The 70,252-nt window shown below is 32.5% G+C and overlaps 3 protein-coding genes across 5 annotated transcripts; 2 read left to right on the top strand and 1 right to left on the bottom strand.

Annotated features, from left to right (window-relative positions):
- Positions 1–7,211: 7,211 nt before the first annotated feature.
- On the top strand, positions 7,212–8,671 carry LOC112509932 (transcription factor MYB4-like). The gene is made up of 3 exons (XM_025115144.1): positions 7,212–7,428; positions 7,707–7,836; positions 8,019–8,671. Exons 1-3 carry the CDS (start codon positions 7,296–7,298, stop codon positions 8,395–8,397), a joined length of 642 nt encoding a protein of 213 aa, XP_024970912.1. The 5' UTR covers positions 7,212–7,295; the 3' UTR covers positions 8,398–8,671.
- Positions 8,672–10,041: 1,370 nt separating this feature from the next.
- Positions 10,042–17,342, bottom strand: LOC112508837 (beta-fructofuranosidase, soluble isoenzyme I-like). Its single transcript, XM_025113634.1, has 7 exons — positions 17,012–17,342; positions 16,880–16,888; positions 11,551–12,410; positions 11,272–11,433; positions 10,866–11,101; positions 10,703–10,790; positions 10,042–10,381 (listed from the first exon to the last, which is right to left on the bottom strand). Exons 1-7 carry the CDS (start codon positions 17,328–17,330, stop codon positions 10,190–10,192), a joined length of 1,866 nt encoding a protein of 621 aa, XP_024969402.1. The 5' UTR covers positions 17,331–17,342; the 3' UTR covers positions 10,042–10,189.
- A 39,184-nt stretch (positions 17,343–56,526) lies between these two features.
- On the top strand, positions 56,527–64,372 carry LOC112510408. 3 transcript variants are annotated; one of them, XM_025115813.1, is made up of 13 exons: positions 56,527–56,701; positions 56,785–56,949; positions 61,496–61,594; positions 61,674–61,805; positions 61,922–61,990; positions 62,066–62,162; positions 62,305–62,407; positions 62,718–62,937; positions 63,027–63,140; positions 63,485–63,616; positions 63,759–63,839; positions 63,979–64,095; positions 64,178–64,372. In XM_025115813.1, the coding sequence occupies exons 1-13, from the start codon at positions 56,597–56,599 to the stop codon at positions 64,262–64,264; spliced, it is 1,521 nt and encodes a 506-aa protein (XP_024971581.1). In that variant the 5' UTR covers positions 56,527–56,596; the 3' UTR covers positions 64,265–64,372. The 3 variants fall into 3 exon arrangements, with proteins under 3 accessions (XP_024971581.1, XP_024971583.1, XP_024971582.1); XM_025115815.1 differs by having other exon boundaries at positions 56,570–56,701; positions 61,890–61,990; XM_025115814.1 differs by lacking the exon at positions 56,527–56,701 and adding an exon at positions 61,288–61,398 and having other exon boundaries at positions 56,929–56,949.
- Positions 64,373–70,252: the final 5,880 nt, after the last annotated feature.

Genomic DNA, 70,252 nt, shown 5'->3' with positions numbered 1-70,252 from the left:
CAAAGAGCTTATGATCACGAATGACTAAATGACTGGATTTGGTTGATGTCGATGGTTTTTAAACCTATAAGTGATGCTCTATAACGTTGATTTATGATTTACTTTGTGTCTGTCATAATCAACGGTAAATCGGGCCTCCCCCGTCATCTTCGGATGTTTTATTGTTCCACTCCGAGTTATTCAGGYCTTGCTGTCTCTATTCCTATTTAAAGTTACGTCAGCTATTTACATATGTATATTTATATATGTTCCTTTATGTTTACTTAAACTCTTTTGTTTGGACTCACTAGGCGTAAGCCTAACCCTCTCTCTTTCTTGTTATATTTACTTTTAGGTTYCTTTAGCGGTGGGGCTCTAAAGGGATGAGAGGAGCGTTGGTTCGTCGAAATACTCTTTGTAATCTTAGCCTTTAATTCTCTCGCGTGATGCAGTTTGGATATTTCGACTTTGTTGGAGACTGATAGAAACCCCCGTCTTTAATCTAGATTTGGAATGTTCTAGATTAATAGGTTGTTATTTATCTTCTCGATTAGCCGGATTGTAACCGCCATATTATTCCTTTTGTTGGATAAATTTTATTTTTGCTCTGGGCTCTCAGCGATTCGGATTATGAATTTTAGGGGTGTTACAATTATGTTCTAATATAATGTTTAATTATTATCTTTATAAAAAAATTATATTATTCAACAAAAATAAATTACTTTGTTATTAAATTTAAATTAAATTATAACAAAAAATTGAATTAAAGAAGTTATACCAAAAAACGAAAACTATTAAATAGTTAATTTGATACTAATATCGATTTATTTATTTTTTAAATTTTTATGCTATCTTTAAATTTATATTTCATTCAAAAATAAAAATATTATTGTTTTCTCAAAACCACATAAAATAATAAAGACAAATAATAAAAACTAAACATTAGAATGGAGATTTATCTTGTTGCATTGTGATAGTACTCTTTTAGTATCCTTTAAACAAAAATACGTACATACATCTATAAATATCTTAGATTTCAATAAAAAAAATTAGAAAATATTAAATAAGAAGTAATATCTGAGATATGTTAGCAAAACTTATAACAATTTTTAAGATAAATTTATATAAAAAAATGTTAAATTTATTATTTATACGGTGGAAGTTTCCATTTGACATTTCAATTTACAGTTGACACAAATATATAGATGGTGAAACTTAGTTTTGACTATATAGTTTATGGATCGTAGAAAACGACTTTTTTTCATGTGAAAAATACCAAAATTGGTTTCAAATGGGTTTGTAAAAAACGGAATTTTGTCAATCACGTGGCCCCCACGTAAGATCACCGATGGGTTTTGGCATCTTGCTCTCTATGCAGTATGCATGGCTCGTTCGATAATATGCCACGGTCGATCGGTTTTGTAACAATTGCAAGTTTTGGTTCATAGAGGTTAATATTTGACAAATTTGATTTGATTGTGTTTTTTTAATTTACTAGAACGGTACTTGCGCAATGCAGCGAGATACATCTTGATTTTAATGTTCTATTTTATTCTTTGTCTCTGTCGATGTTATAATACGATTTTATGTGTTTTTAAGAAAACAATAATGATTTTATTTTTTGAATAAAATATAAATTTAAAAATATCATAAAAAATTGAAAAAAAATATATCAATGTTAATATCAAATCAACTATTTAAAAGTTCTTATTTTTTTATTATAATTTAATAATGAAATAATTTTTTTTGTTTAATAATATAACATTTTATAAAGACAATAATCAAGTATTCTGTTAGAACTCAATGATTATCCTAATTATGTTTTAGATTTTTTATTTTTAAAATGAGATGTTTATCATGTATTTGATTATGTTTATCTGCAGTTAGTTACATGAATTCAGATATGGAGCTTTAATAAGTTGTACTTACGCACAATCCACTTGTAATTTTGAACATTAAGTAACATGAATTAATAAACAGTATTTTATGCATAAAATATGGTTTTTAAGAGTTTCTGTCAAATACTTTATAGTATAGTATAGATGGTTACAACAATTAGTTTTGAAAAACAATTAAAAAATAATTGTAACATGATTTTTATATAGTATTTGAATTTCCATGAGTATCTTATAAAAAGATTAATTAATATATAAAGGGTTGGGTTCCTGTAAAAAATAGAGTTAAGCTGAAAAACATAAAAAAATGATCTTCACTTTTGGATGCACATTAAGATGAGATGCACCAAAATACACCTGATCAATCTCCGTATCAAACAAAATTCAGCATGGTGGGTTTGAGATTAAATGTGATCAATAGTTTAGATCTCTTTTTACGCTTCTCACTTTAACTCTCATTCTCGTATGATCATTCGTCTATATATAAGTAATTATACAATGATTTCATATTATCTTACGGTTTTTTTTTTTTTTTGGTAATTCATGATAAATTTGTATTTTGATGAAGACAAAACACAACGAAATTTGTTTCATTTCTTATTTCATATAATAATGATTTTATCGATTAATATAACAAACGTTCAATTTTCCTTGGTCAACACATTACATATAGTCTAAAAATGTTTATCAAAATAGGAATTAACTAAGGGGCCATTTAATTTATTTAATTGGGTAAGATTGTAGTACATCAAAACGTATTCTATGCAACAATTTACCTGGTAAACGCTTACCCGGGTAAGAGTCGTCACCCTCGCTTACCGCGTAAGACTCTCCATCCTTATCATCGTTCTTACCAGGTAAGATTTTTGGCATTTGTCATGTTCATCTGGTGAGGAAAATTACTCGGTAAGTACTTACCGGGTAAGAGTTTAGTAAACGACCATTGAGAAAATAAATGAATCCCATTTCTCAAACTTCCTATCCACCAATAATATACTGACAAACCTCCACTGTTGCCCCTTTTCTTGTTTTTCTAATAACAGAGTTCCGACAGTTGAATACCTATAATGATAATTTAAGTTTTAATATTAATACATTATATTCCAGAACATTACACAAGACTATATTCAAGGGCGGACGTTACTAAAACCCATTAGCCATCGCTATCTTTAAAGTATGAAAGACGTCACAAATTGGCTAGATTATTCTCGTGCTTCTAACTAGCACTTAATTCAACACAGTGTCGCTAGTAACAATCCTAAACGAGGACCTGATACATATGTCGGTAAATAAAAAAGGCTAGACTTAACGTCTAATGAGCTTAATCAGTTTTCATATATAATATAAAAATAGTAAAACTAGGAAAAGATGTTACTTAAATCACAAATAAAAAATGAAATGCATTTATTAATAATTTAATACATATCATGACCCAAAATACCACAAAAGTCAACAAAACTAAATCATGCATCTTATTTGAATGATTCGTAACAGCAATATATCAAAATGCATTGTCATCAAATAATCCTTATATGACGAATAAATCATCAAAATCCTCAAACTTTATATAACATATATCCAAAAATCCCAATATATGTATTTCTTAATATTTATAAAATCAAATGCACCAGAGATATAAACCTTTCTGATAATGAACACATTTGTTGAATATTAATAAAATATCGTAAGACTCCAAAATAGACATTTTTAGCATGTACAAAGTTTTCACAAATCAATTTGAACTCATCTTGCTAGATTAAATTAAATCTGGTTGCAAACCCAACTCTAGCCTCCAAAGGTGAAAGCTTGATGCCCATAAGCAATGATCTTCAAGAATCTTCTCAAGACCACATTTTATGTCTAGAAATGCACCAAACATTGATACTAGCTTTAAATCCACAAATATCCCTAAAAATAGAGCTCAAAATACTGAATGAACTTTCCTCTTCAAGAGTTTGAAATCTCCTAACCGAAAGCTCTAAAATGTTGACTTCAATCCTCAACAGCTAAGATTTCTCTTGCTCCCAGAGAACACCCAAAATCTCTAAAATCACCTCCAAAAAGACCCAAAATCGAGAGAGAACTTAAATGGTTGAAGATGAGCAAACCCTAGCTCAAAAATTGGGGGTATCTCGATTTGGGCATTCCCGCAACCTTAGTTGCAGACAAAGTGGTCCGCGTCCACAAAGCTGTTTTGTTGAAACAGGGAGTCGCGCGACTTTTCCCGTGGCCTAGTAGCGGGATAAGTAGAGGGATTTTCTGTTTCGCTCCCGACATCACTTTTCTCTACTAGGAATCGCCCATACCATAAGCTCTTATGACCCAATGCATTGCACTCAAGGTATGACCTCCAAGGGCTCGTAACAATACATCAATTCTAAAAATGTACCCATAAATCACGGGTCTTACAATTTTTATTTATAAAGAGACGAATTAAGTTTGATATTAATGTCATTTTAGTTTATTCATCTACATTAATTAATTTAGGATGTATAATAATTTTCATTTTGTTGTAACAAAAAAATATGGTTGCAATTTGTAAACAAGTGATAATATAAAAGTGTTATTGAAAATCTCTAAGTTAATAATAACAAACATATAAATGAATTATTTTCATATATTATATTATATTAGATATATTTATATTATATTATAAATCATTTGATAAAAACTCTTAAAAACCATTTTTTATGTATTAAATATTGTTTATTGATGCATATTACAACTTATTAAAACTCCATGTTTGAATTAGTGTAACTAACTATGGATAATCATAATCAAATTCTGGATAATTATCTCATTTTAAATATAAAAAATCTAAAATATATTTATGATAATCATTGAATTCAAAATACTAAATATTATCTTTTTAAAAGAATTATATTATTATCTATACTGTTTATAAATCATTTGACAAAAATTCTTAAAAACCATTTTTTATACATGAAGTATTGTAGATTGATGTATATTACTTAAAATTCAAGATTACAAGTAAATTAAACATGAATACAACTTATTAAAGTTTCATGTTTGAATTTGTGTAACTAACTACGGATAAATATAATCAAATAGAGGATAAACATCTCATTTTAAAATATAAAAAATCTAAAATATAATTAGGATAATTATCAAGTTCTAACAAAATCATTATTTTTATAAAAAATTTATTGTTAAGCCAAAAATAAATTATTTCAATATTTGATCTAAATTAAATTATGATAAAAAAATAAATTAAATAAAGTATATAAAAAACAAGAGCTTTTAAATAGTTAATTTGATATTAATATCAATATATTTTTTCAAATTTATTTTTATTTAAAAGTAAAAACATTATCTTTCTCAAAGCCACATAAATCATATTATATCAACAGACAAAAAATAAAATAAAATATTAAAAAAAAGATGTATCTCGTTGCATTGTGCGAGTACCATTCTAGTAATAAAAATAGAATTAAAGAAATTACATAAAAAAACAAGAACTTTTAAACATTTAATTTGATACAAAAATCGATGTATGTTTTTTCAAAATTTTATGATATCTTCAAATTTATATTTTATTAAAAAAATAAAAACAATATCGTTTTTTCGATTTCCACATAAAATTGTATTATAACATCAACAGAAACAATAAAATAAAACATTAAAATTGAAATGTATCTCGTTGCATTACACGAGTACCGTTCTACTATATTTAAAAACACGTTACTCATTAAAAACATTGTATTTTTTATTCATAATAAGATGTTATTGATATTTTTTTATAATTATTAGTTGAACCGGCAAACGGTGAATAACCGGTTTTTATTGAAAACAAAAAAGGAAAAGTCAAATAATGAATAGAAGTTGGTTGGTGAGCCGAAATAACTTGGCCGGTTCAGCACGTGCAACGAGCCTGGATAATTACCGGAATAACCCCAAACAATGTTATAGATCTCAAAAAGCCCCTATTAATCCTGTAACTACAGTTGGTCCCCGTATCTTTCTTAAAATAACTATTCAGTCCTCGAATTTTGATTAATTCCAAAAAACACCTATTATTATTATTATTATTATTATTATTATTATTATTATTATTATTATTATTATTATTATTATTATTATTATTATTATTATTATAGTAATTTCATAAGTTGGTACCCAAAATATTCCTCCATAATAAGCAAATAAACCTTACCAGGGCTTGACATGCCGCGAATCCTTTTGAAAAAGAGGGGTGCCTTCGGGGCTGGGCAGACGTCAGCCCCCATACATGGTCTGGGGCTGGTTTATGTAAAATCTGGTACATTACTAGTCATGCATGTATTTCATGTTAGGTTAAAATGTTTTCTTTTAGTATATGATAACAGTCAGTAATTGACATTATTTTTTAATAACATATACATTGTTCTCACCTGATAAGATATGCCATGTAAAATATTTTGATTAAACACATTGAAATATGAAAAACATCTGGAATATATGAATGAAGCAAAATATCAGTAAGTTGTTTCTTACAAATATGAAATGGGTAACAAGTATCAGTCAACTGTGTGATTATTATTTTAATTTGGAATATTTTAAAGATAACTAAAAACAAAAAAAAGTTTATTATATTGAAACAAAAAGAACAAAAACTATAAAGAATATAATTCGTTTGACTTAATTAATTTATTTATTTATTTTGTGTCGACATTGCGAAAAAGGTTTTTTGGCCTAAAGGGATTTGAAAATATCAATTCAATTTCACCAACCCTAAAGTTAACTTCAATTATAATGGAGTCATTAATATTTAATAGGTATGTAGGGACTGACCCAGAGGGGGTGGTTGGGGTGGTACGTGTCACCCTATTGTTTCTCCGTGGTAAGGTAAAAAAATTAGGTTGGTGAAAGATGCAACCGTTTTGTTTTAGAAGGTACAACCGTTTTATGTGGTGTTACCATATCAAAAATTCTTGGGTCTGTCCCTAAGGTATGTGATTTTTTATTTAAAAAATAAATTTTTATTTATTTATTGGTTAAAATATAATTTTAAGAAGTATTATATGTTTGTATAGGTAGTGGGTTACCATTTTAGTATCCCAATATCATATACAAAGTTTGATAAGTTTAACGTTATTTTATGAAAAAATTAATGATAAAAATAATATAAATAAATAATTATTTATCAAGAGACAAACGATTTGTCCATTGGGATTGAGAAGTTGGCAAGGAAAGCCGCCACATATTTCCCAAAGTGAGGACTGATATTGTCAATCTAACAAAACTAAGGGGTGTTTTATAAGTTTGAGACGTAAATGAGGTGGTTAGAGTGTAAATATCTCCATTAAAATAATGGATGTTGATTGCTAACTAACCTTTAGACTTTGAACTCATCACCATGGCAGCTGAGGAGAGAGAAACAGTGCCACAGAGGGAGAGAGTCAAAGAGAGATCTGGATAACAATGGTGAGAGCACCTTGCGTTGACAAAAATGGGATCAAGAAAGGGGCTTGGAGCGAAGAAGAAGATGATCAATTAAGAGCTTATGTTCACCGATATGGCCATTGGAATTGGCGTGAACTTCCCAAATATGCCGGTATGATCCGTTTTCATCCATCACTGTTGTTCATATCTCTTTGAGTTCCAAGGATTTGTTTATTCTGAACGGAGAACTGTTTGATTCGTGGAAAATGGAGGAGAAATTGGTGTGGTGATTTCAATCAGGGCTCACTGTAAAACTAAAATGGAGTTCAATCTGATGTTTTGTTTGTGTTTCTATTATTATCTTGTGTAATTGATGAATTTGCTAAATTGTTGATGTTTAATTTTGAGTTTCTGATCGAATTGCTGTTATTTGATTTTTGTTTTAATTAGGGTTAGCTAGATGTGGCAAGAGTTGTAGATTGCGTTGGATGAATTATCTTCGACCGACCGTGAAACGCGGGAATTTCAGTAAAGAAGAAGAAGACCTAATCGAGAAATATCATAAGGATATGGGAAACAAGTACGTGATCCAATCCTAATTTGACCTCTGAAATCATATTCGAATAAATCAATGTTAAGGCCTTTATCTTAGGGTTTCGTTAAGTCAGATGGCATAAGGATGTGTTAGACTTTGGTCAAAATATTTGAATTTGTCTGAATTGTTTTCGTTATGCATATAAAGATTTCTGTGTTGTTTTGCAGATGGTCAGCCATTGCTGCAAAATTACCAGGAAGAAGCGATAACGAGATCAAAAACCATTGGCACACCCACCTGAAAAAACGCACCCCCAAACCAGTTCAAGATATCTCTAAAAAAGAAGAACAAAGTTCTTCAGTTGAACAGATTATGCTATTTACAGGTCAACCTCCCAGTGTTGTTTCGACATCTAACACTAACGTAATTTCCAACGAGTCATCAGCATCTCATAGAATATCTGACGAGTCATCAGCATTTCACAGACCAACAATCGAGTCGTTGGCATCACAAAGAACTTCTGATGATTCATCATCACATTCCTCAGGTGTAGAGCGCAGATTGTTCATAGATTTGAATCAAGAATATGTCGAGACATTAGAGTAGGAATGAGATAAGGGTATGGAGTGGAGTGCTGATATGACTACCGGAAGATGGAGTAATTGTTCCGAAAAAGGTAAAACCTTTCGATCCCCCAACGAAAGGTTTTCGAAAACTATTCAAAATTGTTGTTTTGTAAATGAACAACAATTTCCTCAAGTTCCATATCAAATTTGTCATTCCTTTCTTTCTTTAGATTTTTTCTGGGAATTTACATGTGCAGCACAAGAAAATATGTGTTAACTACAGCAAGTTCTTATCACAATAGATTGATTAATACTATACAGTTCAATAATGCTTTGACATTATCTGTTGTGCAAACTGTCTGCATTTTTAGAGCTTGTATTTTAGTGTTCGTTGGAATTCAATTCACTCGTTTGCAAGAATTGAATTTAATGGAATTGTTACACTCTCATCGGTGCCTATCTTAGGAAAACTAGTTAATCCCATTGTTACTGTGAGAATATGTGGAACCCCAATTAGGTAACAGCCCTTGAAAAGAGTAAGGGACGTTCCAACATATATCGAGGAGAAATGATACAAGTATAGCCAATGTAAGACTCTAACATGTCCCCTCCAACAAAGGCTAGACGTGCATAGATTATCCCAAAGTGTCGAGAGGGGGTAGACCAGTGAGGAGCTAGAAGAGTACAAATTGCCCCGAGTGTCGAGTCCTTAGAGTGGTAGACCTTCACTCTACAATATGTGGAACCCCATTAAATTATGTTCCAAAAGAGTCCTTGAAGAAAGAGAACGGAGGTTCCAACATATATAGAGGAGAAATGGTTCAAATCTAGCTGACATGAGACTATTAACAGTTCAAGAATTGGGTTTGATTCCAAATTGTTGCCTTTAGTAGCAGAACTGGTTCATGCTAGCATTACAAGAACAGGGTTTGATTTGATTCTAATTCATCGCCTTTCCTAAGAAAACTAGTTCATCCTGTCATATCAAAGAAATGGGTTTGATTCAAAGTTATTGCCTTTCAAAGGAAATTTGATCCATCCCATCATTACAACATCTGAGTGTCATTCCAAATTGTTCCCTTTTTTAGAAAACATCATTTCTTCCTTTGTTGCAGTTACTTATCGTCGTCTTTCCTAGGAAAACTGGCTCATCCTATAGTTACAAGAGCTTGGTTTAGTCCTAATTTGTTGCTTTAATTCAGAAAACCAGTTCATCCTGTCATCACAAGAACTGGGTCTAATTTAGATATGTTTGTGGGGGCTGCTCGTGTTATTATGTACATAGGATCATCCTTATTGGAGATGACTGCAAGGTGTTCGACTAAACGCCACAAATAAACCGTTTATGCTAGTTGCATGGAGGTCGATCAGGTGACAAACCTATGTTTCTCAAGTATCATTGCATAGTTTTAGTAAAGCAAATCATCATTGAAGAATCTTAGCTTATTTGTTTTTTTTTTTTTTTCATTTTCACACACTTCTCGCTAACAATGGTCTTCTAGGAAACAACTGCTTTACTCCTTTTACGGTAGAAGTCAGATCTGCATACATCTTACCCCCAGGACTCCACTTTCACGTGGGATATATTGTATTCGTTTGGTTTGTTTGCCTAGCAGATATGCGTTTTATCAAGTCATAAGAGGTGACGGTGCCCTATGATGTCCTAAATGCTACGTTTGTCAAATTTGTGAAATACGCAAACTACCGAAATACATTTGAGACAAGAAAACATGAATAATCGAATTTATATGCTTACACCTACTACAAGAAGCTTAGCAAATTACCACAAATGCCCCTGGTGAACCCATTGATTGCCCAAAAACTGAACCCATCTAAAGAGGGAAAGGGTTAAGTTGTGCCCCACCCATCTTCCATATCTTGAGAGATGCCTTAACACTGATGCCAGTGGCATTGTTGAACAAGAATAGTTTGGCTGCTTCATAGATTGCCTTTGTAGGATACACTCTTGATGTTATCACTGTTCTTCCTCCTTGTGCAAAGCTTTCTACTATTGAATGGTCCACCTGCATTCATTGGTATAATACATACACACATATGTAAGTATTTATGAACATGTGTATCGTTACAGGTACACATTCATGTGAATTTGGTATGCAGGACAGAACGGGACAAGACTGAACAAAAAGTTGTTGTCCCATGTTTGGCATGACATTAGACCAAGACAAAAAGACATTTTCTTTTGTTTTACCAAAATTGGTGGAACAAAAGTCAGAGAGATGAGACAAAATTGGTAAATTACTGAACTATCCATGTCATGCCTTTTTGCGTACCAAATTCCCCCTTAGTTTCGTTTTCAAAACCCGAGTTCTAGAGATTTTACGTACCAGTAACCTCATGTTGTAGTTTTCACCATGGAGTACAGGAACACTGCTGCCATATACCATTTTGCCCACATCTAAAAGCTTTGATGATCTGCATCAAGTTGAATTGAGTAAATTGAAAGAAGGGCAAAAACGGGAGAATAAAAAAAAGAAGCTAATAAACAACCTTGATTCATCAGCACAAAAGTAAGTTCTTGAGGTGCCATCGATGTTTTTCGCGATGTAGAAATACACAGGAGTCTGCTCGGAAAGTGCTGCATCGGCTAGAACCACAAGCCCAAACGGTCCCAAAACACCCCTCGTGGCTGAACCCTCGCTTGTGGTGCAGTTGAACAGAACATCGGCTTCTAGGGTTGCACCCAACATCTCGTTGTCAACCTCGAATGAGGCACTTATATCTAACTGTAACCATTGGCCAATATAATGCAAGTTCATATCACCACTAAGGTCATAGTTCATTTCACATTGTTATTTAGTTTATTAGTCGGTTTTTATCAAAAATGACTAGTTTATCAGTTATATCGTCATACTTTATTAAACGATACCCATCAAAGGAAAACAGGCATTATCACCTGTGTGGCCATGCCTACATCAAGCGGGATGAATGATCCAGGATGCAACATGACATCTTTAAATTCATGCTTTTTAGACCTCAACGTCTCTGTTTCCTCAACGGGCCATTGAATCAAATTGCTTCCCGTCTTCGTGTCCAACACCACGGTTCTTGGAACGTTCTGTAAATAAATATTTGACATTTTTATCCTCCAAAAACCAATTATTTTCTCTTTTATATTGAAAAAATCGATGATTATTTTATTAAAAAAACAATTATAATTTAATTTTTTATATACCAAAATATTTGCCCATCCTTTAATGAGGTCATCTTTCGGAGGATCCGTTTCTCCAACATAACCCCATAAGACCCGTCTTTTCTTACTCGGGTCATAAAAGGTCTTCGATGCGTAAAACTTTCCATAATCATATCTTAACCCGATACCCACATCCATTTCCGGATCGTCCGGATACCATTTATCCTTAACCGGGTCATACGACCCGATCGCGTACCAATCATGCCTATCTTCATCCCCACTTTGTTTCAGCACGTGCTTAACACCTGACCCATGATACGACATATCCAACCCGTTTGTATCGGTGGTGGATACCGGGTAAAGATCCACACATTCCCACATACCCGTACCCGGAACCGAATGGAGCACCTCATCCAACAGCTCGAAATGGGTGAAATTGGTGGTGTGGTAAACTAGGGCACAACCGATGGTGTCGTTGTGCTTGGATCCCATAACCATTCGGTACTTACCGTCGAGTCCGACCCACAGAGTTGACGGATCTCGGAAGTCTTTGAGACCGACGCCGGGAGGAGGGAAGAGGATGGGGTTGCTGGAGTATTTGGTCCAGTGGAGGAGAAGGGGATCGGAGGAATTGACGGGATAAGCGAGACATTGGAGCTGAGAGAGATCGTAGGCATTGCCGCTGTATAACATGATGATTTGGCCGTCGGGAAGGATGGTGGCGGAACCAGTCATGACGCCTTGGATGTCGTACCAGTGATCGGGAACCATGGCTAATGGGAGGTGGAACCAGTTGATGAGATCCTTGGAGACGGCGTGACCCCATGTGATGTTTCCCCAAATGGCTGATTCAGGATTGTACTGGTAGAATAAATGGTACCAACCCATGTGATATAATGGACCTGCCATTCATTCCAATATTTCACTCAGTTGAGTTGCCAAATTACACACTTCATTTTCAACCAAATTCATGTTTCAAATTATTACCAATTTGACATTGATACAAGCTGTTTATCTAAATAATCAAAAGTGTTTATTATTGGTGTTACATCGTAATAAGTCAATAGTTATTTTTATAAGCGATCCCAAACACATCCTTAAAGCATTATGAATATAAGGTTCTTATATATAAAAAGTGAAGGTTTTTATAAGAACTATCGTCAAAAAGAGTTCTTATAAACAAAAAGTGAAAGTTTCTTGTAAGAATCTTATATTCTTTGATTTTTGTACAAGAATCTTGATTGTTATCTTGAACTTGGTGTAAAAAGACATTTTGATAGTTTTATATATATATTAATATAAATAACATAACTCATTACCTCTCTTTGAACATAAATCATGGCTTTGATACCATTCGTTGCAAGATCGGTCATTATGTTATTATAGTTATGTCATTATAATTATAATAGAAATATATAAGTGATATAGTAATGAAAAGGTAAGCAAAATTATGAAAAAATACCTTTATTGATCAAACAATCTTAAATACATTTGTCGTTGAGACAATTTGAACATACATCTAGAGCAATGATAAGATTGAAATCTAAAGATTTTGAACATTGAGAAGTAGAAAATTTGAGAGAAAGTTGTTTAGACATAACAATCTATCTAAGGGTTTTTTTTGTGATTAGGGTTTTTTCGGGTGCCTTTGAATGAGAACTTTTATTTCCTTTTATAGATAGATTCTTGAATAAATGACCGGCACGTTTCCTTCATTTTGAGCAATTATTGGATATTTTTGACTTGGAAACCGGTTGAAGAGCCATCTATTATTGCACTTTAAGAGCAATCTATAATTGTACTGACATATGGAATCTTTTGACTCTAACGTCTCTTCGAGAATAGTAAATGCTATATAGTTTTCTTTTGAATAGGAAATGGCATATGAAAAACTCCTTTTGCTTTAACGTCTTTTTCTTGAATAGTAAACCTGCAATTATTTGATAAGATAACAATTTTGAACAAGATGTTGTCTGAAATACCAAAGAGTGTATTTCATATGTTTTGATAAGATATATTTTGATAAGATACAAAGAATTGCTTACAAAAGCAATAACCCAAACACACACAACTCTTGAAGATTAAAGATCTTCATAGGGATCTTGAGCATCTTGATATAGATTTTGAGAAATTTCTGAGATGGTGTTTGAACTTGAAGGAGAGCTTTCTTGTTTGATTTCTTGAATAAGTCTTTTAAGCTCTTCTCTTGAATCAGCAGCCAAAAATTGATTAACTTTGTCATCTTCTTTATTTTGGCTTGATGGTGATGCAATGGAAGTCGGAGCATCAAAAGTGATTGAATAATAGTTGAGAACTCCTTGAATAGTCATCTTCTGCAATTGATCTTTAGGAAGTTTTTCCCACCATTTTACTCTAGTAATTCTTTGTAATAATGGAGGAGAAGACCTATTTGCAGCAACGACCTTAAAGGTCCATGACAAGATCCATGGTATTTTGAACAATACTGTAAATTGGAGAAGATACTCAAACTCTGTGACTTCTTGAACAAAGATTTCTTTAAACTTTAAGGGTAAATGAAGGGTTTAAGAAGTTTAAAGAAATCTTAAAGTATTTTGATAAGATACTCAAACTCTGTGACTTCTTCATTTACCCTTAAAGTTTAAAGAAATCTTTGTTCAAGAAGTCATAGAGTTTGAGTATCTTCTCCAATTTACAGTATTGTTCAAAATACAATGGATCTTGTCATGGACCTTTAAGGTCGTTGCTGCAAATAGTTCTTCTCCTCCATTATTACAAAGAATTACTAGAGTAAAATGGTGGGAAAAACTTCCTAAAGATCAATTGCAGAAGATGACTATTCAAGGAGTTCTGACTATTATTCAATCACTTTTGATGCTCCGGCTTCCATTGTATCACCATCAAGCCAAAATAAAGAAAATGACGAAATTAATCAATTTTTGGCTGTTGATTCAAGAGAAGAGCTTAAAAGACTTGTTCAAGAAATCAAACAAGAAAGCTCTCCTTCAAGTTCAAACACCATTTCAGAAATTTCTCAAAATCTATATCAAGATGCTCAAGATCCCTATAAAGATCTTTAATCTTCAAGAGTTTTGTGTGTGTTGGGTTATTGCTTTTGTAAGCAATTCTTTGTATCTTATTAAAATATATCTTATCAAAATATATTAAATACACTCTTTGGTATTTCAGACAACATCATGTTCAAAATTGTTATCTTATCAAATAATTGCAGGTTTACTATTCAAGAAAAAGCCATTAAAGCAAAAAGAGTTTTTCATATGCCATTTCCTATTCAAAAGAAGACTATATGGCATTTACTATTCCCAAAGAGACATTAGAGTCAAAAGATTCCATATGTCAGTACAATTATAAATGGCTCTCAAAGTGCAATAATAGATGGCTCTTCAACCGATTTCCAAGTCTAAAATATCCAATAATTGCTCAAAATGAAGGAACGTGCCGCTCATTTATTCAAGAATCTATCTATAAAAGGAAATAGAAGTTTTCATTCAAAGGCATCCGAAAAAACCCTAATAAAAAAAAACCCTTAGATAAAATGTTATGTCTAAACAACCTTCTCTCAAATTTTCTACTTCTCAATGTTCAAAATCTTTAGATTTCAATCTTATCATTGTTCCAGATGTATGTTCAAATTGTCTTAACGACAAATGTATTCAAGATTGTTTGATCAATAACGGTATCTTTTCATAATTTTGCTTGCCTTTTCATTACTACATCACTTATATATTTCTATTATAATTAATTATAATGACATAATGACCGATCTTGCAACAAATGGTATCAGAACCATGATTTATGTTCAAAGGGAGGTAATGAGTTATGTTATATATATATATCATGGACTTACAAAAGAGGTTCTTAAAGACTTGATTGTATAATTTTATTTAGATTCTTAATTTGATAAGTTGAAAATAACGTGACAATAAAAAATATACAAAAATAACAACCTCCTATCGAAGATGCTCTTAGTATGATTATACTTTATACAAATAAATAATCATTAAGATGACCATAAGAGTCTCAAATATGGGAACCTTTTTTTAGTATTTGATTAGATGTTGTACACTCCAATAGACCGTTTTCTAGAATTTAATTTATAGATACAAAATATAAAATGTCATATCTAAAGGTGTTGTAATAAGTTTATATGACGCTTTTGAGCGTCTTAACAAGTTTTTAGGATATTTTAATACAAAGTGTCGCATTAATAACTTCATAGGACACTTTTAAGGAAGTGTCCTATAAACTCAAATTTTTATAGTACATTTATTTTTATATGACAGTTTTTGAAATAGTGTCCTATAAAGTTGCTAATGAGACGCTTTATATTAAAAGTGTCCTAAAAAACTTATTACGACGTCAAAAAACGTCATATAAACTTATTACAACGCCTTTAGATATGGCGTTTTATTTTTTTTGTCCTATAAACTAAGACTTATAAAGAGGTCTTTTAGGACGCTTTAGAAATTGAGAGCGTCCTCTCACTACCAAAAAACCCACTTTTTCCGGCGGCCAAATCCGCCGGAAAAAGGGATTTCCGGCGGATTTGGCCGCCGGAAAAAGGGGCGCCGGTGATTTTTTTTTCCGGTGGTAGTTCTATTTAAAAATCTGGAAACCATTTATTTTGTGAATATTTAAGGATAGAATATTATTTATCAAGACTCGGGTTAACGTGAGAACAGTTTGTTTTCGTGAGACCATTTTTTTATACTTGAAATTTCACAGCAAAATGTTGTGAAAGTAACATTCACAGTGTTTTGCTGTGAAAATTCGATTTTTTTTTAACTTCGCAGCCTTTGCTGTGAAGTTCAAGTGTTAAAAAGTGATATCACGAAAACAGGCTAGTCTCACGTAAATCCAACCCTATTTATCAATTATATATATATATATATATATATATGTTATAATGTTAATTATAAATACTTTATCACGTCATTTATCATAAATACTGGTTTTTAAATTCTCAAAATATTTAATGGAGCTCCTTATGATATGGATATTTAATACAATTAAAATTATCTAATATTTCTGCACCATAAAAATTCAAAATACTTAGGGGTTGTTTGACAGTTGCTGAATAGTTCGATGCAGAATGATTAAGTGATCAGAATGATTAAGAGGCTCTCATGATATAGTACAAAATGAAATATAATTGTTTACAATAAAATCATGGCGCTTAATGGTTAAGGGAGACCCGAGATACAAAATCATTCAGAGTATTTTAGAACCACTAAGAGGCAGACTTTTTTTTGCCTAACAAGATTCATCTCTTAACGATTCAAAATCTGTCTTTTAATGAAACTATTAAGAGGTAAACAAACAACCGCTTTGTCTCACAAAATTCAACATTTCATAAAAGGAAAATACGTACCATCAGGGTCTGTAGTGAAGTTCCGCAAAATCATCCATAAACAAATTCAATAAAAAAAAATTAATTAGTAAATAGTTTAATTCCATTAATTAAATTAAACTACAAAATTATGGCTGCAAATACATTACATACCACTGATGAAGTTCTTATCAGGCTGAAAATGGTAAGCAGATCGTTGCCATTCAACGCTGTCAGCCGCACCCACCATCTTTTCCGGCCACCCCACCCCTCTTGACGACGGTTTCACCTCAATCTCCGGTGATCCTGAACTTCCTTCTGGTTTTTGTAACTGGTTATGAATTACAGCGACCAAAGATGAAAGGACCAGCATGGAAACCAACAAACCAGCGAGGACCTTGCCGGTGGTTGACCCACCGGACGGAGATCCGGTGGATTCCGGCCGGCGTTCGAGGTCATGAGGAGTAATCAGAGGGGTGGTGGAAGAAGCCATTGGTGGCCACGAAGCTTCTTCTTTACACACTTTATAAGTTTGTAGAGTCTGTGTAGGGTTTTTATAGAACTATGGAAGCTTATGGTTTCTTGGAAGTTGTGGGCCCCAATGACATAAATTTTATTTTTAATGATCAAAATTTTCAAATATATATAAGTAATTAAAGCAATAACACCATTCTTATTTATTTTATCGGGGTAAAATTGTTAACTGTTAAAATAAATTGTTGGTAAGTATCTTTTAATCTTCGAACATTCACCGTTTAATAGTTTTTCTCTCACTTACTAGGTAATATTTTCGGTCTTTGCTATGTCTTTTACCAGGTAAGATTTTAGATCTTTGTTAAAATTATCAGTATAATGATATCATTAATTATCTATACTATATTATAAATCATTTGACAAAAACTCTTAAAAATCATTTTTTATGTGTAAAATATTGTTTATTAATGCATATTACGTAAAACTCAATATTACAAGTAGATTGTGCGTAAGTACAACTTATTAAAACTATATATCTGAATTCGTGTAACTAACTGCAGATAAATATAATCAAACACAAGATAAATATCTTATTTTAAATATAAAAAATCTATAATTAAGATAATCATTGAGTTCTAACAGAATACTTAATTATTATCTTTATAAAATGTTATATTATTAAACCAAAAATAAATTATTTCGTTATTAAACTTAAATTAAATTATAATAAAAAATAAATTAAAGAAATTACATAAAAAATTAGAACTTTTAAATAGTTGATTTGATATTAACATTGATATTTTTTTTCAAAATTTTATGATATCTTCAAATTTATATTTTTTTCAAAAATAAAATCATTATTGCTTTCTTAAAAACACATAAACTCGTATTATAATATCGATATAGACAAATAATAAAATTAAACATTAAAATCGAGATGTGTCTCGCTGTATTGTGCGAATATTCTTGTTGTTATTATAAAAAATTATGGTGGTAATTTTAATTTATTAATAGAAAAAAGACAAATAGAGTTGGGCGGCTATTTCGATTTATTGTCGACCAAGGTTGATAGAGTTTTAGTGGGGTGTCAACTTGTGACTTACAAAAAAGCTATATAATTTTTATTTGTGCTTTATTTCTAATCATTAAAGTTAAAGTAATTTAGATATTTTTTTATATAAATATATAATTTCATAAATAATTTCTACCCGTTATACAAACCGATTAATTTTAGGGTGACCATCCGTTTTACAGGTAGCTTGGAGTCACCACATTTGAATATCTTTGTCTACAAATGGACTTTTTATTTCTTTTTGAATTCGAACATGAAACCTCCAGATGCATAATTATAATTATAAGCACAAGATGTGGTTTTTTTATTTTATGTTTTGAACATATCTTGATACCGTATTTTAACAGTTGAAATACTGGTATTTATTTGTGCTATAATTAGTTTACTGTAGTTGGATTGAAGTTTTTGTTATTCTGATCAATTTAATTTTAAAAATGTTTATTATTTTTATAACATTAGAAGGGTATTCGTGCAATGTATCGAGACTTATTTCGATTTTAATGGTTTGTTTTGTTATTTTTTTTATGTTGATATAATACGGTTTTATATGGTTTTGCGAAAGGGGTAATGTTTTTATTTTTTGTATAAAATATAAATTTGAAGATATCATAAAAATTTGAAAAAATAAATATTGATATTAGTATCAAATTAACTATTTAAAAGTTATTGTTTTTTGTGTAATTTCTTTAATTCAATTTTTTTTATTTTAATCTAATTTATGTTTAGTAACGAAGTAATTTAGTTTAGATTTAATAATATAATTTTTTTATAAAGATAATAATCAAGTATTCAGTTATAACTCAATAATTATCCTAATTATATTTTTATTTTTTATATTTAAAATTAGATGTTTATCTTGTATTTGATTATTTTTATCTGCAGTTAGTTACATAAATTCAAATACGGAGCTTTAATAAATTGTACTTACGCACAATTTACTTGTAATCTTGAATTTTAAGTAACTAGAATGGTACTCGTACAATGCAGTGAGATACATCTTGATTTTAATATTTCATTTTATTCTTTATCTCAATCGACGTTATAATATGGTCTTATGTTATTTTGAAAAAACGATAATGTTTTTATTTTGGAATAAAATATAAATTTGACAAAAATATATCGATATTAGTATCAAATTAACTATTTAAAATTCCTATTTTTTTGTGTAATTTTTTAATTCAATTTGTTTATTATAATTTTAATTTAGGTTTAATAACGAAATAATTTATATTTGGTTTAACAATATAATTTTTTTAAAGATAATAATTAATTATTTTGTTAGAACTCGATAATTATTTTAATTATATTTTATATTTTTTATATTTTAAAATGATATGTTTATTCTCTATTTGATTATATTTATCCGCAGTTAGTTACACGAATTCATGCATAAAAAATTGTTTTTAAAAGTTTTTGTCAAATGCTTTATAATATAGTATAGATATGCATCAATAAACAGTACTTTGTGCATAAAAAATGTTTTTTAAGAGTTTTAGCCAAATGCTTTATAATATAATATAGATAAGAAAATTTATTATTATAATTAATTTAATTTCTGTAAATAATAAAATAATATTATTTCCATTTTGAAAATGCAATGATAGTGGTTGTTTTCCAAACATATTAGAATACTAGTTCATTATTTAAATAATGCATAATTGGACAAATTTAATTTTGGAAAAAAAACAAACAAATCAAATGGAAAAATTAATAGCCGTTAATATAAATATTTCCAAAAACACAACAAATATTACCCACCGTTGAGTCATCCAACCTTTCGTTTTTGTATTTTTCCAAAATGACATGATTCATATAACAATATTTATTAAACAAATTAATCCTAGAATAATTAAATTAAAGGGGCGTTTACCAAATGTTTATTCGGATAAGTGTTTATCAAGTCACATTACCTAATCGGATGAATATGGTAAGGACCAAAAATTTTACCCGGAAAGAGCGAGAGAAGGACCAAAAGTCTTACCCGATAAGTGAAGGCGATGACTCTTACCACGGTAAGCACTTACCGGGTAAATTGTTGCATGTGATGTCGTTTTGGTGGACTAAAATCTTACCTGGTAAGTAAATAATAGTGTTAAATTTTATTGATAAGCACTTATCGGGTAAGTATTTGGTAAACGGCCCCTAAGTACATGCTTCATGCTTGATATATTTCGGGTTTGATCTCTTAAATCGCATTAAGTAAATCAACGGTTCTTATTTTGTTTTACATAATGGATGGATTCTGATAATTAATGCCCTTAACTTTATATACCTAAAGTTTCTGATTGGAAGTGGTCATCAGAGAATTAGTCTTTTCGTGATAATAGGTTATAAAACCTAGTCGATTTGCAGTAGCTTTTTTGTTTTGAATTTTTCTTAGTCTGGTAGAATCTATTTCCTGATTTTCTTCCTATATTTTCTGCTTTTTGTTTCTTGTGTAGGCTATTTAAAGCCGTCCTTTCTTTTGAATATCATCTATCACTACGTTTTGGGAGCTCATAGCAAACTTACTTCTGTTCTGTCTCTTGAGTTATCTTTGTTCTGCCAATTAGTATCAGAGCGAATACAAGAGGCCAAGAAGTGGGTAACTAAAACAAGTGAGAGTTCAAGGAGTGAAACACGAGTGTGTGTGAGAGATGGTGGCTGAGTCAAAAAAATTTCAAACCCCAGATGTGCCCATGTTTGATGGGGACTACAATCATTGAAGCTTGTTAATGGAGAATTTTCTTCACTCAAAAGAATATTGGTGTGTGATTGAAGTGGGCTACAAGGAACCCAAAGTTGGAGTACAACTGCCAGCAGCACAACAGAAAGCATTGGATGAACCAAAACTCAAAAACCTTAAGGGAAGGAATTATCTATTCCAGGCCATTGGCAAATCCATATTGAAGACTATTACTCAGAAGAAGACTGTAAAACAACTATGGGATATGATGAAAGTGAAGTACCAAGGAAACACAAGTGCGAGGCGGCTCAGTTGCAGAGGCTTCGAAGGGAGTTCGAAACCTTGGAGATGAAGATGGAAGAGTAATGGTCACAACAAATGATATGAGATATTGTGGAGAGGACATGGACGATGTCAAAATCGTTGAAAAAAATACTTCGAACATTAACAGAGAATTTCAACTTTGTTGTTTGTTCGATTGAAGAGTCCAAGGACTTTGATCAATTAATGCTCGATGAGTTACAAAGTTCTTTATTGTTGCATGAGCAGAAAGTGCGACATAAAGGTGACGAAGAACAAATATTAAAAGTTGAGTATAATCCCAACTTGGGACAAGGTAGAGGAAGGGGCAGTTTTGCAAGAGGAGGTGGCAGTAGCAGTTCAAGGAGAAGAGGAAGAGGAAGAACATGACCAGAGTTTAGATCGACCATTGAATGCTACCAGTGTCATAAGTTACGACATTTTTACTGTGAGGGTCCCATTCTTGAAAGGGGTGCAAACTACGTCGAGTTCGATGAAGGTGAAGAATTGCTTTTAATGGCCTATGGCAGAAATTGACGGGAACGATAACAAGGAAATATGGTTTCTTGACTCTGGTTGTTTGAACCATATGATGGGCAACAAAGACTAGTTTGTTGACATTGATGAAGGTTTCAAACACAGTAAAATTGGGCGATAGTTCTAGGTTAGCTGTTACGGGAAAGGAAAACATCAGGTTTGAGGTTGAGGGTATAACCCAAACAATAACATATGTATTTTTTGATCCTGAGTTAACTAACAATTTGTTAAGCGTTGGACAACTACAAGAAAATAGTGTAACTTTTGTAATTGAAGATGGTGCATGCAGAATCTACCATTCTCGAAGAGGTTTGATTCAAACTCAAGGATAAATGATGAACTGAATGCTTGCAGTGTCGGCTGTTATGAAGCCTCTTTTGGATAGATGTTTAAAGGTTGACGAATGGGACACAACAAACCTTTGGCACAAGAGTTATAGGCACCTGAACCACAAATTCATCAGGACCATGCAATACAAACACATGGTGAAAGGGTTACCTAGATTGCAAGGGCAAACAAAGGTTTGTGAAGTGTGCAACATCGGGAGATCATACCGAAGAAGAGTCAATGGAGAGCAACAAAGAAACTCGAGCTGATTCACGCTGATTTATGTGGTCTTATATCCCATACTTCTCAAAGCGGCAAGAGGTACATATTAGTTTTTGTAGATGATTTCTCTCGTAAGACTCACATATATCTTCTTTCTGAAAAAATGAGGTTTTTGATATGTTTAGAACTTTCAAAAACCTTGTTGAGAAAGAAGCAAGGAATTACATTTGTTGTTTAAGAACAGACAAGGGAGGAGAGTTCACTTCAAGTGCATTCAATCACTTTTGCGAAACAAACGGGATTAAGAGCAGTTGACGGCTGCTTACACTCCACAACAGAACTGGGTGGACGAAAGAATAAATCATAGCATAATGAATATGGTTTGATGCTTGCTCACATATAAGGGAATGCCAAAGTATTTTGTCCTGAACCTCACTAGAAAACAAAGTAAACTTCATTCTCTCTTCACCTCTCTACCCTATGCACCTCCATCCTTCTAGGTACCCCCACCACTATCTCCAATCTCGAAAACCCCTTCAATGTTAAGAACATATGTAAAATGACTAACATACCCCTCGTTTATTTGGATTTAAAAAACGGGAAAAAAAATTAACGATCGTTAGAAGGAGGGACCAAAATCGTTGTGAAATGACATACACGTGGGACCAAATTCGAGTTTTCGAAGTTTAGGAACAACATCTGTTGATTATGTTAAACGTTAGGGACCAAAAGTGAAGTTTACTCTGGTTTTTTTTAATTATTTATATTATATTATAAAACATTTGTCAAAAACTCTTAAAAACGACATTTTAAGCATCATGTACTGCTATACAATATTAATTACTTCAGGGTACATATATCGTTCAATCTATTGTTTTTCATTTTTGTTCTCCAGGATACAAACAAATTCAAACTCTTCAAAGGTTCGTTTATTTACCCTTCAATCTTTTGTTCTTATTTAGTATTTGATTTATTTACTCTTCAATCTTTTGTTTTTGCATTACAAGATTCGACTTTTAGGGGTATTTTGTTTTGTTTTTGTTAATGTTACTTGATCCATCGTTTAATGCATTTGTGTGAGAATTTTTCAATAAGCTCCATCTGTTTGATGATTTTCCTCTGTTGTTTGAGGCAAATCTATGTGTGTGTGCATTGCTAACAAAAGACTAGTGATCCTTTATAAATAATAATTGATCATACAGTGTGTACATTACTCATTCTTCCCAGTTATCATCTGTGTGCCTCAAGGTTGATACACACGGATTCAAAATCTTCAAAGATTCATTTATTCAAACATAACCACAAGGGTGGTGCCTGATTGGTTTGAGCTTGACTCCAAAGGTCAAAAGTACCAGGAGGTCTCAGGTTCAAATCCAAGAAGGAATAAAAATCCCCTTGTGGCCACGGAGGTTCAAATGCTTTGAATCTAGGTAATCTGCAAAGCAGGTGGTCCCCCTGTGATTAGTCTGTTCGTATAACGGGTTGGATATCCAGGTTAATAAAAAAACATTATCATTTTCTCAAAATCATACAAAACCGTGTTATAACATTGACAGAGACAAAGAATAAAAAGAAACATTAAAATTAAAATGTATCTCCCTACATTACACAAATACCTTTCTAGTTATAAATTAAGTATCAGAGTATATGATTATATTGAAATAAATGTTTATTTTAATAAAAACATAATAATGATCGAATAAGAAGATGACAAGGAGTGAAGGACAATTAAGTCAACAGATTTTGAGCAACGGCTGACATTATTTAGCTATATTTTTAACAGTAGCACGTTTTTAGAATTTTTAATAATATTTTAAAGTTAACTTTATTTTATACTTTTGCAATAATTAGTTCATAGTGTTCGGCAATTTTTATTTTAGATTAACATATGAAAGTTAATACAGGGGTGTTTATGGGTTGGATTGATCAGGTTGAAGATATTTGAACAATCTAACTCAATGCTTGTGATTTGAAAAAACTTAACCCGAACCAAAATGCAACTCAACCCAACTCATACATGTTAGTCGGGTTGGTTGGGTTGATACTTGATACATTATAATATTCTTCTAATCTATAATATGTTATTTCTCTACTCATAATTTCTTTTTCATCATCAATCATTTGATACAACTTATCCATATTTTTTTACATATATCACATTTAGTTAATTTTCTCAATTTACATATATATGTTCACAGTTATTGAACATATATACGAATGAGTTATATACATATGCGAATATATTGAAAATATGTGTATATGAAGAGCATACATGATAGTGTAATTGTCTAATGTACTGTTAATAGAAATTCAACAATCATATTAAATTCAATAAATAAAAGAATATCGGGTTCATCGGGTTGAGTTGAGTTCAAATAATAGTAACCCAATATCAACCTAATACTTACCGTTTCAAAATTTTACAACTCGATTAGACATCGGGTTGCTTCGGGTTGAGTTATTTCGTGTTGGGTTGGGTCGGGTTGATCGGGTTTTTTAGCACCCCTAGTCAAATATATATACACACACACATATTGTTTTTTAAATTATTGAACAACGTAATGATGTTTATAAAAGATACATATTCTGATCAATTATATGAAACAGTTCCGTTTGTTACTGTTCACGTGGAGTTAGTTGTCTGAAATGTGTTTAGGTTACTTGACCAGAAATCTAAAACCCGTCTTTTAACTTCTTGGATTGGTCACTAGAACGAGCATTTGTTATGATTTTTCTTGGTTTTGAGTTTCAGTAAAACAGTACTAGTTTTGTGTCTTATTTTAGCATTGTCCAAACAACTACTTGGCCATCGAGTTTTGGGGCATCAAACTTGATTCTAGGAGTTAGACAATCAGTTCCATGCCTAATGCTACAAAACTGATTATTAGATTTCATATGGTGACTTATTTTTCATTGTACTGTTTGTGTTGATCAGTTCATCTATTAATTGTACAAATAATCATGATTTTTCAAACACTTAAACAAGTGATTATCCAATTTTACAACTTCAAACAGACGAAACACATTCGAACACTATATTCTACAACCCATTTTGTTACCAATTGAGTTTACTTTTGGTATATAAGTTGTTGTTTCTCTGGGTTTTTAGAGTCTGTCTTGAAGTATGTGAAGATCTGTTAGAACGAAACTATTATGTTTTTGTGGAGTTAGCAATTTGCCTCAGGCAATATATCGACTTCAAATATAAAAGACTACTATACTTTGAATTTGTTTGAATGATTGTTACAAAAAATTGTTGATACAAATCTTAGTTGTGGTTTTTATCTAAACTTATATTTCACAACTCCAGTTTTTATGATTCAGAAACACTACAACAAGATTGAATTTACAGGACACCTCCAATTTCTAAGCGTCTCAATAGACTGCTTTATAGAACTTCATTTATATGACTAAAACATAAAGTATCATATCTAGAGGTGTTGTAATAAGTTTATATGACGCTTTTGGACGTCTTAACAAGTTTTAAGGACATTTTTAATATAAAGTGTCGCATTGGCAACTTTATAGGACACTTTTGAGAAAGTGTCCTATAAACTCAACTTTTTATAGGACATTTGTTTTTATAGGACAGTTTTTCAAATAGTGTCTTATAAAGTTGTTAATTGGACGTTTTATATTAAAAGTGTCCTAAAATACGACATCAAAAAACGTCATATAAATTTATTACAATACCTTTAGATATGACGCTTTATTTTTTTGGGTCCTATAAACTAAGTCTTATAAAAAGATCTATTAGGACACTTGGAAATTGAGAGTATCCTATAAACCCGATTTTGTTGTAGTGAAATGAGACCATGGTATTAACGAGGTTACGTTTTAAATACTTGTGATTCGTAGTTATTTATGCGAGTGTAAGTAGAAGCTCCCAAGAGTTGAAGCTCGAAATATGAAGTTGGAAATGTGACAAAAAAGTAAAATATAACATGAAGCTTCATGTCGAAGTTTAATCTCAAGAATCAGTTAGCTTCCATGTATATTTATCTACGTTCAATTGATCTTCATTTAATATGAATCATTAACTGTAAATCGAATTAAGATAAAAAGTATTTCTTTAACCACAAGGGTGTCTGATTGGTTTGAGCTTGGCTCCAAAGGTCAAAAGTACTAGGAGGTCTCAGGTTCAAATCCAAGGAGAAATAAAAATCTCCTTGTGGCCACGGAAGTTCAAATGCGGTGACTCCGGGCTATCTGCAAAGCAGGTGGTCGCCCTGGGATTAATCAGCTCGCATAGCGGGTTGGACATCCAGGTTAATAAAAAAAAAGTATTTCTTAGAAACTATTTGTTTGGCTTCGTTTTATACTCAAAAAGAGAATAAGATCTTGTTGTAAACAATACCATTGTCGACCACAGCTTATTCATGGGACTACTTTGAACACCTGACCTTTTTTTGTTGAAATGTCAGTTTCCAAATTGACCTCTGGACATTTGTGGAATCTACATGACGTTGTCTTGCCTTTTTCCTTCCACTGTAAACATCCAAATGTCGTGTGTATTCAGAAGTCTTGGATGATATATTTTTATACAGATTCTATCATATATTTCAACGTTTATTTTGTTGAAAATTATCACTCTTTTTTTTTGCATACTTTCGGTCATTTGAAGTTAGTCTGTGAGCGTAAGTGTTGGTGACAGGGCAACATCTTATTCGATTATTAGATTTCATACCATGAATGTCTTTATATTTTTACATGATTTACATTTTGTCTTTTGTAGGTTATTGATTTGCCTTAAAACCTGTCAAGAACGACAGACATAAATAAACTGCTTATAAATTAATGACGTTCTATAAATCCAATTTTTAGTAATTAACACTTTATTTTTTGTCTTTAAATAATATAATAATAGTTGTATACGAATTTAGCTTATTTGTTCATTAACAAACAATAAAAGATATGAGTAACAATCTTTTAAATCTTTTCTTTAGATGGTATTTAAATATTAATGAAAATTTTCATTAACGGTGAAAATTCCCGTTACTTGTGTGTTGTTAAACTATAATTTTGTAAAAAAAATGTTTGGATTAGCTTACGGCGGTACCAAATATAATAAGCTGATAAGTTATTTTTAGTGTTTCTTAAATTTTGTTTATACACGTAAAATGACAAAAATGGACATTCGCCATCTCCCTTAAACTCCGTGGATGATTTTCTGGGTATCCATTGACATTAACCAGAGCATCCTTCTGTAACCCTAATTGCAAAACCTAAACCCCAATCGACAAACTTCATAAACCCCATCTCCAATCGTAACGCTGTCTCCTTTAACCTCCATAGATGATTTTCTGGGTATTTATCGACATCAACCAGAGTATCCTTCCGTGACCCTATCTGCTCATCCTTCCGATTATTTCCATCTTTTGCAAATAGGGATTAAGAAGTGGATCGATACCCATTTTGTACATAATCAGATTTGTTTTAATCAATCAATCAATCATCTTTTTCGTTGATATCTACTGTTATTCCCACTGTATGTGTTCTTAGGGTTAAAAAACTAATTTGGTTTTTAATGTTCATAAGTTGTTTCTGATAAGTCAAAAACCAGTAACTTATCAGAAACTCTTTATTACCGATTTAACACTTGTATAAACCCTTTTTTCTCATCCAAACACTAAAAACTGTTTATTAACGGTATCACACCTAAATAAGTCAATAACCAGTTTAAATAAGCAATCTCAAACACCAAGACAAATATCATTTTTAATAAAGACAAGATTGTAGTTAATAGTTAATAGTTAATAATTAATAATTAATAATTAATAGTTAATAATTAATAATTAATAGTTAATAATTAATAATTAATAATTAACAATTAATTAGGTGACATGGATTGACAATGACAATTGGGAAACCCCCATACAAGATATGAACAACGGTTTACAAATTTTAGCATTTTTTATTTCATAATGACATTTACTTTATTCTAATTAATTTTTCTTTAATAATATTTTTTTGGATTATCGGATTATATTTTAATGTTTTCATAAACAAACATTTTATGGTAACATACATTTTTCAGTTCTTCAAATTCATTAAAAACATGACGGTCTCTTATTTTGATTTTCATAATAAGTTGGTTTCTGAATCAATTGACGTCATTAATTTTGGGTTTTTTTTTATTAACCTGGATATCTAACCTGTTATGCGAGCCGACTAATCGCAGAACAAACATCTGCTTTGCGGGTAGCCTAGAGTCACCGCATTTGAACCTTCGTGGCCACAAGAGGATTTTTATTCCTCCTTGGATTTGAATTTGAAACCTCCAAGCACTTTGACCTTTGAAGCCCAAAATCAAACCAATCAGACAGACATCACCCTTATGGTTGTTAATTTTGAGCTTTGTATGTGTCGCTCATGTGTGCCAACCATTTCAAAACTTTAAAAGATTCATTAATCAAACAACATTCAACCATTCATCAAAACTTCAAACACAAACTCAAAAATTCAAGAACATTCACCAAGAATTCTTTTCATAACACCAACTCAAAATGCAAATACTGGATACAAAAAACAACTCAAAAGATGGATAAGAAGGAGAGATAAGTTGCTAAAATCGTGTTCTATTAAATACGAAAAGAACTACCTATAATCAAACCCTATATTCAAAACCTTAAGACTCGAAATCAAACCTTAATGCTTTTTGGGTTTGTAGAGATTGATATTAGAACTCCTTTAAGTTCTAACTACATGGTGGTGCTTGATTTGTTTGAGCTTGGCTCCAAAGGTCAAAAGTACCAGGAGGTCCCAGGTTCAAATCCAAGGAGGAATAAAAATCCTCTTGTGGCCACGGARGTTCAAATGCGGTGACTACGGGCTATCTACAAAGCAGGTGGTCGTCCTGGGATTAATCAGCTCGCATAGCGGGTTGGATATCCAGGTTAATAATAAAAAATAAAAAAACTCCTGAAGTTGTTTTGAACTAGATAGGAACTCTTGATAACCCTTAAGAGCCATACGAGGCATACAAGTAAAAATTGATGTCAAAACTCTTTTGTCTTCGAATAGCCATTGGGAAGGATGTTAAGAGCCAAACGAGGCATACAAGACATAAATTGATGTCTTAACTCCTTTGTCTTCAAATAGCTTCTTTAGATAAGTATGTTAAGAGCCATAAGAGGTATTTTTCTCTGTTACTAATTTTTTTTAAATCAGGGAATTGTCGTTAAAATGAGCATTCATTTTGTTTTTATTGATTTTATGCTTCAGTTAATAGTTAATATCAGTTTTGTGTCCTATTCTAATACTACAATTGCTTCGCTATCGAGCTATGAAGCATAAAAACTGTTGGAGATAACCAGAAAAATAATACAGAACACATGATATATATATATATATATATACATGGGATCATTGTGATGATATATATATATATATATACACACACACACATACACACGATTATAAATTCTATTATAACAACAACACAACCTATATATATACAGCAAAATAGAACCGTTGTACCCCTTCAAAGAAAGGCAACCATTCGATATTTTTGTAGTTGTCAAACAACATAACTGATCATAACTATCATAAATGATATCTAACTTAACTTTCAACACTCCCCCTTAAGCTAGATATGAACAACATTGATTAGGACTTAGACTTCATCTTCTTGCCTTTAACCTTGACATCATCATAGATTGTCAACTGCTATGGAGAGTATCATCCACATCTACCAACTTGACCATTTTTGTTGTCAAATTTATACACATCATACATATTAACACATTCATCAACACAAAAGAAACCTCCAAATTCTTTTCGTCTGGTAGGTTTATTGCAAACAATACATTCAATCTTAAAATTTCTTTCTGTAGTCAAGTCTTCCTGAATCTTTTCATCTGGGCTTGAACCAACCTTCAAACATTTTTCTTTACCCTTGTTAAAAACGAGCCATACTCTTTTTGATGATTATAGCATACGTTCTTGACATAATACACATATCTTCCAGGGAAATAAGTGGTAGTTTTTGCCCAATTGTTCCCATACTTACTTTGGAGATCAAACACCAATTGTTTTTCCTTTTCAGAAAACATACCTTTCTTGAAATTGGGTTGAAATTTGTTCAACCACCGAAGGCTACACAATTTTGCCTTCCGTTTGAGAAGTCCTTTGGAAAGAAGAAGATTCCATTTCTTTGGACCATTTTCTTGTATATGTTTCATTAAAAGATCATCTTCTTCTTTACTCCAGGCCATCTTTAGATGCTTTTGTTCTTCCTTCAATATTGTCACCTCATCTTCCACATCTTTTTCTTCCTTTTTAGGAAAATTCGTTGCCAAAAAGTCTTAATATAGCCATCGAAAAAACTTTTTTGATCTTGTTTTGATTTCTCCTTTAATCTTCTACACAGACTTGTGTCTTCTTGTTTGAGTTTCTGTTAGTGTTTTCCTTGACTTTTCTGCACAGAAAAAATCACAGACTGCTATGTTCTTCGTTTATCCATTCGAAGTCCAGAACACATAAATTTATACGTTCTTCTTCCAATTTTTCTTATGTTTGTTTTGGTTTTCTTTGATCTTAAACCTTGCTCTGATACCGCTTTGTTGGAGATAACCAGAAAACAATACAAAACACATGATATATATATATATATATATATATATGGGAACGTTGTGATGATACATATACACGAGAACAAATTATATTATCACAAAAACACAATAATTACATCAGTTACACACTTATATATACAACAAAATAGAACCATTATACCCCTTCATAGAAAGGCAACGATTCAATATTTTTGTAACTGTGAAATAGCATAACTGATCATAACTACCATAAACAATATCTAGCTTAACCTTCAACAAAACTAGATTTTAATCGTCTCTTGTTCAATGTTAATCAAGCATGCCAAGTTTAGATCTACACGATCAAGTGTACACATGTGGTTGAATGATATGTACGAAGTTAGGAAATCCACAACTGCCAACCAAAAGAGATGTGATTTTGGAGATATATTTAGTGTTTGATATTACCGCACTTGATTAGAAAGTGAATTACAATTCGAAAAAACATCCATCAACTTATCGTTAGCTTATGGGTTTTGTTATTTATCATCTAAATAACCCGAAAGTCTAAAAAGCATAAATCATTCATAATCGTGATGCCTGCGGACCAATTCACAATGTCTCTGTCACTGACGTTCATCAAGCAGACCACGTGGATTGGCCAGGGTCTTCTTCGGCTAATGAGACCTTGAGCCTTCAGAGTGTCTCTTTGATAGGCGCCTATATTTGTATGGGGAATTCGCTTCTGATAGATCTCGCCTAGTCTCTCTCCCCTTCCAAAAACAATAAGACAGATTCAGACACCATCATATTTTAGCTAATAACCTTGTTTTCCCCTACAGACATCTCTTTCAAACACTTCCACTTATACAAGCACTAGACTATATTAGTTTTCGTCGACTCCTCACTCACAACCACCACCAACTTTGAAGATATATCTTTGTGTTTTTAATGTAAAAACAAGATCAGAACTCATACCAGGATCGTGAAATCAAGATTTTGGTCGTTATATTTGGATCACTACAACAAAATTGAGTTTATAGGACACCCCCAGACATTAAGCGTCCCAATAGACCGTTTTATAAGACTTAAACTTAATTTATAGAACCAAAATATAAAGCGTTCTATCTAAAGGTGTTGTAATAAGTTTATATGACGTTTTTGGGCGTCTTAACAAGTTTTTTAGGATATTTTTAATACAAAATGTTGCATTAGCAACTTTATAGGACACTTTTGAGAAAGTGTCCTATAAACTCATTTTTTATAGGACACTTGTTTTTATTGGACAGTTTTTCAAACAATGTCCTATAAAGTTAACAAACTTTGATTTTATTTCTACTTTTAGAAAGCATATATGAATAAAAATATTCATTTTATGGCACCATAACTAAAATTTTCCCATCTTAGGAAATAATGATTGAACACTTCTCATTTCGTGGGAAGCAAAATGGAACCAATCTTAATTTCCTTCTTATTTTGTATAACATAGCATAAAGTTATGGGTTCTTTAATAATCATAAGGGTGGTGACTGATTAGTTTAAGCTTGGTTTCAAAGGTCAAAAGTACTGGGAGGTCTCAGGCTCAAATCCAAGGAGGAATAAAAATCCCCTTGTGACCACGGAGGTTCAAATGCGGTGACTCCGGGCTATCTGCAAAGCAGGTGGTCGCTCTGGGATTAGTCGGCTCACATAGCGGGTTGGATATCCAGGTTAATAAAAAAAATTCTAGTTCGTGATCTTATAAAGGATAAATGCATGAAAAAGTAACGTAATTTATTCTAGTTTCTATTTTAGATAACATACTTTTAAAACCTTCATTTTGATACCTAAGATGTAACAATTTAAACATTTAAGCACCTGTCTTACCTAATAACCTGCAAATCATGACTAAGATCAGGTTCTTACTCACATGGTATAAAACTTTTATTTTTAAAATACCAACTAATCAAAATAAAACCCACTTCATTATTTTTTATATAAAAAATGTAATTTTTCAATAAAAATTTGTCTAACCGTCGCCCCTTTGTTCTAATCCTTCCATTCAAGTTCTTACATCTCCTTTGAAGATCATGACACATCTCGTTTTTTTTTTTTTTAATTAACCTGGATATCTAACCCGTTATGCGAGCCGACTAATCCTAGGGCGACCACCTGTTTTGCGGGTAGCCCGGAGTCACTGCATTTGAACCTCCGTGGTCACAAGGGAATTTTTATTCCTCCTTGCATTTGAACTTGAGACCTCCAGACACTTTGACCTTTGGAGCCCAAGCTCAACCCAATGAGGCACCACCCTTGTGGTTCAAGATTTTGTATCTGCTTCAAATGTTTACCATCAACCATTCTTTATAGATCTTGCAAAACAAGCAATGTAGGATTTGGTTCATGTCCATTTTGCACCTTTATTCGCTCTCATTACTCCTCGACTGTGCTGGTGTGTTTGTCGTTAAACATCCGTGAACTTAACGTACCTGCTTGTTTAACGAAGATTCCAACGGGAGATGTAACGATAATTAAACCATAGCCACATATGTTTGTGATTAAGGATATGGTGGTGGAATCCTAAATCCTATATAACCTCTTTCATATTTGTTGCATATTGGGAAGTAGGGGTGTACAGGGCTTGAGTTGGGCAGTTTGGGACATTTTTGTAACTCAACCTTATTATGGCGGTTTGGAAAATCTCAATCTAACCCAACTCAATCAAAAGTATAACCCAACCCAACCCAACCTGTACAGGTTGTGGCAGGTTGAGTGGATTGAGAGGTTTGATAATCTTTTGCATGTTATCAGAACAATGTGTAATCCTACATGTGCAACCATGAATGACACAAAATACTAAGAAAAATAAGAAACTATAATAAGGTTTTTGATTATGGGGACGTCTATCAATCGGAAATTATCTTCTAAAAACGAAAAGCGCCTTTTCTCCAAGGACACTGTTGCTTAGGCACTTGAATTAAGGGCGGGAAAATTGGAAAGGACTTGGTATACTAGTAGTAGTAACTGCACAACAAGTTTATGAAGCCGAGAGCAGTGAGGTCGAGTTTTGTACCCTTGCTATTATGTTCTCCCGTGTAAGTCGATCGAGATCAGATCCAATTTCTGTAGTGTTGGGCTTTAGACTTTGGGTAAACGTTTGGACTGTAATGTTCTAAATTGTATAGCATTTTTTTTGGGCTATAAAAGTTGTAAACAGTAAATAACATGTATTACAAATATACACACACTTTGGGCTGTAAATTTGTCTAAATAGACTAGTATTTTTTTTTATTCTTCTTATATATATATATATATATATATATATATATATATATATATATATATATATATATATATAATAATTATATATCAGCGGCAAGTTGGCGGGTTGGACGTGTTGAGCTAGGCCTAACCCAATTTCAACCTTCTTAATTGGCAGGGTGCGGTGTGGGGGGTTGGTTTTAATTGGGTTGTTAGCAGGGTGGGTTGGACGAGTTTCATGGGTTGACGGTTTTCTATACACCCCTATTGGGAAGAAGATGATAAACCGCTTTGATAGTAATGGCTGGATCTACTACGCATGTAGCATTCTCAAATCAAGCAACATTTCTTTTGGCTCAAAGCGAGTTCAGGAATATCTGCCAGATTGGGCGGACGATCACTCGATTTTATTAACAATGAGCGTTTTTTTACTCATACACATTGCGATTGTCTCAGATAAGAAAATGTAGGGTTTTGTGGTAAATTGAAGATGATTAGGCTAAAAGATTGCAAAAAATAAGCACATATTTTAATTTTTTGCATAAATTTTTTAAAACACTATTATAATAAAAGTAAATGAAATATACACATATTTTTAAAATTAATTTTGCATTGAAAAAATCCAAATCATTTGCCATGTCAATAAAAATTATAATGACAAGGTAAATGTCATGTCATTAGCCACGTCAGTCTGGTAACCGGTTAATGGTTAAACCGATCATCCAAGTATCTACATGTTTGAGATATCACATCTTAGACACCAAATTGAAGATTTTCAAAGTATCTTACTCAAAATAGGAACTAAAACAAAGTACATTACTTTTTCATGTAATTTGTTCTTTTATAAAATATGAATGAAAATAAAATTAGTTTATTTTTGTATAATTTACCCCAATTTAAAAAAATAACTTGAAAATGGAACTGTTAACTTATCTAATAATGTATTTAATAGGTTTTCAAAAGTCCAAAGATTTATTTAACAAGTTTTCAGAAAGTCCAATGGTTTACACTTTCAAAAAAATTGTCCAAAGACTTGATCATTCCAAACTAAAAAGTCCATTGATTTTTTTTTATTCTTCTCTAAAAAATACTATTAAGAATAAATGTAGGACTGAAAATGGATAGGGTAAGGTAAAGGTTACTTCATTATTCAATTCATTTATAATAGCGGATAACAGGTAAATGGTAAGAAAAATCATTTTGTACTACAATAATATTGTTCAACATTAACATATAAGTAAAATATAAGTTCATAATGTAACACCCCAAAACTAGGTGACAGTTTAAATCATTTTTTTTTATCTAGTAATAATACAATTGTTACTTTCTTCGTCCTAAAATAAATATTCATATTTTATTTTAATTTATTAAAAAGTATATTAATTGTATATTTTTTTTATTATGAACATTTGTTTTGGAATAGTAAGAGTATATCTTTCAAGAAATAAAAAAAATGGGCTAAGGCCCACTAAAATATGAAAAACAAATTGAAATGGATTAGCATACAACATACGAACTAGAGATGGCCATTTATAACCGGCCCGGCCCGTAACTGACAGAGGCCCGGAACCGAGCCCGGCTCAAGACCGTAACCGACCGGGACCGGTGGTAACCGGTTAAGGACCGGCGGTTACGAACCGGTTAGTGTTTTTAAGCAAATCTGGGACCGGAACTGGTTACGAAACCGGTTATGGGCCCGGCCCGGTCAACGGAAAAAGTCAAAAAGTCAAACTAGCCGTTGGACTCCCTTATGACCGTTTTTTTCAATCTTCTTAGCTACCAAAACATGTAGAAATAGAGATGGAAGTTCCTTAGTTAGTTACCAACTCATCTCATCTTCAAAAACGCAAAAAACGCTATCAATTCTCGGTTTTTCGCTTCATTTTTTGAATTCGTTACGTATTAATTTCTCGTTACGTATTAATTTCTCGTTACGTATATATATAATATATAACAAAACGTATTTATAATAAAACATACTTATAATAAACATATTAAAAATAACATATTTCAAAGATATTAATAACATATTATAAATTTATTAATTACCAAAAAAATTAAAAAAATTAAAAAAAATATTTTTTTTTCAAAGGACCGGCCGTAACCGGTTATGGGACCGGAACCGGGACCGGTCGGCTTAACCGGTTATGGGCAAGCTTGACCGGTTATAGAGTTTTTCATCGGGATCGGGACCGGAACCGGGACCGGTTATAGACGGTTTTTGTCACGATTAGGACTGGCCGTAACCGGTTAAGGCCCGGCTCGGGACTGATTTTTGGCCGCCTCTAATACGAACCACCAAACGAATGCAAAATAATATCAACAAAAATGGGCTAAGGCCCACTAAAATATCAACAACTTTTGCAACATGGATCATTGACCCATGCACCCTATTGAAAACGGGTTCGGGTCATTTCTTTTACTATGCGTTAAATGGTTCACATCGATACCAGTTTTTTTTATAATTGTTTTAGATTGTTTTAATAAACCATTCAATCACGAACAACCGTATGATAATTCATTTGTACTGGGTTCCTTCATTTCATTCTCCTTGTTTTCAAATCTTCGAGCATGAGAATTCTTTCTTATTAACTAACACAAGCACAAGATCAATTCATGCCGAAGCTTTCACAATTTGATTGATAGACTCATAGTTAAAACCGTACGATAGAACCATTTGAATGCATATTCCTATTATAATCAATAACGACTTGCTTTACTGAAACTATTTGTAAAAGTTATTTGCATTAAATTCGTGTCCAATAAAATGTATATAACAGTGAGGAGTGAGGAGGGAGGAGGTCATAAACATACGGTTGTGCACGAAGCGTTTTGTCCATCCCTTTATGTCCTGGTAAAAACTGGTGATCAAATTGATAACAGATATATAAATGAAATCAATAAATTAGCCAACGGTTACTAGCAAACATACCCTACAAATAAATTGGTATGATGTTAGAAATGATATTTTACAACACTAAAATCAAATCCTACAAATCGCTCCTCTTCTCGAATTCAACACTGAAATCAAATATAACCTTTCATTAACATTTGAAAGGAATGTCTTCAACGAGAGCCAACAATTAGGGGTATGTAGAAAATCAACCGATCCAATTAGAACTGACTGACCATAATTGGATCAGATCGGATTAAAAATTTCAACATTCAATTTGGATCGGTTGATTCTTGGATGCAGTCCAGAAGCGACCAAAACCGAACTGAACCGATCAACATCCAATTAATTATCCAATGATCATCCAGTTGTCCATCCAACTATCATCCAATTAATTTATTTTCAAATTGCTTAAATTAGAATTTGTTTTATGTGAGGCTTTGAATTTTTAACTTCCCTTGTGTTGGTTTTAACACGTATTAAAAGTGATTAATCAATTTGCATATTTGTTGGAGAATTAGATTGAATTAACATACTGGATGGATCCAATCTCAACTTGATCATCCATTGGATATCCAATAAAAATATCCAATAGATGGAACCAAACCGATTCAATCATCCATTGAATTGGATTGAATCGGTTATCCAATGTTAACCGAATCGGATCGGTTGGCAACATCCAACAGATAGTTGGATCAGTTCAGTGATTTGGAGTAGTGTTCCACATTTGTTGAAAGCTTTTACTCAGATTAGTGAAGGTTCTAAGGGTAATGGCACTAGGAGTGGTGGGTGGTGTTGATTTAAGGTTACGTTTGTTTTTTAAGAGTTTCTAAAGTCTGATTTTACTTTTGATTTATAAGAAGTGGTTCTGAAGTTTGAAATTTAAATCAGTAAAATTGTTTGTTTTTAGTCTGAAGCCTGAAATCTGAATCGGTTAAACTAGTGAAAAAATATAAAAGATAAATAGTTTGTTACATAAGTATAAAAGATAAGTAGTTTTTGCTAATAAATCTCTTCCAGCCTCCAAAATATAAACTATTTGATAGAGCGGATTAGGATCAAGAGGCGCACTTAAAATTTCAGATGACATTTTAGAGTTTTTAAGCTCTTATTTTAGAAATAAAACAAACGTTTTTAATATCCAAACGTCTGAACGAATCAAACTTTAGAGGTATTAAGAGATAATTTTGAAAAAACAAACAGGCCCTAACAAATTCTCTAAAATCAGAAATCAAGATTACTATTTAAAGTAGAAGGGTACTTTGAAAACTAGAAGGGTACTCGCACAATGCAACGAAATATATCTCAATTTTAATGTTTAGTTGCATTTTATCTTTGTCGATATAATACGATATTATATGATTTTGAGAAAATGATAATGTTGTTATATTTGAATAAAATATATATTTGAATATATCATAAAAGTTTCAAAAAAAAATATACATCGGTATTAGTATCAAATTACTATTTAAAAGTTGTCGTTTTTCAATTTTTTATTATAATTTAATTTAGTTTTAATAATATAATTTTTCATAAAGATAATCATTAAGTATTATGTTAGAACTCAATGATTATTTTAATTATATTTATATGTTTTATATTTAAAATAAGATATTTATCTTATATTTGTTTATGTTTATCTGTAATTAAAAAATGGATCTTTAATAAGTTGTACTTGTACACAATTTATTTGTAGTTTTGAATTTTAAGTAATATGCATCAATAAACAGTACTTCATGCATAAAAAATAGTTTTTAAGAGTTTTTGTCAAATGCTTTATAATATAATATAAATATATTGATATTAGTATCAAATTACTATTTAAAAGTTCAATTTTCAATTTTTTATTATTATTTAATTTAGTTTTAATAACAAAGTAATTTGTGGTTTAATAATATAATTTTTCATAAAGATAATCATTATGTATTCTGTTAAAACTCAATGATTATCTTAATTATATTTATATTTTTTATATTTAAATCAAATATTTATCATGTACTTGATTATGTTTATTTGTCATTAGTTACACGATTTTAAAAATGGAGCTTTATTAAGTTTAAGGATTATGCATCAATAAACAATATTTCATACATTAAAAAATGGTTTTTAAAAGTTTTTGTCAAATGCTTTATAATATGGTATAGATTACTACATTAATAATATTATTAAAAATATTTCATATATTTAATAAAATATTTTTTTTTGTGATAAACATTTAATTTTAAGATTTTCTTACCGATGAGAATATATAACCAAAAAAAAATTCTCTCCCTTTCATGACTGAGTTCTCTAAATTTGAAGAATTTCACTTTCTAACTACTTTCACTATTTTAAATATATCTCCTGAATCAAAAAATTTGTCTAAAATCTCTTTTTTTTCTATTTAAAAAATTTGTTGAAGATGTTCTTATTAGCATCAAAAACTTATTTCATACTAAGGGGTTGTTTGGTAGTTGCTGAATGATTATGTGCAGAATGATTAAATAGTCAGAATGATTAAGAGACTCTCATGATATAGTGTGAAATAAAATATAATTGTTTGGTAATTATTTACAATGAAATTAAGACATTGAATGGTTAAGGAAGACCCATGATACAAGATCATTAAGAGAATTTTAAAATCATTAAGAGACAAACTTTTTTTCTATCAAACAAAATTCATCTTTTAGTGATTCAGAAGCTACCTTTTAATAAAACTATTAAAAGGTAAACAAACAACCTTTAAATTGTAAACCGCTGTCACCATCGATACATTTAATGCGTCCCAATGACCCAATCCATTGTTTTGAACATAAGTTTTTGAGATGAATTTACGTGTATCGATTAATCTCGAGACGATGACGAAATTATAAAGAGACGAACCTCCCACCAAGATTTTAGCAACTCTTTGTAGGTATTAATAAAATATCAAAGGAAAACAATACATGCATTGATTATCTCGGCCACCGTCAAGGCCGACGCCACCTACCTCCGTATTTTTCAAATCTGCCGGAGGATAGAAAAAAAACGGTTGCTGCCCCTTTCATATCACATACCCATTGTATGCCTCCTTTTACGACTTTGACATTTTTAACATATATATATATATATATATATATATATATATATATATAACTCACATATATATATATAGGTGATTTATTATGCAATCATTTACATTTGTACAACCAATACAACTCAATTTCAACCGTCCATTTAATTTGATGAATATGTGATTCCATAAAAGTTTTGATTGTTTTCTAATATAAAGTATTGATTATAATTAATGAACTCTAGTTATCTTTCATAAATATTCAATTGATTGAGTTGCATTAGTTGTACAAGTGAACATTGTTGCATTTAAAATATATTATATATATATATATATATATATATGTGTGTGTGTGAGCCTAATCAAATGAGACCTAATTAGTTTGTGGTAACCGTGAGGTCCAATCTCAACCAACCAAATCAATAGATAAATTAAGAAATTTTAATTTTGGTAATTTTTAATTAAAATTTTAATGCAAAGACATTTTAGGTATTTTCTCTCCTATCTCCTCTCTTCTCTCTCCATCTCTCGGCCTCCGTCCCCCGGCCTCCGTCCTCTGGCCTCCCGTGATACCACAGTGGTATCACAATGCATCTTATATGTGATTGTGTATCACACTGAGGTCGTTTGTGTGGTCGAACGGATATGTAACACAGTGCTATAACAATGCATCTCATATGTGCTTGAGTATCACACTGTGGTATCATCGAAGGACGGTGGTCGGAGGCCGGAAGACGGGGACGGAGAAAGGATAGAAAGGGGAGGAGAGAAATACCTAAAATGTCTTTGCATTAAAATTTTAATTAAAGATTACCAAAATTATAAATTTCCTAATTTATTCATTGATTTGTGATTGAGATTGGATCTCACGGTTACCATAAACTAATCAGTTCTCCCTTGAATGAGCCTATATATATATATATATATATATATATATATATACTATTCTTTTTTTATTATTATTTTGCAATTAGACTTTGACATTTTAACAAAGTTATATATATATATATATATATAATTTCATTTTTTGCCTTTCATATTTATTTATTCATTTTTCTTCTTATTTTTTTTTTATCATGAGATAATTAAAGATCAAGTAATTGCCGTCAAACAAATCCCTGAACAACTGAAAAAAAGTGTTATTTGTCGGAGAAAGTGAGAAAATAAATATAAAATATTTGTTTGACAACAGATTTCTTGAAAAGGAGATGGTTGTCTAACAAAGTAACAATTGACTCACCAACTCCGATTATAAATACCAAACATAAATGGTTAAAAGGTGTTTATTTATTACAACTTTGACTTGAATGCACGTTCCAGTTTCAATAGCTTTTGTAACAACTATAATTGATTTATTAATTAAATCAAACAAATTCAGGAAAACCAAAATCATAGAAAAACATGAACAGAGTTGTTTGGTTAATTTTCCATTAATTAATGTATAGATAAAGTAATTTGTGTAAATTAATCTGTTTATATAAATTCAAAAGATTTTTGTTCCGAAGAGTTTTTCATTGATGGAATTAACATATAATATATATGATGATGCAAGCATTTCATGAAAATTTCAAATGAATGCAAATGCATGATGTTGAAAAATCTGTACAATTACTTGTTTGAATTTGAAAACGTGAAAAAGGGGAAGCTTAATTATTAATTGCTTATTTGCCGCATTCATAAAACTAGAGAATTGAAGGAAGCAATGGTAAATGATAACGTACCAGTGGTGAATGCGTATGGTACAAGTCCGAAATGAATGTAGGAGCATAACATCGTGTGAAAGGGAAAGGATCGATCCTGAAGGCTTTTATCTGGATTATGCCGACAATTAAAAAAATAATGCAGAAAAACCTCCATGAAAACTGTCAACTAACCAAATTAAGCAATTGATAAACTTAAGAACATGAATTCCGATCATCAGGTGTTTCGGTAACTTTTCGATCTGCTATAATCAATCAATGATTAATGCACATAATTATCAGTGCAATTAATCTGTGTAATTTACATATATAAGTATAACCTAATTTCAAAACTGGAGAAACAACAAACGAATCAGAGGAATTAACCAACCTAGAGCTCACACGGATCAAAATAACTTGATGAAACGCAGTTTTCGATCACGATCTACGCTACAGACGTATATATGTATAAACTTAACAAAACAAAAAAATCAGACTTAATTATGCACGCCGTTGGTTCTCCGGCTTGGTCCAGACGACGGCACAGGCGTTCCTTTTGGTAATGAACTCATAAACAAACTCTTGTAATTTCCGTCGTCGAGTTTCTTCGGCAATTGCGATTCAACCTTTTCCGGCTTGGAATTAGATACTCCGAGATTGTTCGTCGTCAGCGGTCTGGCGGCAGCAAACGAGTACTGTGAAACGAGGATGAAGGAGAAGAGAATGGCGATGAGGTACCGGAAATTGATGGATTTCGTCATCGGAAAATGGTTCGGAATTGAGAGAAACAAATGGATTGGAGAGGAAGGAATTGAGAGCGGAAAGTGAAAAGAGAAGTGAGGGCTGGGGGGAATATATATAAAAAGGGAAAGAAAGAAACAGTTAAGAGATTTGAAAAAGTCAGCGTAAAAAAGTCAATGAAGACATCTGTCCAGCAAACCGCCTGCGCGTTTCCATGCATATACCCTCTGTTGGTTTGGAGGCTACGTTTCCAAATTTTAACAAACCAGAAGCCTAAACGCGTTTACGGCATTTCATTCTGTATTTTACATTATTTTGAAGGGGTAAAAACATAATTTACACTTTATTACAAAGTATTTGATAAAAATACTTGAAAATCATTTATATATATAAATTATTGTTTGTTGATCCATATTACTTAAAATTTAAGATTATAATTAGAGCGTACGTAAGTACAATTCATTAAAGTTTCATGTTTGAATTCGTATATTTAAATATAGATAAACATAATCAAATACAAGATAGACATTTTATTTTAGATATAAAAAATATAAAATATAATTATGATAATTATTGAATCCTGATTGAATACTTAATTATTAACTTTATAAATAATTATATGATTAAACCAAAAAATAAACTACTTTTTTATTAAATTAAAGAAATTACATAAAAAATAAAGACTTTTAAATTGTTAACTTGATACTTATATTAATATATTTTTATTCAGATTTTTATGATATATTCAAATTTATTTTATTCAAAAAATAAAAACATTATCTCACATAAAATCGTATTATAATATCAACAGAGACAAAGAAATAAAACGGAAAATATTATAATCAAGATGTGTCTCGTTGCATTACGCGAATATCATTCTAGTATTATACAGTGAGTTAAATACAATTTTTTAAGAGTATCTATTATGTGCCTTTTGAGAATTTTTATGGGAGGTTTTTAAACATATCGACCATTTTTCCGTTGAAGGTTTTTCGTCATAGGTTGTAACTGCACGACCTATTTTTTCAGAGGTTTTTTGTATTTAATTAGTTTTAAATTTATAGAATTTTATAAAAGTTTGTATTAAATCAGTTTTATTTATTAATATAAGTAAAGTAATCATATTTATATAAAATTAATAAATAAATAATGTAAAATAAATACATAATTAAACTAATTATGTATTTAAATTATTGTTCCAAATTACAACTTTTACAGATTTCTTAATAACTCAATTTTTATTTTTTTTTCCGTATACATACTTTTAAATTAACTCTTTTTTTAAATTTTACATATTTTTATACAATTTTTACAGATTTCTTAATAACTCAATTTTTATTTTTTTTTCCGTATACATACTTTTAAATTAACTCTTTTTTTAAATTTTACATATTTTTATACAATTTTTACAGATTTCTTAATAACCAAATCTTTAACTTTTTTAATTATTGTTGGACATACTTTTATACAATTTTTATTTTTGATTGTATATACTTTTAAATCTAATATTTTTTTAATTTTTTATTATACATATTTTTATACAACTATTACGGTTTTTTAGATAACCTAATCTTTATTTTTCATTGTACATATTTTTAAATTAAGTTTTTTTTAATTTTTATCATATATACATTTTTTACAATTTCTACGAAATTTTTTATAACCCAATTTGTATACAAATTTATAAATTTTAGGGTTTTTTTAGAATAATAATAGAAAGTTAAATGACAGGACCCTGAAAAATATGAAAAAGTTTATGGAACGAAAAAGCTATGAAAAACCTTATTAGTTTTTGTGATAATGAAGATATATTGAGGTTTTGAGTTGTTGAGTTGACGATAATATGGAACGAAAAAGCTATGAAAAACCTTATTAGTTTTTGTGATAATGAAGATATATTGAGGTTTTGAGTTGTTGAGTTGACGATAATATGGAACGAAAAAGCTATGAAAAACCTTAGTGAAAAAACTCAACATTTATGGATGTTGTAAATACACTCCTACCTACTATCATTTCTTCCTCAGATACGTCAGATATTTTTTACATTTTCAATTTATAACTTGATCTGATTCTGCCATAAAAGGTGTGCAGACAACATCAACCTATACTATGCAATTTGCATGCGAGTTATAACTTATAACACCCCAAAAAACTGACTTGGTTGCAAATCAGAAGTCAAGTCAAGGGTTAATTATGTCAAATATGGGAGCTTGAAACTTCAGGGGCTAACTCTCCATTTATGAAATTAAATGGGACTAAATGGAAAAGAACATAACACCTTTGAAAAAACATGTGTGTGTGTAGGAGTGTCATCATTTGCATCTAAGAGTTGAAAGAGTTGGTATAAGTGTGTAACTAGTTTGTGATCAGATCATGATCATGATCATGATCATAATCATAATCATAACACAATCACAATCGAATTTCTTTGAATTATTTAAGAATAAAACCCAGTAACTGGATGGATAAGTCAATATGAAGGTACATCGATAAATCTTTGGTGTGTTTGCAAGTGAAAACAACACAACCTAAACCACCTCGTAAGTTACAGCAATCGGAGATCCTGGTATACAAATGAGATCGACTTTGAAATTGGATGATACTATATGGGTGATTGTAGATCAGTTAATGAAGTTAACTAATTTCTTGTTGATTAGTAAGAGGTGCTCATTAGAATTGTTGGTTCAAATATATGTCTGAGATAATGACGAGGCAGAATGTGCCATTGTCGATCATATCCAACAAAGATATGAGGTTCACTTATTTGGATGAGTTCCCAATAAAAAATGCAAATGAGTTGAATATTTAAAAGAATGGTCAAACCGAGAAAGACGTATATAGATGTTGAAGGACATGTTACAAGCATGTGTGCTAGATTTTGGTTGTAGATGTGACAACCACTTACCGTTTGTTGAGCTTGCATATTGCAACCATCATGCAAGTATTTAGACATTGCAGTTCAATCACCGTAGACATAAAGTATAAAATGAGAATATATTTAAATGACATTGAATAAAGATGTTTGACTAGACCGAAGATAATCCAACATACATCAAATAAGCTTGTGCAGATTAAAGAAAGAACAAATATCGCACAAGACATACATAAAATGTACGTGAATTAAAATATATCTACCAATGAGTTGAGTTGAGTCTGATATGTATTGGACCGTTTGAGATATTTACAAGAGTTGAAGAAGTAGCTTACCATCTAAATCTACTAAAATAAGTGCAAGAAATTCACGACATTTCCATATGTCGAAATTAAGGAAATCCTTAGTCAATGAGGTAATAATGGTAGGATTTGAATATTTAATCATAAATGACAAGTTGAATTACACAGAAGGACCAATACAAGTACTCGATATAATGATAAATAAGTAGAAGAACATGGGTATTCCTCTTGTGCTAATAAAGTGGAGGTTCTACTAAGGATTTGAAATGATATGGAAACCTGAAGAAGCGAAAAGGGAAAAATGTCCTTAATTGTTTAGCATGTTGTATCTAGTGACAGAGTTCTTTTATGTAGCGTTTGGTACGGATACATGATTGGACTGGAAAGGACAAGATATAGTTGTGATGGGGGTGGTATTGGTTATGGTGGATGTGGTGATGGCCGACTATATTACTGGTGGTGGTGATGGATAACGGTGGTCGGTGGCCGAAGTGGTTGTAGAGGTGGCAATGGACGGTGTCGGTCAGTGGTCGACGATGGTTGTAGAGGTGGTGGAGGAGGTTGTTGTAGTAAAGGAGGAGTTTGAGATGTCCAACGGTGGTGGAGGAGGTTGTTGTAGTAGAAGGGAGTTAGGGGTGGTCGACGATGGTTGTAGAAGTGGTGATAGACGGTGGTGATTGGTGGTCGACGATGATTGTAGAAGTGGTGATGGACGGTGGTGATTGGTGGTCGACGATGGTTGTGGAAGCGATGAAGGAGGTTGTTGTAGTGGAAGAGGAGGTGGAGGTGACCAATGGTGGCTACCGGTGATCGTCATGGTGGCCACGACTACCGGTGGTGACCATCAAAACAAATACCATATTAAGGTTATATATCAAACAAGGGTAGATCAGTAATATTTCAGTTTATGTCTCATTCTTGTTCCACTTATTTTGTTATAATAAGAAATAACTTTTTGTCCCACCTTATCCCAAGCCCATGTCATGCCAAACTTGGGACATTGAGCTCTTGTTCCGTCCCGTGTTTCACCAAACATGGGACAGTGAGTTTGGTCTCATCCTGTTCTGTCTCATGTACCAACGCAGCCTTAAGGATTGAAGGGCTACAACACACGCTAGAAATTGACTTAGTTGTAAAGCAAAAGTCAAGTAATGGGTTAATTATGTCAAGTATGGAAGTTGGAAAATTTAGGGGATAATGATCCATTTACTACGTCAAATGGGATTGAATCGGAAAAAAAAAAAACATTACTCTTTTGAAAAGCAACGAGTGTTAAGGGGATCCTTGATTCATATCAATGGATGAAGAAGTTGAGTATAACTTGTTCATGATTATGATCATCGTCACAATTGTTCTCCGTTCGTTTAAGAAGAAAACCCAACAACTAGAGGCAGAAATATCAAGCTTTTGTTGGGTTTCAAGGCAAGTGAAGTATAAAGTGTTAACTAGACCGTAAATGAACCAAACAAACACAAATGACGGCCAGAGGCGGATTCACCATGTAAAAGGTGGGGGGAAGGGCCCCTATTAAAAAATAAAAAAATGAATTTTTTTAAGGTTAAAAATTGTCTTTTTTACTTTTTACCATGGTTCTCCTCCGTAATTTCTTGTTAGGGTCCCCCACAAACTAAAGAAAGTATATTGAAATCAACCAAAAAACTGAAAAGTTCCTCGAAATCGATAAGAAAACCTTAAAAAATCCCTCGAAATAATCCAAAGAAACTTCAAAAATCTCTTGGAATGGTGGAATTAGGCTTAAAACACATCGGACGACTTGGTGGCGTTTAAGCTACCTTAAAGGTGCCCCCACTAAACCAAAATCCTGGATCCGTCACTGACGAAGGCTAGTTTTTTTTTATATCATTCAACTATATGGGTTTAAAAAATCAACCATAATCAACAACTTCTCTACTCTGTAACGATTACCAATAAACAACGATAATTAAAATGACCAATTCATTTCACTTCATTTATTCAATATGTTGGTTTACAATGTGAAAGAAATTTAATGGGGAGATTTTGTTTTGCTTTGAAATTCCATTTCATTAATAAAATTATTAAAACCGTAGAAGTATACGAAATTATAAAATCATTGTGGTGACTCCTAAGGCTTCACCACTTGTTACGTCACGTCTCATGTCATTTAAAACCTTGATAAAACTTATATTATAGTTATTTATTATTCTTTTATTCTAAATTTGAAATTATATTATTCAAACCAAATAGAGAGAAATCAATTCATTTACAAAAATTAGTCGACTTGACAAATTTAATTCATTCCTAAAACAAAAAAAATCCCATTTGTTAGGAATGTATGCTTTATGGTGAAAAAATAAAAAACCAAGTGGTAGTAAATGTAATATGATACAAACATGAGGGGTTAGTTTTGAAAATATGAAGTTGTTTTGAGGGCGTCGGTGTTGAATGTTGGTCACACGTTGTCTGATGTCACTCGTACGTCAGCACGTATCCTCTTTTATCCAGCTTGCGGCACCATGTGTTTTGTATTGGTGTAAGGCTTCCATCAATTACTAAAATATTTTATTTTTCTAATAATTATCGATTCTTTTTTATTAACCTGGATATCTAACCCGTTATGCAAGTCGAGTAATCTTAGGATGACCACCTGTTTTGTAGATAGCCCGGAATCACTGCATTTGAAACTCCGTAGCCACAAAGGGGATTTTTATTTCTCTTTGGACTTGAACTTGGGACCTTCTAGTACTTTTGACCTTTGGAGCCAAGCTCAAACTAATCAGGCACCACCCTTGTGGTTTTAATTATCGATTCTTGTTACCGACTCGCATGTATTAAGCACTTATTAGTTAGGCCTCATTTATAATTGTGTTACTGATAGCTCATATCCAACCCGTTATACGATCCGACTAATTTCAGGGTAACCAACTCGTTTCGTGGGTAATCCAAAATCACCGCATTTGAACCTCCGTGGCCACATGGGTATTCCTCGTTGGATTCGAATCTGGGATCTTCAGACACTTTTGACTTTTGGAACCCAAGATCAAACCAATCAGGCACCACCTCTATGGTTAGTGATAGTTTTTTTGTTTGTAGATAAATAGAATATGATATGCATTTTATTTAAAATGCGTAATGTGTATCCATGGAAATCTAATCCATGAAGTAATATAACCTACGGATAAAATTATTGTGGTAACGACTGTAAATGATTGGAAATCTTTGAATATAAAATTCAACTAAAGATATAAATTGAGAATTGAGGGGTTGTTTGTTTACCTCTTAATAGTTCAATTAAGAGGTGAATCTTGTTTGGCAAAAAAAAAGTCTGCTTCTTAATGGTTCTAAACCCATCTGAATAATTTTGTATCCTAGATCTCCCTTAACCATTAAGAGCCCTAATTTCATTTGTACACAATTACCAAACAATTATATTTCATATTGCACTATATCATAAGAGCCTCTTAATCATTCTGCACCAAACCATTCAGCAATTAACAAACAGCCTCTGAATTTACTTTTATTATAAGGCCTATTGAATTTATTTAGCAATTCCGGTTCAATCTGATCTCGTTTGTGATAAATTCGTCAATGGATGATGAAATCTTGGTTTGTTGGTTCATAAAATAAGCACCAAAATAATCAGATATCTTGAACACTTATGGATTTGTTGATTTTATAACAACTGAATGACAATAGCATGGATTTCACGTCAATTTGTGAGCTGAAATTACCCTGCGGAGTTTACTATTGAAAGGTTGATACACAACTATAGATGCACGAGGCCACGACAACAACAAAAAAATCGGGCTTTTTCGGGCCCCAGTCTGGCTTTGGGGTTGAAAGAGAACTCAATTGTGCTTTTCTAGGTTGAACTTTAATTGTAATCAGACTTTAAGATTGGTCCTGGACTTTTTGACTCGAGCTTTTTATTTACCTTTATATATAATATATAATATAGAAAATAGAATGTTCAAATTCTGATAATCAGTTTTTATTGTTATGATAACATACTTTTACTTATCACAACTTGTTAGAAGAATACTCGCATAATACAACGGTATATATTTTGAATTTTTTTTTTTTTATTCTTTGTTTATTGATATAATACAATTTTATATGGTTTTGAGATAGTAGTAATGTTTTTTATTTTCGAATAATAAATAAATTTAAAGATATTGTAATTAAAATTTTGAAAGAAAAATATTATCAAATTAACTATTTAAAAGTTCTCGTTTTTTGTGTAATTTCTTTGATTCAATTTTTTTATAATTCAATTTAGGTCTAATAAATAATCAATTTATTTTTAATTTAATAATATAATTTTTTATACATAATAATTAAGTATTTTATTAGTTTAATAACGAATCAATTTATTTTGGTTTAATAATATAATTTTTTTTATAAAGATGATAACTAAGTATTCTATTAAAACTCAACGATTATCCTAATTATATTTTAGATTTTTTATATTTAAAATTTGATGTTTATCGTGTATATGATTATGTTTATCTGTAGTTAGTTACACAAATTACCTGTAATACCGAACCTATAGGTATAACCTTTCGCTCTTAGAACTATGGACCCACAAAAATGAAGGTTTAATAAATTGTACTTATGCACAATTTACTTGTAATCCTGAATTTTAAGTAATATACATCAATAAACATTACTTCATGCATAAAAAATATTTTTAAAAGATTTTGTCAAATGTTTTATATTATAGTATAGATATTTATATGAAGAGATTCATTTGAGAAGTGATAAGTATTTGATAAATAAAGAAGTGATTTTAACCCTTCATATAGTCAAAAGTGGTTAATAATTGTGGTTTTTACCGGCCAAAGATTACAGTTTTGACTGGTCAAAATTTGCGACTTGTCAAGCAAAAAATAAAGGGATATTTTAAAACTTTTACAAATAAGCGGCAAAAAATGTATATGTGAACCATAGTTCATATATGAATCAGTTAATTAGTTCGTATATGTATCACACAGGTTCATATGTAAATCAGTTAATTGGTTCATAAGTTAATCACACGGGTTCATATGTAAATCAGTTAAATAGTTCACATGTAAATTACACGGGTTCACATATAAACATATAGTTCATATGTGAATCACACGGGTTCACATATGCACTTGTTTTGTCGCATATTTGTAAAAGTTACAAACCTACCCCTCTATCTTTTGCATACTATGCGAGAAATAATCTGGTGTTTTACAGTCAAAGCCGCAAATCTTGACCAGATGAAGAGATATGATTAATTCTCTACTTCTCAAATACTTAACATTTCTCAAATGAACCTACGGTTATATCTATATCTATATATATATCTATATATATATATATATATATATACACACACACACATACACACACGAAGGATCACGTGAGATTGAAAGTGAAAATGAGAAGTGTGAGAAGGGATCTGAACCATTGATCAATTTTAATCTCACCCCACCCCATGAATTGTGCTTATCACGATAATTGATCCAATGAATCTTGATGCACTGCAATAGTGTTGATTACGACCCCACCCCATCCACTCCACTCTCGCCACCACCCAACCACCACCCTACCTTCCCCCTCCCCACTCCTTGCCCCACCGCTCTCCCACCCCAACCCCATTCAAGCACCATCCCAAGTATCACCGCTACACTGCCTCTAACCATCCTACCACCAACCCTATGCATCATCACTAAGCCCCACTACCGACTAATAACCACCCCAACCTTCCATCCAAACCACCGCCACATCCCTACCACCCACCACCTACGAGCCCCCGCCCATGTTACCACCCACCACCTCATCCATTTCCACTACCATCAAACACTCCATCACCACCACCACCCAACCTAACAACACTCACGACCCTACCCATCCTACCTAACCCTACGACCTACTACCGCCCCTATCCAACACCAACCAAACCAGACCCTGACCCCAGTCCCTACTCACCCACCATCACCCCAACCATATCCACCCCCCTGTTTCCTACCCCACCTCCACCCACAAACAACCATCCTAAGCTCCAACTAAACCACCACCCCAAGCACCATCCAAACCACCACTCGTTAACAACCATCCTACCCATCTATCCAAACCACCTACTAAACCTCGACCACATTACCACCCCACCCACAACTAGGGGTGCTCAAAAACCCGACCAACCCGATCAACCCAATCCAACGTAAAATAACCCAATTTGAAGCAAACCGATGTCTAATCGAGTTGTAAAATTCTCAAACCATAGATGTTGGATTGATATTGAGTTACTATTGTTTGAACCCAACCTAACCCGATGAACCCGATGTCCTTTTATTTTTGGATTTAATATGACTATTGAATTTCTATTAATATGTACGTTAGACAATTACACCATCATGCATGCTTTTCATATACACATATTTTCAATATATTCACATCTTTATATAACTCATTCGTATATATGTTCAGTAACTGTGAACATATATATGTAAAATGAGAAAATTAACTGAATGTGATATACGTAAGAAATATGGATAAGTTGTATCAAATGGTTGATGATGAAAAAAAATTTATTAATAGAGAAATAACATATTCAAGGTTAAAAAATATTTTAATGTACCAAAGTATCAACCCGTACGAGTTGGGTGGGGTTGGGTTAAGATTTTTCAAACCGCAAGCATTGGGTTGGGTTGTTCAAATGTCTCCAACCCGATCAACCAACCCATGAGCACCCCTACCCATAACCTCATCAAATTCCACTATCATTAACGACCCCACCCACCACCACCCCCAACCATGTCAACCACCACCCAACCCGACACCACCTACCATCCTACCTTACCAGCCCCACCCCACCCCTACCCTACCTGTAGCCACCTTACTCCCGCCCTCACCCAACACCACCCTACCACTTACATTACGTCGCCTCTCCCGGGCCCCCAACCCACTTTTACCCTACACACCACGTCTACCACCACCCATACTCCCCGCCATACTACTCTCCATCCCCTACCTTACTAGTCCCTACCCAGGCACAACCACCCCCACCCTCGACCATCCCACACCACTCTCATCCTTAAGCACAAAACTTACCAACAATCACCCTACCCTCATACATAAACCACTGACCCACCCCTTACCATCCCACCACCCACCGTAACCACCATCAACCACCCAAACTTTACTCTACCCACCACTACCCCCACCCACAACCACCACCACCCTTACTTACTACACTACCAACCTTATCCAAATCTACCATCATCAAACAATCCACACACCTCCGTACCCCTCATCCCTCCGCTACCTACCATACGCTCTTGTACCACCCTAGTTTTTCCCCTCCCCTAATCCCACCCTTCCCCTAGTTCCTTCCCTCACCTCAACCAACTACCTACCACCCACCCTACATTATGCGCATCCATCACCCAACCCCCACCCAACATCAGCACACCCTTTACTTTAACTACCCTACCTCCCATCCTCATTGACTCCACACCCATCCATCATCACCATACCCACCAACCACATACCCTAACCATCACAACTAACCACCCTTCCCATTGACACCTAACACCCCACTTTCTCTACCCCCACATAAAAAACACTATCTATCCATCAATCAGTGTTGTGGTGGAGTGGTTAGTGCCTGTGCAGTTCATAGCGCTGAACCCAGGTTCAAATTCCTCTACGCACATCCTGTGCGACATTTACCAAAGGGGCATGCTTAGCCCTGGATGTGCCTGGGATTAGTCGAGCTTCGGCTCGGATACCCTTTCAAAAAAAAAAAACAAGTGTTCATCCCTAAACAATATGTTGCAATATTGTATGTTCCCAAAATATGATTATAATTTTGCCTTTATTCAAAAATACATTTACTTTTGAAATTATTTACTTTTACTTCATATAATTTCCTCCGATCATGTTTTCTTCCTCTCTTATAGCAACAATAGATTTAAAAAAAATACAATAATAAGTTATTACTTATTTTTTTTAGAAACATCAAATTTTATAAAGAAACCACCAAAGGCTAGCAAGATGCTAGCACTTATAACAAAGCCGCTAAAAGGTTGATACACCAAGCATTCCAATCAAGAGTATTACAAGACTTCGATCTAATAATCCAATTATAAGTTATTACTTATTACTGTTGTTTCAAGTAGACTTATGATTGTCTTTAAAATGTTTTCGTAGGGTTTTTTTTTCTTTCCGATTTTTATTTTTTTAAGTTTTCATTCATATCTTTCTATTATGTGTCCATCTAGATCTCCAAAATCTCACAGTATTTATATCCAAAAAAATAAACAACTTTGAAAACTCATCTCGATCTAAGTTACGAGTTAAAAATTTGACATCCAAAAGTTTAATACGGAAGGACACAATGAAATATGATTTTGTAAAACAAAAGTGTTACCCGTTCATCATTCATGTCTTTTAGGCTTTATGTGATCATTTAGCTCTTAAAAATTAGCAACTTAAACAACTCTTTCGATCCGGGAAACCATATAAATTTTGACCCATAACTTGAATGAATTTCGTTTTATTTTAAGCAACTTATTTTTTTGAAATCAAAGTGCTGCAAAAAGTCGGTGATATGGATGAAAACAAGAAACCTAGAAAGACAAAAATGAATATGTAACCCCTTACATAATACCTACTTTATAAGAAAAGTAATTTTGACTCGTTACTTGAATCAAGGATAATAAATATTACTTATAAAGACACGAATGAATGCGTAATTTTTTGACTCGTAGCCTTTTTCGTAATGTTTTTGAGGGACCATAAAATTTTACTCGTATTTAAGATCAAGATAAATGCATTAGTGTTTTTCTAGTATTATAAACACAAATTATTTTCGTAAACCGCAGGGACCAAATTTGCGTCTAACTCTTTGTTTAAATTCAAAGAGGGACCAAATATGTTATAGACTAGAATTTGTTAATAGTTGGAGGGAGGTGAAGGGTAAATGGACGAAATTGCCCCGTCTTAAAGCCGTTTTATTTGACGGTGTTAAATGCGTGGATCTTATCGGTTATGAAAATGAAATGCGAGGGATGTTGCATGCTAAAAATTCTTTTGAGGGACGTATGCGTTAAATTTTGTATATCACAAGGACCAAATTTTCGTTTAACTCTTTATTAATAATACCAAATGTGAAGGAAAATTTTGATATAATTAATGGTAGTTAAAAAAAACTAGATTCGTATATAGGAAAACTATATGAAGGTTGTTGCATGGATAATGGTGGTGGCTGTTGGACGACGATGACTGTGGAAGACGTGAAGATGGTGGATAGTGCTGGTAGTGGCGATCGACAATGGTGGAGGAGGTAGTTTGTGGACAATGGTGGAGGAGGTAGTTTGTGGGCAATGTCGTGGTGGTTTTGGTTGAGGTGGAAGTTGTAGTGGAGGTGGCTAACGGTGGTCAACAGTGGCCATAACTAATGATGGCGACGGCTACTAGCGCTAGTGACTATTAAATCATATACCACATTATATATATATATATATATATATATATATATATATATATTTGAGATTATGTGAGAACAATGGTTTTTCGTGAGATCCATAAGACCAATTCTCAATCCTTGGATTAGATCTACAATCTGAACATTCATAATCACAAAATTGCCACGAGACTTCTCAATAATCACAAAATTGCCACCGTACAATTTTAGACCATTAGATCATTAGTTTATAAAGTTGATCAATGAACATAAATTGGTTTTACGGGTCTCATGAAAACCCTTGGTCTCACATGAACCCAACCCTATATGTATATGTATATATATATATATATATATATATATATATATATATATATATGCGAAGAATCGTGTAAATAAGAGTTAAGGTGAAAAACGTAAGAAATGATTTAGAATTTGATCATCTTTAATGTCGAACTCATCTGTGAACCGTACTTGATACATGGATTGGTCCGGTGTATCTCATCCTAATATGCATCCAATGGTGGAGATCATTTCTCACGTTAAGTTAACTTCTTACTAAGGTGTCGTTTACCAAACGCTTACTCGGGTAAGCGCTTACCAAGTCACTTTACTTTACCGGATGAATATGTCAAGGATTAAAAATCTTACCCGGTAAAAACGAAGGCAATAATCGAGAGTAGGGATGGTGATTTGGCCCGACCCGGTGGGGAACCCGGTTCATCCGACCAGGACGGGGACGGGGAATCCCCGCTAAAACGGGTACCGGGGCCGGGGCCGGGGATCCCCGGTAGAGGCAAACCGGGGTTGGGGCCGGGGCCGGGTATTGTATCCCCCGACCCGCCCCGTACCCGGTATATTAATAAATAATAAAATAGTTATTTGGGCTTTAGGTAAATGGACTGTTACTACTTATTTGTGTTTGGGACTTTTGTGTTTGGGCCTTTTGGATTTGGGCTTTGGGTGTTGACCGGGGGTTGACCAGGGTTGACCGGGGCCGGGGACTCTATATATAAACCGGGGCCGGGGACTCTATATATAAACCGGGGCCGGGGTCGGGGATTGCAAACCCCGCCCCATCCCCGCCCCGTTGCCATCCCTAATCGAGAGTCTTACCCGGTAAGTAAGGACGATGACTCTTACCATGGTTAATGTTTACTGGGATAAATTGTTGCATACGATACGTTTTAGTGAATAAAATCTTACCTACTATATAAACGATATTGTTGAATTTTACCAATAAGTGCTTACCAGATAAGGTTGAAGAAGAGAAGTTTTATTTGGTTGAACAAAATTAAACGGATTTTGTTTGGTTGAAAGGTGGGTAAAACCAGAGTCTGATGAAATAATAATCAAGTGGAATTGGGAGGATGGCAAGTCCACGCCTGCGAATTACGAATCTCTCTATATATTCATCCTTGCTGCTAACCGCTTCCATGTCACTTGTCTTCTCCAGAGATGATCATAACCAGATCCCCAATCCAATCCTTTCTATCATTCTTCCTCAAGATCCATCCCCACGAAATCTACACCGTTTTCTACTCCACATCTTCTTTCTTCTTTGTAATTTTCCTATCCATTTTTACCAATCATCTTTCTTGGGAATTCCGAATTCCATTCTGATCTTGTTTGATTATCATTTGCAGGTTTTGAGTGCTTATTTTGTGGTTTTGCCTTTACGGGATGAAGGTGCTATATCTTTAGGCATAGGGAATCTACCCGGACTCTTTGCGGGATCCTTGATACTTACATTGATTGCTGCCCCTCTTTCCACCCTCATCTTTTCATTGCCTAATCTTCCTAAACCTAAGGTACATATTCAAATTATTCATTTCCTGCTCATCTCTCTCTATTTTCACTAGCTATTGCAATAAGTATGCTCAAATAATGGCCAAGATGATTTTAGGTTCAAACCAACTATGGATTCCAAATACATTAGTGATTGAAAAAAAAAAGAGTAGTTATGCTTATGTTATTATTGGCAATGGTTGTATGTGAAATGCTTGTTGATAAATGAATGACGGAGAGTAGTTGACCCTGCTTTATATGATCTGAATTTCTATTAAGAATCAATTTGTTCTTTATGTAACTTTGTCATGGGTGTAAATGTAAGAGCTTAGAGATTAATTTTCTAACCCACATGACACTTAGTGATCTTGTTTTCAAAGATTGTTAACTAAGCCTAAGAAGGAACAGGTTATGAAAGCACTTGCAAGCAAAGTCACGACTTAAAAGAGAGAACATGAGAGTTCAAGAACTTGGAGAATGCTAAGGAAACTCATTATTTCTCTAAGTATGAAGTGATTACAAATGAAGGGGGAGTCCTATTTATACTTGGGGCCTCCCGTTATTTACATATGTTACAAAGGGATCTATGCATAAAGCTTTTAGCATACAAATGAATAAACATCTCCCGATGTTTCTTATCCAGATATTTTCAAGTGTTGGGTGCGCTAAAGCAATCTTTGATTGGGCTTCCAAGTTCGGGCCTCAACACCCTCCTCAATCGAACTGGCGATGTCCTCGTTGCACCTTTGTATTTGTTGTGACTTATGTAATCGATGAGTTGTTGTAGTGACTCTTTTAGTTCCCCACATGTCTTGTCTTCCACTTGATCCTTCCATCTCACTAAGTAGTCTTTATACTTTGACATGCCTCATCCTTTTATAACGTGGTTGGCCAAGATACAATTGATTCATATGATCTGTTCTTTGCAAGTTGATGAGTTGTTTCTGGTGTGAGGCTCCAATAATGTTTTGGGATGCTTTTGTTCCTTAACATGCACGTCTATGTTGTCTCACTAGTAGTCTACCAAGTCATACTAGAGCAATGTTTGAGGCCATGGGAGATCATTAAAATAACCGTAGAAAATGCTAGTGCTAATGATGCGGTGGTGACATATATGAAGAGAATGTTTGATGGAGATTTTCAGCATGTGAGATGTGCATGCCACATTATCAGTTTATACTGAAGGACGGTCTAAAGGAGTTAACAAACTCCCTTAACTTGTGAAGTCCTTGCAATGACTCCCTTAATAGTGTTGCCACTATTTGGAATTGTGCCAAGTATGTTAGGAGTCATTGCAAGGACCTCACAAGTTAAGGGAGTTTGCTGTTATGCAACAATGCAAGGTAAATGCCAATATTTCATTAGTTGTCATCAGTAGATGGAATAGCACATATGCTTGAAGCTGCACTCAAGTATGAGAGTACTTTTACCTGAATGGGTGAAGAAGATGTGCATTTAAGAGTTATTTTCAAGAAAAAGACAAAGATGGAAATGTAAGGGTTAGCCCACATCTAATGATGACCCAAGGAATGCAAAAGCCTTTTGTGTGTGTTTTGAAGAAGTTTTATGAAGACTTAGTGCTTGGAAATCAATTGCTACAAGCATATTGTTTGCTGAAATGATTACATCCCTGACGGAGATGGACAAGGCTATGCTTGCAGAAGATGTTGTTTGAAGAGGGTTGCAACTTCATTGAAAGCCAAGTTCAACAAGTATTGGGAAAATTTCGAGTAAACCAACAAGATTGTCATGATAGCATATGTTCTCGATCCTAGATACAAGTTGCAGTGGGTTAAAGTAGCTATGAAAAAGTTTAATGTAAGCTATTTGACAATTTAGTGAATACAAGGGGACTTGCAAAGAATATCGGTGATGATGTATGATGAATACAAAAGAGTTGAGACTGGGGAGCATGACCAACATGATTAGGGAATGAGGTTAATCGGTATTTATCATATAGGTATAGGTATTGATGGACAAACTCACTATTCGCTTGCCTGTCACGACAAAGAACAACTGCTATGAAGGCTGCTACAAGGGAGAATATATAAGCGGGAGAACAAATAGAACTAGAGGAACCACACCAGTCCATCCTGAACTTGGTGGTTAAACTCTACTGTCGTGACGATATTGTAGGGGAGGTCCTGCAAAAAAATAGCTCGACTCCGTCAACCTTTTTGTGAAGAATTTGGAAATTCCCACAAGTGGTGGAACAACAATGATTCAACCTTTCGAGTTCTATCAAAGTTGACAAATCAATATCTTTGTTGTTCCTTGCTCACAATGGCTTCATGCCTTCAATGATAGCATTTAGTTAAGGGTCAAGATATGTGGATCCTTTCAAAGCTTCATTGACACCAAAAATCGTAGAGGCCCTTGTTTGCAGAAATGATTGGTCAAGAGTTCCTCCCCAAAACTTCATCTAATATGAAGATTCCACAGAAGACTCCCTAAAGACTCACTATTAGTTGAAGGAACTTGGAGAGGCTAGCTATTTTGGAGCCTGAGTACAAACCCAATATTCTCTTGTTTGTTATTCTCTTGATGCATTGCTGTTGTTTGTTTGTAAAGAATGTTTTCAATCAAGGGTATGAGGTAGCAAGGAATACCATGAACAATAACTTTGTTCGATCTAATGTCTAGCATTCCTGCAGCTTGCGCTACATACTTATAACTTATTGTCTTGTTGCTTAATATGCTTTTAGATTTGGACAATTTTTCCACATGTTAATCAGTTGGTGTTGTTTGAAACATTGAATTGATTATTGAAGCATTGAACATCGATCGTGTTTATTCTTTTTTTTTTGTATTCTATATTCAACTTTATAGGTTTGTGATATTGGTATTATGATATTACCTACTTGTACCAATTGAAATTATTGGTAGCCAAATAAGTTGGTATAAGGACTTCCATAGTTGTATTGGTAGTTGATTCTGCCTACTAACTATAGTTGGTATGGTACTTGTCTTAGGAAAAAACATGGTACCGTATTATGTTCACCCTATATAGGAATGTGGGGCATCTCCGATCTCCGTATCATCATCGATTCATCGGATGCCCCCATAGCCTCGACATATTGTCCAATCCCAAGATGAAGTTCTCAACCATTGTAGTATTATACCAAGTACCATTGTACATGTACGGTTTAGGTACCTTTAGGTGTGGAATGGTGGCCTCGTGGGCACTAGTGTTGCTGTTGCCAGGGATGGAAGAGCATCCATTTTCTACACACCTCATCCATTTCTTCTTATATTCCCTGGAGTTCATCTTCAACAAACTTTCGTAAGCTGGTGAGTTTTGGAACATAGTCCTCATTTCTTTCTTTAATTCATGACCAAGGTCGCCTATCATTGTCTTGGATGCTTCGAAGATCTCGACATTCTCTTGGGTGAGCAACTTGGTCTTTCCTCGGTTTCTCCCACAGTCCCAAATGTACCTTGAGCTCTTCAATGAGTATACAAGGTTTGAAATGTGGGACTTCGTTGTTTTGTCAGAGATTTGTAGGTGGTCTTGATTTGCTTTCCTTGAAGTGGCTCCTTGGTGGGTTTCGATCATGTACGACTCCGTGAACTTGGCATGGACCACACCGTCTTCTCTTGCCATCACGCTAACTCTTACTCTTAGAAAACAAAATGAGTACCTAGGATGAAACTGTTGCTTTGGCACTACCTCTCATGGGTTAATTTTCTAACCTACAAAACACTTGGCGATCTTGCTATCGAAAATGCTAAGTAAGCCTAAGAAATAATAAGAGTTCGCTTAAGACCCTCCAAGTTCTTGAGGTCTCTAGTTCTCTCTTTAAATAAGGGGGAGTGGCCTATATATATTTGGGCCTCCCCTTGTGTAAACATATTATGAAGGGACCTATTCATAAAGGTTCTTGTATGCAAATGAATAGATATCTCTTGATGTTTCTTATCTAGATATTTGTAAGTGGTGGGTGGGCTTAGGCTTCCAACTTCAGGCCGTAACATTAGTCTCATTCATATCATGTCTACTTTGTTGCCAAGGGTTATTTCCAAAGATGTTAATGTGAGTGAATTAATTAATACTACATAGATGGCAAATGAATTAATAACTAGAACTGCTGTCTTGTAGCATAAGTGCTGATGGAATGAATTCACTGAACATGCAATCTGATCAAATAACTTAATCATCTTGTTCAGCTGGTTATATTCTTGATCTTTGTTTTACTACTTCAAATAATAGGGACTTAGCTAAGTAAATCTTATTCTGGAAACCATTGATACCTTCATATTAGTAGTATACACCAAGCTAAGATACTTCATTAATCATTGTTCACTTGTTCTTTCTTCTCTTTTTCTTCTTCGGATCCCCTACTGCATTTTGTTGATTTCAGGCGTATCACATGTTTTAGACTACAATTATCGTGTTTATCATTAATCTGTTCCACATGCCACACTGACCAAGAGCAACAAACATCTAAATGTGTGTAATTCACTAATTTGAGGTATAAGAGTTCATCACAGGACTATTTATGGACTCCTATTTGGCGTTGTAGATATATGTTAGTCCTGGATTGTTAACAAGTTTTTGTTGAATTCCAGGCTTTAGTTTTGATGCACAGGTTCTTTAGCGCAAGTCTTGTGCTGTTTTTCATTTTATGGGTGCTATCTTCTCCTGCAAATACATTCCCCGGTTTTAAGGTACAGATAAAATCCATTTTAGATTGTGGCTTAAGATGCTCTTTCTTACATTTGCGTCGAGTAATTTATACGTTTTTAGGGTTTCCTCTCCATGTCATCCACCATAAAAGAGGAACTAAAAATTGAAACTCAACCTGCCTCTACAAATTCTACTGACTGGGGCAAGCATGGATGGTTTTACGTTTCTGTGAGAATAGGCTTCTTTTTATGGGTATCAGTCTGTTCTCTTTTGAACTCTGCTATATTTCTTTCTTCCAGTTTTTGTCGTTGATAATCACAATCAATAAAACTGCAGTTTCAAAAGTAATTTCCGCTCCTTTTGTCCAGATTGCTCTGCTAAATCTTATAACTATATCTTCAACTTGGGCAAGAGTCATTGATGTGATGGACAATGAGGTATGTGTGCTCCCATGTTACAATTATGTCTTTGCTTTGGTGTTTGTGCATGCTTTAACTCCATCTCTTATTCAGTCAGGTTCAAGACTGTTTGGATTTATTGGTGCCGGTGCTACTTTTGGTCAGCTTTTCGGTTCATTGTTTGCCACTGGAATGGCTTGGTTGGGACCATGTATGTTGCTCTCTCTGTTTTTGCGAAATGGTTTTGCAATTAATCTGCATATATATATATGTGTGTGTGTGTGTGTATTTTGCATTCATTTGTTAAGTTTCATTTCTCGTATTCAAATTACTTTTGCCTCTTTTCTTGCCAGATCTCTTGCTATTTGCTTCCCTCTTGATGGAACTTGCTGCACAGTCCTCCAAAGGGATCAATAAGGATATAGCTAATCCTTCTGAAGAACTAATTCCACTCGGGTTCTTATTTTTTCAATTATTACTTTCATGATTCATTGGTACAACATAGCTTAGATTCTTGAGTTCCCATAGTACACGCGAGCTACCCCCACATCTTTATTCTTTACACGTCATACAAAAAGGACCCACAAAATGGAAATGCTTAATGCCTTAAATGAACAACATTTTTCTAGCAATGTAGTTGCTATCTGAAATTGTTCTCGAGTTTAGCACTTGAGTTTTGATATACAAACCCCTTTAATAAATGAAAGTTTCATTGCCTAATCCAGAAGTTTACTCTCTTCGCTTCATCCTTTGTTTTGTTTTCTAGAAAAACCGAAGTTGATCAGCAGGATGTGATCAATGAAGTAGATGTATCTGACCGCCAAGAATCTTTGCCGACAGCTAAGAGTTCAGCTATTGATTCATCAAAGCCTCAGTTCTGGGCTTTACTGGATGGATTTTGGCTTATTTGGTCATCCAATTATTTGTTGTGTGTGTCATTGTTCTTGTGGCTAAGTGCAATGACCTCTTCTTTCTTCTACTTTCAGGTAAAAACAGGCCTTATTTGTTGTCTGGTTTGTATGCATAATCTATTCTAAACATTCGTGCTCATTTATCTTCTTCTCTTTAATTGCAGAAAGTAACAGTGATTGCCTCAACAGTTACAACCGCTACTGGAAGACGACGATTGTTTGCGCAGATCAATAGTTTTATTGCTGTTTTTATCCTCGCTGGACAGCTTACTTTAACGGTATGCTATCTGTGAAATTTAGTTCTCATGGTCGAATTTTCCCAAATTAACGTATATTTAGCTTCTAGAGCACATGTATGGTCTTCTTTAAACATAATAATAACTTGCCCACCTTCAAAAATATTATATTGATCTTACATCTGAAAAGTTATCATGTTCTTTCAAAGTTCAATGTATATTTTCTTTTTCCTTTATCTTTTTTCAAGAATGATGATTTGATTGCAACGAAAGGTCACGTCAGGTTTAAAAAGTCAATCAACTCGATTTTTTTTACTTTCAGTTATTGTGTAAAGAATGATAATCTGCAACTGTAATGTTTCTATATTTCTTCTGTTTACTTGTAGGGACGGATTCTTACTGTAGCTGGGGTTACTATAGCTCTTTGCGCTGCACCATTCACTGCGTTCTTGAATTTAATCGCGATTGCCGTATGGCCAACTTACTTAGCAATTGCTGTCTCAGAGACCCTTCGGAAGGTTTACCTTTCTCCTTGCTATACTGTTGTACTTTGATCAAACTCGAATGTTTTTATATGTTATGATGCGACTTTACAACTTATTTTTGTTAAAAATGAATGAATTCCAATGCCCACTGCTTTTATAATTTGTCATTTTGCAGGTAGTAACATATGTCGTAACTAGGCCAGGAAGAGAGCTACTATTCACTGTCGTCACACAGGATGAAAAATATAAAGCTAAGGTACCCTGGCCTCCATCCCCTGAACCCCCCCAAAGAAACCAAATATGAAAATGAAGGTTACCGGTAACACAGCTGTTGTGCCAATGACTCTTTGGTATGAAATGGCGTTTTTTCTTTACAAGATACACATTTATCACAGGTTTGCATAGATGTCCTTGTCCAGAGGTTTGGAGATGCTACTGCAGCTGGGATGTACAAGCTACTTCACACCAAGCTCGATGGCAAAACAACCCACATTTCTCTTTATGCGTTGCCCGTATGCTCCAGCATTCTATCAACTATTATTTACTTTATTATGCTCGAGAGGAAACACTTATTTTTCTTTTTATCTTCTTCAGGTCTGCGTTTTATGGGTTTTTATAGGATTCCACTTGGGACGGCGACAGGCACAACTTGCCAAGTCCCAGAATCTCTCGTTCTCCTAAAACACCCTGCTTCTCTCTTGTTTATCAGGTAAATTGTCATCCATTTTGACATCATACGATTGGATCTCTAAATAACATATACCTTCCACAAGTTATGAAACCTTTTGCATCTAACCTGCCAATTGTGTCTCCACCTTGTGCAATTTAAGCTCATTTCCTAATGATAATTGTTATATTTGTATATAGTCTCATACATATACGTCTAAATATATGTACACACTTCTTATAACTGTAAATATCTGTGTCCGTTGACGCACATCTCGATTAATCTTACGAGACTCCAAAGTTAATGGGATTCAAACTGGTGACCAGTTAGAAACAAACTTAAGACACCCACCAGTTGAATTACACCCACATACACACGTTTTTGGTGTGCAAGAAAATCAGAACATCACAACATGGGCATGTTCCATTAAGGGTTTGGTTCATCCATTTCTCATGGATAAGTCTTGTCCACGAGTGAGGCTACTTGTCCTCATATAACTCCAACACATCTCTTTTTACATCATTATTATTGCTGAAAATAAATCTTAACTTTCTGTATCACAATAACCATCATATTTCCAGAAAACTATACATATACATATACATATACATATACATATACATATACATATACATATACATATACATATACAATAATAATGTGGATTGTGGGTGTGGGACAGATTGATTCCTGGATTTCATATTTAATGGGAATAAAGAGTCTTTTCATTTGGATTTAACCAGATCATGAATATTCTGTCCTTTGTTACTGCTAATTAAAATGGATATAAATGCATGTATGTCCTTTTGTTTATATTCCCAATAATCCTTTTTAATTTAATTTAAAACAACACCCAAAATCTAAACATCAAATTATAAGGGTGGTGTCTGATTGATTTGAGTTTGACTCCAAATGTCAAAGGTACTAGAAGGTCCCAGGTTCAAATTCAAGGAGGAATAAAAATTCTCTTGTGACCACAGAGGTTCAAATGTTATGATTCCGGGCTATTTGCAAAACAGGTGGTCGTCCTGGGATTAGTCGGCTCGCATAGCGGGTTGGATATCCAGATTAATAAAAAAAAATCTAAACATTGTTTGTATTGCCAATTGTCACTTTCAATCTGATCGATACTTCCGCATTAAAGAATCTTAGATGAAGATGGAAAATTACGTTTTTCTATGTATCAAGTTTTAAGGGGGTGTTTGAGATTGCTTATAAAAATAACTTATTGACTTATTCTTGTTTGACATCGGTAATAAATACTTTTTCAGTGTTTGGATTATACCGGTGTCAAACCGGTAACAAGGAATTTTTGAAGAAATTATACTCTTCTAACTTATAATAAGTTGATAAGGACTTTTGTAGGAAAACATAAGTTGTTTCAAATAAGCAATCTCAAACACCCCATAAGTGTTTGGTTTGATGACAAGTCAAAAATAACTTGTAAATTTTGATTAGTGTTATAAATATCTTGCACTGTCTGATACGACAATTCAACGGAACAATATTTTGCAATAGCCGGGGAAATTTGAGTTGATGAACAAAGTAAAAAAAAAATATTTCATCTGAGGTCTATACATTTGCAAGAATTTTGAGATCCATTGAACATTATTATATGCTCTTCATGAAGTCAATTTTTTACTAGTAACCTCATATTGAGATAACAATTTTAATTCTTTTATGCTTTTGAGATGTATATATCGTCAAAAGTTTAATATCCATCGAGTTGTTGTCACGTATTTATTGAACAGTTAGCGTTAAAAATTTAGGTGAGAAAATAAAAGATCGTGACAGAGATTCGAAGAAAATAAAGATTCTTGCTTTCTAAGTTTGAATTGTTGAATTTGCATATCATCTTTTTGTGGAAAAAGACAAGATTTTGGTGGAAGGTGGAGATGAGTATTTGTTTGCTCAACATATTTTGTACATGTGCAAGAAAAATATGGTGAGGGAAGGTAAGATTGAGGGGTCGTCTCTTAAACGATAACCAGGTAAATGCTTATCGGGTTCCTTACTTTATCGAGTAATTATGATAAGGATCGAGAATCTTACATGTTTATAGATATGACAAGGACTGATGATCTTTTCCGGTTAGCGTTTTTTGAATGAACACTTACCAACGACCTTACTTTGCCATTTTGATGATCGAGAAGCTTACGCTGTAATGTCAATGAAGACAACGAAGCTTACCACGTTAACGTTTGGTAACGACCCACCCCCTAAGATTGAGAATATACTAGAAAAAAAGGGTATTTTGAAAAGAAAATAAATTTAAAGCATAGTGTTTTAATGATTAAGCATTGATGCATGATTTCCCTAAAGAGGCAAAAGTAAAATTGGATTTAAATGCCACTAATAAGTGTATTTTTTGGCAATTCAAAATAAATGTTATGTAATATGATATCTTTTTCAAAATGTTTGGTGAAATTCAAGATGTTCTTTAAAATAGTTTTGAATTAAAATTAAGAAACCAAAATTTCGGAAAGTATTTTATTAGCCGAGTTTTATATATATACTAGAAGGGTACTCGCGCAATGCAGCGAGATATATATCGATTTTAATGTTTCGTTTTATTCTGTCTCGTGTCGAGGTTATAATACTATTTTATGTGGTTTTGAGAAAAAAGATAATGTTTTTGTTTTTGAAAAAAATATAAATTTGAAGATATCTTAATTTTTTTTTAAATATCGATAGTAGTATCAAATTAACTATTCAAAAGTTCTTGTTTTGTTGTGTAATTTTTTTAATTCAAATTTTCTATTATAATTTAATTTAGGTTTAATAACAAATTAAATTTTTGGTTTAGTAATATAATTTTTTTATAAAGATAATAATTAAGTATTATGTTATAACATAGTGATTATCCTAATTATATTTTAGATTTTTGATATTTAAAATAAAATGTTTATCCAGTATTTGATCATGTTTATCTGCCATTAGTTAAACGAATTCAAACGTGGAGCTTTAATAAGTTGTATTTATGTATTAATTTACTTGTAATTTTGAATTGTAAATAATATATATCAATAAACAGTACTTTGTGTATAAAAAATGGTTTTAAGATTTTTATCAAATGCTTTATAATATAGTGTGTGTGTGTGTATATATATATTATTAAAGGGCTTTTGGCCTAGCGGTATGCGAATCTTTGGTCTCCTAGGAGGTCAGAGGTTCAAACCTCACCAAATATAAAGAGAATGTGTAAGTTTATTTGTTTCATTTATCGTATATAAATATTATATTTTTACTTAATATTTTTTATGGTTTTTAAATCTTAGGCCTCTTTCCGTTCAAAAAAAAAAAAAAACAAAATTCTTAGATTTCTTAAGAGACTGAATTTTATTACCGATAGATAACCAAAGTACAAGTGATTTAATCACATGTGAATGATATTTAATAGATTTGAATAAACATAAAGAAAAATAGGGATTGGGTAAGAAAGGTTGGTGAGGTTTCACCAAACATTGTGCCGGTAGATCAGAAAGAAGCAATTGAACCCAATCTCCATTTATTGACCTTCTCATTAATTGCTTCTTTCTTTTTTTAAATTTTGTTTTTTCCAATGACAAAATACGTTAAAAATAATTTAAACCTATCAAAACTTAGATAAATGATCGTGTGAGAAGAAGAGTTAAGACAGGAAGTGGAAGAAAAGATCTGATCTTTGATCACATTTAATCTCAAACTCACTCATGATTCACGTTTGATATGTGGATTAATCAGGTACATCTCGATGCATCTTATCCTAATGTACATCTAAAAGTGGAGATCTTTTTTTATGCTTTTTACATTAACTCTGTTTCTCATCAAAACCGAACCCTGAAAGGTTATGATATATATGATATTAGAAAAAAAAGGGGATGTGAAACATAAATAATAGTGCCACAAATATGTGTTTCCACCTTCAACTTTAATAGCAATTGATGAAGAGTGGGGTATGCTCACAATTTTCTATAAATGGAATTAACGTAGATTAAAGGGATCCTACATTTACTATTTACTATTTTCCATTTTTATTTTCTTTCGGGTTCAACCACATCTTTTGATTTGCTTATTTGAACGAATGGGAACCCGAAATGTTTATGCAACTACACATACAAACTGTAAATTTGTAATGTTTTATATATTTGGGTAAGAAATTGGTTTATTGGCCGTTCCAACCGATCCTATATGAAACATGTTCTTAAGGACATAAATTTGAATGATGTTTTGATTCTTTATATTAGGAAACAATCAAAACTTTCATGAAATTACATATTTATTATATTACCCAAAAGAGCATATAAGTGTTTTGTTACATACAAATTATATATGAAAATTCATTTATTTTTATAAAGTTTATTTAATGCATTAAGTAAGGTATTTATTTATATGTTTTTTTACAATTTCATGATTTAAACATGATTATATTTTTTATTAATTTATTTTTTATGACATTTAAAATAAGGTAATTTAGTTTTTATCTAAAATATTTATTTTCATTGAAATAATTTATTTAAGATTTTTTAATAATTTTCGTCAAAAATTACATGTGATATTCACAATTATTCTACGTTTTTTTTCCAAAAAAATCATTAATTTTTGTCAAAATATCATCTATATGATGTTGATTATAGTAAATTTAAGTGGACAAAAATGTAAGTTATTTACAACATTACATGTGATATTTGTAAATTATGAACTACGTTTTGAAGTACATGTAATTTTATATATATATATATATATTAAATATGTTTTGTTACACATCATATGTATATGTTTTCATTATTTTCCTTTTTCAATGTTTAATTTGATTCACTGTTTTTCACGCTTTATAAATCACACGTGATTAGAAAAAATTAAAAAAAAGTCAATTAATCAATCACATATCATTTTAACGAAAATTGTAATTTTTTTAAACATTACTTTAAATAAAAAATTAAATTCTTTAAATGAAATTAAAGACGATTATGTTAGATGTATTAAATAGAAAACATTTTTTTTTAAATTAAAAATTTAAACACATTAAAATCACAAGTATGGTAAAAATAGAATCTTAAGTAAATGTATTTAATAACTTTTATATAAATAATTACTTTTATATCTTTATTTATTTATTTATTTATTTTTAGAACTATTTATTTAAGGTATTATTTAATAAATTATATGGTTTATATTTATTTTTTTATATGGTTATTATTTTCGTATCAACCCAATATATATATACTAGAAGGGTACCCGTGCAATGCAGCGAGATACATCTTGATTTTAATATTTTATTTTACTTTTTATCTCATTCGATGTTATAGTATGCTATTATGTGATTTTGAAAAAGCGATAATGTTTTTATTTTTGAATAAAATATAAATTTGAAGATATCATAAAATTTTGACAAAAATATATCGACATTAGTATCAAATTAACTAATTAAAATTTCTATTTTTTTGTAATTTTTTAATTCAATTTTTTTATTATAATTTAATTTATGTTTAATAACGAAATAGTTTATATTTGGTTTAATAATATAATTTTATTATAAAGATAATAATTAATTATTTTGTTAAACTCGATAATTATCCTAATTATAGTTTAGATTTTTTATATTTTAAAATAAGATGTTTATCCTATTGGTTATGTTTATTCGCAGTTAGTTACGCGAATTCAAACATGGAGCTTTAATAAGTTGTACTTATGCATAATTTACTTGTAATCTTGAATTTTAAGTAATATGCATCAATATACAGTATTTCATGCATAAAAAATAGTTTTTAAGAGTTTTTCTCAAATGCTTTATAATATACTAGAAGCGTACTCGCGTAATGCAACGAGATACATCGTGATTTTAATATTTTATTTTATTAGTCGATGTTATAATATGACTTTATGTGATTTTAAGAAAGCGATGATGTTTTTATTTTTGAATAAAATATATGTTTGAAGATATCATCAAAATTTGACAAAAATATATCGACATTAGTATCAAATTAACTATTTAAAATTCCTCATTTTTTTGTGTAATTTTT

This window comes from Cynara cardunculus (genome assembly GCF_001531365.2).
Source record: "Cynara cardunculus var. scolymus isolate 2C chromosome LG 3, CcrdV1, whole genome shotgun sequence".
Classification (NCBI taxonomy): Eukaryota; Viridiplantae; Streptophyta; class Magnoliopsida; order Asterales; family Asteraceae; genus Cynara; species Cynara cardunculus.
The sequence above is the reverse complement of the archived record's forward strand: the minus strand, read 5'-3'. Positions and strand labels throughout refer to the sequence as shown.

What these genes read in the sequence shown, in the direction of transcription:
- LOC112509932 (XM_025115144.1), top strand. Translation starts at nt 7,296, where the DNA reads ATGGTGAGAGCACCTTGCGTTGACAAAAATGGGATCAAGAAAGGGGCT. An exon ending in TGAACTTCCCAAATATGCCG is followed by an intron (nt 7,429 to 7,706) that starts GTATGATCCGTT and finishes TGTTTTAATTAG; the next exon opens with GGTTAGCTAGATGTGGCAAG. An exon ending in CATAAGGATATGGGAAACAA is followed by an intron (nt 7,837 to 8,018) that starts GTACGTGATCCA and finishes GTTGTTTTGCAG; the next exon opens with ATGGTCAGCCATTGCTGCAA.
- LOC112508837 (XM_025113634.1), bottom strand. Translation starts at nt 17,330, where the DNA reads ATGGCTTCTTCCACCACCCCTCTGATTACTCCTCATGACCTCGAACGC. An exon ending in AAGGATGGGCAAATATTTTG is followed by an intron (nt 11,434 to 11,550) that starts GTATATAAAAAA and finishes ATTTATTTACAG; the next exon opens with AACGTTCCAAGAACCGTGGT. An exon ending in ATGTAGGCATGGCCACACAG is followed by an intron (nt 11,102 to 11,271) that starts GTGATAATGCCT and finishes CAATGGTTACAG; the next exon opens with TTAGATATAAGTGCCTCATT.
- LOC112510408 (XM_025115813.1), top strand. Translation starts at nt 56,597, where the DNA reads ATGATCATAACCAGATCCCCAATCCAATCCTTTCTATCATTCTTCCTC. An exon ending in TCTCAGAGACCCTTCGGAAG is followed by an intron (nt 63,617 to 63,758) that starts GTTTACCTTTCT and finishes GTCATTTTGCAG; the next exon opens with GTAGTAACATATGTCGTAAC. An exon ending in ATGAAAAATATAAAGCTAAG is followed by an intron (nt 63,840 to 63,978) that starts GTACCCTGGCCT and finishes CATTTATCACAG; the next exon opens with GTTTGCATAGATGTCCTTGT.